The sequence below is a fragment of the Hyperolius riggenbachi genome, chromosome 1, assembly GCF_040937935.1.
Source record: "Hyperolius riggenbachi isolate aHypRig1 chromosome 1, aHypRig1.pri, whole genome shotgun sequence".
In the NCBI taxonomy this organism is placed as follows: domain Eukaryota; kingdom Metazoa; phylum Chordata; class Amphibia; order Anura; family Hyperoliidae; genus Hyperolius; species Hyperolius riggenbachi.
In genome coordinates this window covers 645,976,251-646,048,339 of record NC_090646.1, presented here as the reverse complement: position 1 = coordinate 646,048,339, position 72,089 = coordinate 645,976,251, and the positions used below count along the sequence as shown (strand labels likewise).

Below are 72,089 nucleotides of genomic sequence, written 5' to 3'. Positions count from 1 at the left end.
TGCCCCTCTTTCTCAGCTCAAAAAGTTGGGAGGTATGCATATGCCAGGGAAACCTTGCGCAATTCATTCAAAAATCCAAATTTCCCTACAGTGCTGATATTTGAATGTACGCCTATGGCGACGCCCAACAAGATGGGGGGGTTAAGGCTAAGGCCCGTTTCACATCAGCGATAAAAAGCGTACTGTAAGCAGAATGGATGTTGTACAAACGGAACGGATGCAAACAGATTCGATGTTAACCTATGGAACCGTTCACATGCTTCCGTTTGTGCAGATCAGTTAAGTATGCTCCGCTGAATGGAGCGCAACGTTGTTACAGTACCAATTTTCTCAGACCTCTGAGCCCAGCGGACCAGAAACTGACGATGAAGCCCTGCATTGGGGGCAATGGGAGAACAGAATATTTCTTCACACTAGTGAAGAAACGGACCGTTCTAAGGCCAAAATCCACTGTGGGTGGGGGGATGTGGGGACGCTAGACTCCTGAGCGGGCGGGTAAAGGAGGGAGGGAGGGGTTCTTCCCAGGATTCTGTCTCTTCCCCTTGTGTCTCATGTAGCGTCATGTTACTACCATGCTTCCTGGTAGTCACTAGAGATGGCTCGAACCTCCGATTTTAGGTTTGCGAACCTCGACTTCAATGAGCAGGCGAACTTTCAAAACTTCAAACATTAATTCTGGCCAGAAAAGTGATGTAAAAGATGTTTCAAAGAGTCTAACACCTGGAGGGGGGCATGGCGAGTGGGATACACGCCAATAGTCCCGGGGAAAATCAGGATTTGACGCACAGCAGCGTTTTAAGGGCAGAAATCACATTGCATGCTAAATTGGAGGCATAAAGTGCTTTAAAACATCTTGCATGTGTATATGTTACGGCCAGAACCCGAAGTTTGGCCAGAACTAGAAGTGGCCGGCCACTTCGGGTTCTGGCCGGCCAATGCGCGAACTGGCCGCTGCGCTGCGGCCAATGTGAGAAATGAAACAATTCCTGTAAGGTTTAATGTGATGTTGTGGCCGCAGCGCAGCAGGGCAAAATGTATCACACATCTTTACTTTATTCAATGGCATTAAGCCGCCCGGCTTTTTTCCTCTGCCTCTCTCTCCTCACCCCCCCCCCCCCCCCGCCTCTCTCTCCCCTTCTCTTATGGGCACAGCCGGGCGGGGACACGCGTGTCCAGGAGAGTCGTTCCTCGCGGCAGGAGAGCAGAGCGGGGAGGCTGCAGACATTGCTTCTGCCAGCACCCGCTCTGCAAGAACGGCAGGATTCCCCTGCCGCGACGAACGACTCCGGAGGGACACGCGTGTCCCCGCCCGGCTGTGCCCATAAAGAGAAGGAGAGAGAGAGGCGGGGGGGGGGGGGAGGAGAGAGAGGCAGAGGAAAAAGCCGGGCGGCTTAATGCCATTGAATAAAGTAAAGATGTGTGATACATTTTTTGCCCCGCTGCGCTGCGGCCACAACATCACATTAAACCTTACAGGAATTGTTTCATTTCTCACATTGGCCGCAGCGCAGCGGCCAGTTCGCGCATTGGCCGGCCAGAACCCGAAGTGGCCGGCCACTTCTAGTTCTGGCCAAACTTCGGGTTCTGGCCGTAACATATACATCAATCAGGTAGTGTAATTAATGTCCTGCTTCACACTGACAGACCAAACTCACTGTGTAACGCACCGCAAACAACTGTTTATGTAGTGACGGTCATGCTGGACTGGTGCGCACCATGGCGAGAGTGCAGACGATAGCGGTTTTCAAGCCCATATGGTCGCCGGGCTGAGGTAGCTCAATGCTAGAACAACAGTGACTGTCCAGCTGATCGAATTTGGTCTGTCCACAATGAAGCAACGACCTTATTATCTTGGGTGTGCAGGCAGTCACACTGCGTGCAGGCAGAGATGCTGTGTGTGTGGGGACTGACTTAGTCTTCGGGCAGGCAGTACTCCCTCCGGGATCCATGCCTCATACATTTTAATAAAGGTGAGGTACTGAACACTTTTTTTGACCTAGGCGACTTCTCTTCTCACTGACAATGCCTCCAGCTGCACTGAAGGTCCTTTCTAGGATGCTTGAGACAGGGCAAGGCAGAAGTTGGATGGCAAATTGTGACAGCTCTGGCCACAGGTCAAGTCTGCGCACCCAGTAGTCCAGGGGCAGGGCCGGCCTTAGGTTTCCCAGCGCCCTGAGCGTAACCAGATTTTGGTGCCCCCCCATTCATCCTCTTCGCGCACGCGCGCCACACACACACACACACACACACACACACACTATTATAGGCAGATCCTAAGTATTAGCACCGTATCGCTATGCACATAAAGTAAATACCAATCGCGTGTAGCGCCGAAAACGTTGTGCTGTACGCCATTAACGTTGCACCGTTCGTGTGGAGGATGCATTGTTTAGCGTGCAAAGGCGAATTACCGCACGAACAGTGCAATGTTAATGGCGCACTGCAAAGCGTTTTCTGCGCACGAACGGTACTAACTTTGTGAGGCCAAACTACCTAGCGCCCTAGTTTGCACGCCCAAACTCTTTAGGCGTGCTAACTAGGTTAGCGCCATATAGTGAATCTAGCCCTTAGTGTATATAGGCTACTAGTCTTATATAGTAGTAGTAGTAGTATTTGTAGGCAGATCCCCCTTTAGTATATATAGACAGCCTATATATATTAAAGGGGGAATCTGCCTAGTACATATACAAGACTAGTAGCCTATATACACTAAGGGGGGATCTGCCTATATATACACTAAAGGTGGGGGGGGGGATCTGCCTACATATAAAAGACTAGTAGCCTATATACACTAAGGGGGGGGGGGGATCTGCCTATTATAGGCAGATTCCCCCCTTAGTGTATATAGGCTACTAGTCTTGTATATGTAGGCAGACCCCCCCCCCTTTTAGCGTATATATAGGCAGATCCCCCTTAGTGTATATAGGTTTAGGTTGCAGATCCCCTTGTAGAGTATGCAGATGGACACGAGGGCAAAAAACAGAGGGGCGGGGGGTGGGAGAGAGAGAGATATAGAGAGAGAGGGGAGGGTGAGAGGGAGAGATAGAGAGAGGGAGGGAGAGAGAGAGAGGGATGGAGAGAGAGGGGGGGGAGGGAGAGAGATAGAGGAGGGAGAGAGATAGATAGAGAGAAGGGGAGAGTGAGAGAGGGAGAGGGAGAGGGGAGAGAGAGAGAGAGGGGGGGGGGAGAGAGGAGAGGGAGAGAGGGGGGGAAGAGATAGAGGTGAGATATATATATATCTATAGAGAGAGAGAGATGAAGAGAGAGGGAGGGGGATATATATATATATATATATAGAGAGAGAGAGAGAGAGAGAGAGAGAGAGAGAGAGAGAGGATGGGTGGCACTGTGAGATAAAGAGGAACAGGAAAAAGTAGGAATAGACTGTGTGGATATTGAGTAATCTCACCAGTCTTCACCAGTCTCGTTTGGCAGGGACATATAACACACATCAACATGCTGGACTCTGCAGGGCAGACAGCGGAGAGCACATGCTGGGAGGCAGAGAAAGGACATGAAGAATTCAGTGGAATTTATCTTATCTAAATTGTCCCCATCTGCTTCTCTCTGCTCTAGTAACATCACAAATATCGGCTATCAGGAGAGGACGGCTGTGCTCCTCTCCTGCCTCTCTTGTCTGTGTCACTCGGACCACTGCAGCTACACAGATTCCTGTTCTTCTCTTCCACTCCCATTAGCCTCAGCGGCAGCAGCAGGGCTCCAGACAACCAATCACCAGGGGGATGTGTGTTGCGAGGATGGAAGCAGCAGGGACAGGAGGTGAATGGGATGCGGAAAGTGTTACCCATTGCTGTACGGCACAGTCGGTGCTCACAGGAGGTGCTCAGACCTGGCTGGCAGGGAGGGTGATTTTCTCACTTATGCGCCCCCTAGAAGGTGGGCGCCTCGGAGTCTCTCACTCCTAGAGGCAGAGCCGGAGCTCGCAGCAACAGTTTGTTGGTCTTCGCCCCCATCACCCCCAGCGGCACCAGGGGGCGGGGCAAGACGTTGCGAGACAGACCCAGCCGGAGCCCGCAGCCAGATATGCAGCCTGAGTGGCAGGAGCGCCCCCTGGAAGCCGGCGCCCTGAGCGATCGCTCCGGTCGCTCAGGTCAAAGGCCGGCCCTGTCCAGGGGTTCATCACTGCTCAGACTGTCGATGGTTCTTTCTCTACCATTGTTAAAGAAAGGGTACAACCGGGGAATCAGGGTTCAATTCCGGTCCGGAGTGGGAGCCTGAGAAACGGCTACCACCGCGCATACAAGGAAGGCAGCAGGCACGGCGCGCAAGTCCCGACTCGGGGAGGTAGTGACGAAAAATAACAATACAGGACTCTTTCGAGGCCCTGTATAATAATGAGTACACTTGAAATCCTTTAACGGGAATCTGTTATGAAGCGCAGGTCTGCCATTAATTCAACTGTGTGGTCAACACTCTTGGTATTTTCTGTACCATGGTGAGTTGGTGACCACGAGTAATGGCCGGGGAGTCAGGGTTTGATTCCGGTCTGGAGTGGGAGCCTGAGAAACGGCCACACATCCAAGGAAGGACCCAATGTTCTGTATAAGTAATGTACCTGCCCTGACCGTACTTTGCAGACCAGGCATCTGTGGTCAGATGGACCCTTGACCCAACGCTTTGTGCCAGAGATGACACCACTTGCCTTTAACGATAATCTGTTATGGAGAGCAAGCCATCCATTCAAGTGAAAGGTATGCACTGACTCCCAGGTATAATACAATGTGCAGTAACAGATGCAATGAAAGGTATTCAGTGCAGTCACACAGGTGCAGTGAAACAGGTATGCAGTGACTGGTATATAACATTCCGTACTGTCACGCAGGTGCAGTGAACAGGTATGCAGTGACTGGTATCAATACAATGTGCAGCTGCCACACACACAGTTGCAGTGAACAGTTATGCAGTGACTGGTATATAACACTGCGTGCTGTCACGCAGGTGCAGTGAACATGAACAGGTATGCACGGACTGGTATTACAAATGTGCAGCTATCCCACACACAGGTGCAGTGAACAGTTATGCAGTGACTGGTATATAACACTGCGTGCTGTCACGCAGGTGCAGTGAACATGAACAGGTATGCATGGACTGGTATTACAAATGTGCAGCTGTCACACAGGTGCAGTGAAAAGGTAGGCACTGAATGTGCTGGGCTTGGCACAGTATAGCAATTAGCAAGGGCCAGCTGCGACTGACAGGGCTGTATATGCAAGTGTCAGTGGGCCACACAAAAAAAAACAGATCACAAGATCAACATTAGCTCTCAAAGAGCTGTTTTTGGGTGCTTTTTATCAATAAGTATCAGCAAGGAGCAAGCCAACAAGCCTAACAGCCTAACTAAGCTTTCCCTAATCTCTGCAGCAACACTCTCTCTTCTTTCACTGACTACGCACCACACATAGTGAGATCATGCCCGACGCACCTGGGGGGGGGGCTCCAGGAGGGAGTGTAGCCTGATTGGCTACCATGTGTCTGCTGACTGTGACTGTGATGTAGAGGATCAAAGTTTAGCCCAATGATGTAATATAGGGGGCAGATCGAACTAGCAAAAAGTCCGGGGGGGGGGGTGGGGGGGAATCTGGATCAGGTTGGACATCAATAGTGGGAGGGTTTAGTGTGAGAATAGGGTTATGTTTAGCTTCAGTAAAATATTGCTATTTATTACCGATATCTTACTATCGTCATTTCCACTGTAATAGTAAAATATCAGTAAATTTACGAATACTCTGTTATCGACTTTTCTGGGCGCCAACATTTCCCCGGCACCCTTTTTGCATACGCCCCTCCCCCTGTTATGATGATTCCCTGCAGAAAGGCAGACACCCTCTTTTGTCTGTTTGGAATATTAGCTTAGTTCATAAAAAAAAAGTCTGAATCTTTAACCACTAGGCGACCACATCACGCCTAACCTCCCCTAACGCTGATTGGCGTAAAGTCCTGGGGGTGTGTTTTGTAGGAGATCGCGCGTGCGCACGCATCTCCGCTTGGTCATCAGTCACCCAGCGGCGTCTATTTACACAGTACAGCGCTGCGATCTATGGCAGCGCTGTACTAGGGACAGCCGTGTGGCACGGCTGTCCCCCTGGGCCTGGGAGACATAGGAGTGACCAGCTGGCATTGGCTGATGCCTATGACAGCTGATCATGGTGATTGGCTGGTGGGGGAGGGAGGGCGGGCCTTGTGAAAATATTTTTTTTTTAAAGTTCACATTTATTAGAAAAATAAATAATTTATATTTATAAAAAAAATGTTACATCCTGGGAGCGATCCTCGCCCACCAACAGAGAGCATCTCTGCTCCTAATGCCGCTCAGTTCCGGGTCGCAGCTTGATGACGTCATCAAGCCGGGACCTGGAACTGAGCTGCATTAGGAGCAAAGATGCCGGCTAGAGCGAAGGGGGGGGCGCCAATCGTCGCTGGAACGGCAGGGAGGTGAGTGGATCCTCTTCTTTCCCCCCCTGCCGCCGCCACTGTCAAAGTGATCACTACGATCCGCCGGTGCTCCAACAATCGTGCTTCAACAATCTAACCTACACCATCGAACTGACCTACATCCCATAGACTTTACTATCCCCTCCCCTAACCCTCCTGGTATACGTTTGATAGTGAATGTAGGCTCATTAGACGGGTAGGTTATTTCGTCGGAACACCGGCGATCGTAGTGATCACGTGATCAGCAGCAATACACAATGGCTGCTGATCACTGAGGGGAGACGTCAGCTGTCATATGACAGCTTAATCTCCCCCTCCAGGTGCGCACGATCGATTCGGGAGCGGAAACGTCAGGCCGGCGTAGATTGTACGCCGCATCAGGCTAGAACAGCCACAAGTGCGGCATAGAATCTAATGCAGGCGGTCCGGAAAAGGTTAAAGGATACCCGAGATGACATGTGACATGATGAGATAGACGTGTATGTACAGAAGAAAAACAGAGAACAAACTTGCGCTCAGCAATACAGTTCTGGCCCTTTAATTATGCACTATATTGTTGATGCAGCTCTCATACACTGGGTGGTGCGCAAAAGGTGGATCAGCGCAACACCAGGCCGCCTCCGAATGACCTCCATCAGAGATGCGCTGAGCCCCCCCCAGGAACTACAAACGCACCTTGAACCCAAACAGAAGCTCTGCATATACACTAAAAGCATGGCTGTTAAGTGGGAGCAGCTGACCAAAAACAAATTACATTAGTACATAGCAAGGAAATGAGCAGCGCTACTTAAAAACAGACTAGTGCCTACCTGCAAAAGAGTGCAAGCCCCACTTGTGGGGTCGAATACACACCAAGCATACACATGACCTGTCTACCACTAGAGGAGGATGTTAGTTTCCTGTAACAGCTTGCATGCAACCTATTAAGTACTCGTCCCTCCCACTGCGAAGAAGTCAATCCTCCATGGGAGGGGCCTAACACTAACTAAATCCTAACCTATGTATATACATAGCCTGGGTGCGGCTAATCAAATAAAATTGAAAATTGCGCAAAAGGTGGATCAGCGCAACACCAGGCCGCCTCCGAATGGCCTCCATCAGAGATGCGCTGAGCCCCCCCAGGAACTACAAACGCACCTTGAACTCAAACAGAAGCTCTGCATATACACCAAAAGCATGGCTGTTAAGTGGGAGCAGCTGACCAAAAACGAATTACATTAGTACATAGCAAGGAAATGAGCAGCGCTACTTAAAAACAGACAGCTTGCATGCAACCTATTAAGCCATTTTCATATTCAGCCATGCTTTTGGTGTATATGCAGAGCTTCTGTTTGGGTTCAAGGTGCGTTTGTAGTTCCTGGGGGGGCTCAGCGCATCTCTGATGGAGGCCATTCGGAGGCGGCCTGGTGTTGCGCTGATCCACCTTTTGCGCAATTTTCAATTTTCGATTTTATTTGATTAGCCGCACCCAGGCTATACATATACATAGGTTAGGATTTAGTTAGTGTTAGGCCCCTCCCATGGAGGATTGACTTCTTCGCAGTGGGAGGGACGAGTACTTAATAGGTTGCATGCAAGCTGTTAATGGAAACCAACATCCTCCTCTAGTGGTAGACAGGTCATGTGTATGCTCGGTGTGTATTGGACCCCACAAGTGGGGCTTGCACTCTTTTGCAGGTAGGCACTAGTCTGTTTTTAAGTAGCGCTGCTCATTTCCTTGCTATGTACTAATGTAATTCGTTTTTGGTCAGCTGCTCCCACTTAACAGCCATGCTTTTGGTGTATATGCAGAGCTTCTGTTTGGGTTCAAGGTGCGTTTGTAGTTCCTGGGGGGGCTCAGCGCATCTCTGATGGAGGCTATTCGGAGGCGGCCTGGTGTTGCGCTGATCCACCTTTTGCGCAATTTTCAATTTTCAATTTTATTTGATTAGCCGCACCCAGGCTATGCATATACATAGGTTAGGATTTAGTTAGTGTTAGGCCCCTCCCATGGAGGATTGACTTCTTCGCAGTGGGAGGGACGAGTACTTAATAGGTTGCATGCAAGCTGTTAATGGAAACCAACATCCTCCTCTAGTGGTAGACAGGTCATGTGTATGCTCGGTGTGTATTCGACCCCACAAGTGGGGCTTGCACTCTTTTGCAGCTAGGCACTAGTCTGTTTTTAAGTAGCGCTGCTCATTTCCTTGCTATATACACTGGGTGGTGCCAGTAACTATTAAAAACAAGAAGGAGGGGGAGAGAGAGCATTAAACATAAAACATTAATTACACGTTTTAAAAGTTTCACTTAAGATGTATAAATATGTGCTGCGCATTGCTCAAAAACTCTCAGCAGGTCTCCTCCAACTCTCACAGCCTGGCCAGGGCTGGAAGTATAGATGGAACGTGTGGGAGAGCGTACGTCTGGCGGGGAGCGGTGCACAGAATGCCGTCTGACATCACTACCGGTTTCGGCATGTGACCACGCCTTCCTCACTGTGTATGTGTATGTACGGTGCCTAGCCCACAAATATCAGTGCTGTGTTCCTTTTTTTCTTTCTCTGCCTGAAAGAATTAACCACTTAATCCTATCCATCCAGATAGGCTACAGTGCTGTCGCTGCCTGTTGCACGCGATCGCTCACGCTCCCGCTGCCTTCCATTAGCTCGGAGATCAATGAATGGAAACATGGGAAGTTCCCATTCATTGATCTAAGTCCCCGTATGAAAGACTGACACCATCAACGAGACGGCTCCGTCTTTCACAAATCCCCTTCTGCCCCATCCACTCATTACTTCCGCTTTGCAGAGGAACTTTCCACATGCAGAAGTGAGCTGCGAGGGCATCTTGTGGCCAAATATTAAAATTACATCTGGAAATAAAAATATCCAGATAATGAGATTTTTTTTTACTTTTAAAATTAGCCCCTTACTTCCCACACTAAGGGCCTGTTTCCAATAGAGCGAATCCGCATGCGTTGTCTGCATGCGGATTCGCATAACCAATACAAGTGGATGAGACTGTTTCCACTTGTTACTTTTTTGGTGCGTTTTTCTGTGCAGGATTTTTCTGCACGGTAGGGCCTGCAGAATTCGCCTGCGTGAGGAATGCAGGCGATTCGCAGGCTATGTATTTAATATGGAAAACGCACATGCGTTTTTTGTCGCGATTTCGCGTGCGAATTCGCACGAAAACTAATGCAAATTGAACTAGGCAGTGACATGGTTAAATTCGCATATACCCTGCCTATGCGAAATCGCATGCGAAATCGTGGCAAAAAACGCACTCGGAATCGCATCCGCATGCGATTTCATCAGCGGTGGAATCCCGGTGATTCGCACCGCCCTAGTGGAAACGGGCCCTCACTGATAGGTACACATATTTTTTTTTTTTGTAAAAAAAATAAATAAAATAAATTAGTAAAAAGTATACAATAAAAAAAATTACATAAATAGTTATTTTACGGACTGAACTTTTTTAATATGTATGTAGTAAAGTATATTACTGTTATTTTTTAAATTATGGGCTTGTAATAAGTGATGGACGCAAGACTTAAAAAAATGCACCTTTATTTCCAAATAAAATATCGGCGCCATACATTGTGTAATACATGGTGTAAATAATAAACGGGATAAATGGGAAAATAAAATACATGGGTTTTAATTACGGTAGCATGTATTATTTTAAAACTATAATTGTCGAAAACTGAGAAATAATGAGACATTTTTCAATTTTTTTCTTAATCTTCTTTTTAAAATGGATCTATAATGAAATACCAAAATGTACCACCCAAAGAAAGCCTAAATGGTGACAGAAAAAAACAAGATATAGATCATTTCATTGTGATAAGTAGTGATAAAGTTATTGGCGAATGAATGGGAGGTGAAAGTTGCTCAGATGCATAAGGTGAAACGACACTTCAGTGTAGGCTGAAATGGTTAAACATCAGGTATGTAAGTGGCAGTTCCTGTCTGAGTCTGGACTGGGTCAGACTACAGTGTGACCCTCACTGACAACTATAAAACACTGCCTAGCAGAAAATGACTTCTGAGAGCAGGAAAGAGATAAAAAGGTTCATAGATTTTAGCTCTGGCATACTTCAATGGATGTGTAATTGAGCAAAAACAATAAAACAGTAAAAACTTGAAAAGTAGATTGAAATATAAAATTAAACTGTGGAATATCTTAAAAAGTCATTTTTAGGAGAAGGAAGATCGATACAATTGTTTATTTCATTAGTTTATTTTCACCTTGGGTGTCCTTTAAAAGACAACAGCTTTCTACAATAGCCCTTAGACCAGTTAATTAGGATCTCCAGAAAGAACTTGGGACATATTACTCTTCATAAAGAGACAAGCCAAAAGGGTTCTTCTTTAATATTCGCACTCACGACTGAGCCACTGGTAGCTGCTATATGTGACAGCCTGTATAGTAGTGGACATGAAAAGAAAGACTCTGTATATGGGCTGAACACTTAGGATGACATAATAATGGGTATAACCTAGCCATTCACAAGCCTTCCTAATTTCCTAACACCTCTGCTGTGTGTTCCAGATCTGAGCATCATCAATACATGAAAATCCTAAATAATCCTGCAAGCAAGCTTACATTGTGATTGGATGGAAGCTAAACCCTCTTACCCAGGTGTAATCCCCCCCCCCCCCACTGGACACCTTGGCTACATGTCATTACCTGCATTTAGAGTTACTGGCCGTGGTTAGGGATTGGGGACATTGCACAGTCTCTCTGTAAGAAGGCTTATAGCTTTTAAAATGATTACTCCACCTACGATTTTGTACATATTCTGTGAGCCCCTGGTCACTGTGAATAAATATTTATTATCAGGACTGGCCTAAGCATCTACAAGGCCCCCCCCCCCCCCCCCCCCGAAATGCATGGTAATATTACCGTTACTTACACCAGCTGTGTAGCACATGTTAGTCTAGCATTATTTGATGGAGCAGAGTGGTCTGTACACACAGATAGGCACCCAGTATAACAAGTTAGAACTCTTTATTGAAGAAAAACATGCAGAGATATATCACACACCACCATCAGGAAATGCAGCTTACTAAGAACAGAGAGGAATACACAGAAAGAATATAGGAAATATCAATCCCATAAAGATCATCATCACATCTTACACACAGTGACATCTTGTGGTTGTTTTACCATACTGCAGTTTAAATTCGTAATGCTGTTAAATCTCCAACATTATTCAGATTACTTAGATAGCACGGGCTGTGTTAACATGCCACTGGCATAAGTCACACTGTTTTCACATGGCAATTTTACAGCTATTTAATGAATGTGATACTACTGAGGATGTCGGGGGTGGGTAAGGAGGGAGGGGCTTACTGGAGGAGAGTGTAAAGCTACAGAGGATGCAAGGGGGTGAGGAGGGGGAGGGAGTGAGGTTGCTACGGTAAGATTGCAAGGCGATGGGTAAGGAGAGGGAGGGTTTTTGGGCGGAGAGGGGGAGGGGGGTATGGAACCTAACAAAGTCCATAAACTAATGAAAAGAAGCTAGCAGTCCTTTCATAAGTGTTCAGATGTATTCATGCAGACAACATAAGCCAATAGAAGAACGGAGGGAACACCGAGAGCCCAATATAGTGTAGTATGGACTGGTAATTGTAATATGTTAGAAGAGTACAAAAGTATATAGTCACAAATCAGGGTTAACTCAAAGGCAACCACTGTAGACCTGTCCCCACTCAGGATTAATAAGTCGTTCTCTGTAGATAGGAAAAGGGGGTATAACACCCCTCCACCAGGGGTGGACACAGTATATCTATGTAGTAAACAGAGGCGCCAAAAGAGTAACATCAGAACCATATACCATAAATGTTATTGGTAGAAAATATGTAATTACACATCATTAAGTTGGTATAGTATATAAGAGTATATGAATGCTACAATCACAAATAGATGTCTATTAATCACCTCTGTATATATCTCACTTTACTGTTACAGCTCAGCCCCTCAGTATAACATATTTAAAGACTAGCACAGAGGTGTATTATTCATATACTCTTATATACTATAACAACCAGGGCCGGATTTGTACTCTTTACCGCCCAAGGCCACTGTCAGCAGTAGCACCCCTTCACTATAGGTAGCCACATGACCCTTCCCCCTCCTCCCAGTATAGGTAGCCCGTTGACTCTTCCCTCTAGTATAGGGAGCCAGATAGCCCTTCACTCCAGATTAGATAGCCTGATGACCCCCCTTTCTCCAGTGTAGCCTGCTACCCAGCCGCGCTTGATCCTGTGGTGCCCTAGGCCATGGCCTATGTGGCCTTGGCTTAAATCCGGCCCTGATAACAACTTAATTATGTGTAATTACATATGTTCTACCAATAACATTTATGGTGTATGGTTCTGATGAACCGTTGTTTGACTCTGTTTTTCAGTTTATACTCCTTTTTTATTGCCTGAAGAAGCAGGATTATACCTGTGAAACGCATTGCAACACTGCAACACTTTGGGTTTGATTTACAAAAAACTTTAGGACGTGCTAACTAGGGTGCTAAGTAGATAGCACATGCAAACTACTTAGCACCGTAGTTAGCATATGCAAACTTAGCACCATAGTTAGCACATGCAAACTACTTAGCACCGTAGTTAGCACATGCAATCTACTTAGCACCGTAGTCAGTACATGCAAACTACTACTTAGCACAGTGCTAACTAGGGTGCTAAGTAGTTTGCATGTGAATGTGCTAACTATGGTGCTAAGTAGTTTGCATGTGCTAACTACTTAGCACCCTAGTTAGCACGTGCAAAGCATGTTAGCACATGCAAAGTGGCTTTTCACTGGCGTGCTTAGCACTTAGCACCCTTTTGTGAATCAAGCCCTTTGTGTAGTATTTAATAAATGTATGTCATTTTGAAATTGACAGTCTACTGGTATGTGCCTGCTTTAAGGAGGTAAGTCCACTGCTGCCTTCCAAGCAATTTTTTACAATTTTAGCTTATTTTCCTCTTTTGGCGCCTCTGTTTTCTACATAAGCATAAGCCAATGTTTCGAAGCCTTCTGATCTCTTCCTCAGGGCAAACAGGTCAGAAGAAATTGTGCAAAGCTGGGTACAGACATCCGATAAAAGTCTCTGGATAATGAATGATCAAAGAACAATCAGCAGATAACCTTTGTAAAAAAGTTGCGAAAGACCTGAAATGAAAGAGACAAAAGATCTTTGTCTCTTGAACTTGAGCTGCGTGTAGCTACTAGCGACGGCGGTGTTCACGGCTCCGTATGCCCCTAGGGGCTCACGACGCAACACGAGGAACAACTGACGAGAAACAATGGGAAACGCTTTTCCGCTCAGTAGCACGCCAAAATGAGCCACCGGCAGCCGGTCGTGTGAAACGACCCTTAAGCGTCTATTTGTTGGAATTACTGCACTGCCTACGATTCCATGTAAAGCTTTATGAGGAGCTAAAAAACTATATTGACTGTAAAACATTTACTGTAAAGCAGCAGTGAGCTAGTCTATAGGTTGTATCTTAGAAGATAAGATATGTAAGTCCAGGGTTATATTTCAGCCACGCCCACATTACACAGCAACAGTATCTTGTGACTGCGAGAACACATGACACAATTATCTGTCATAAAAAGACATGAGATCGGTGTTTTCCTGACTAGAGACAAGGATCTATTATCAGACACATGCCTAACCTGCATGACAGAGTCTAGGTCCCAACTGCAGTCACCCCTGCACTGTGACTAACCAACCCCTTTATATCAGTAACACAACTGTGTATTTAGAAATTACTGGGACCCCCTGCTAAACTTTGGATGACCCCCGACCCTCCCCCCCCTCCCCCAAGACCCCCCCTCCCCCCCGTCCACTTTCTGCACAGGTAAACTGAGAACCAATGTCATTCAATTGGCTAGTGCACACTTGAATGTGTTCAGACAGCAATGAAGCACTGTGTAACGATCGGTGTAACACAGAGAGGGTCTGATTACCGGTGATCTGCAGTATCACCGAGAATACAGATATATACCCGATTATTGATGATCTGCAGTATCACCGATAATCAGATATATCTCTAACCTCTGGACACCTGGGTAATAAGAGTGTTTGGTGCAACAGAAATACTTTGAGGACTGCACCTGAGGAGCAGGTGCACAGCAGTAAAGAGTACTGCACTGTAACACGTTCCTTCCGCAAGCCTGAGACTCCCCTGAGGGAGGGGTCAGGCTAGGAGTAGGAAGGACAGAGTGTGAGTGACACCAAGGAAGGGTGTCACCCCCAGGTCTGTGAGCTATCTCTAGACTGAGGAGATAGCTCTCGAGGTCGGGCAAGCCGGGTCGGCAACAGACAGACAGATCAGGGACAGAGACAAGAGACAGATGCGGAATCTTAAGACAAGCAGAGTTCGGCAACAGAGTATCAGATATAGCGAAGTACCTAATCAGAGATCAGAAGAGTAGTCAGGAAAGCAGAAGGTCAAAACAAATAATCAACAATGCCTAGTCTTGGGTGTGAGCTCCTTGATCATCAACACCCTGGAACTGGTCTGAGTATAACTAGATGGTAAAGCTAATTCCTAGTCTGAGGTGTGAGGTCCCTGGTCATCAACACCCAGGAACTGGTCTAGATAATAACACAGATAATAGCACAGATACTAACAAGGTCTGAGTGCTACCACGTAGTGATCGCAACGCCAGACACCAGAAAAATGACCAGCACCCAATATATATACCCACGTGCTCTCCAGCGCCTCCCCTAAGTGCTGGACCAATGAAAACTGATAGAATTGTCAGCTGATCGGCTAGATCAGCTGACACCCTTCTGACTGCCATAAAGGCTCTGCCTCTCAGCGCACGCGCGCGTCCTTCTGAACCTGTGTGGACTATCAGTCCCAGCCACACCACACATGTGTTGTAATGCATCTCTAGGTTTGAACGCAAGGCCAGCCGCACCGCAGTCAAAGCATGCGGCGGTTTCCCCGCGTTCAGCCATACTGCTAGTGGTAAGCCCATGCGTGCAAACCGCCGCGTTGGATGCGGAATCCGCCGCCTTGTTCACTGGGCATGCGGCGGTTTCTCCGCGCTCCGTCAGGCTAGTGGATGCAGGCCCATGCGCGCCAGCTGCCATGTTGAACGCGGAATCAGCCGCCTTACTCTGAGTACTCGTGGCGGTTTTCCACGTTTTCTCACAGTACCCCCCCCCCTGAGGAGTGCACTACGGACAGCTCCTACCTGGTTTCTCAGGATATAAAGCGTGGAACTCCCTCCATAATTTATCCGCATGCATGCGACACTCAGGTACCCATGTTCTCTCCTCAATACCATACCCTTTCCAGTGAACTAGATACTGCACTGAGTTCTGTACAACACGTGAGTCTAAAATCTTTTCTACTTCGTACTCAGGTTGGTCATCTACCATCACAGGAGGAGGAGGAGTGGAACCTACATGAACTGCTGGTTTAAGCAGGGACACATGAAAGGATCTTACACCATGCATGCTGGCATGGAGATCAATGGCATAAGTAACATTGTTGATCTTCCTGGTCACTGGAAAAGGGCCCACAAATCTGGGTCCTAACTTGGGCGAGGGCTGTTTCAGGGTCAAATGACGTGTGGACACCCAGACCAAGTCTCCTGGCCGGAACTTCCACTCTAAGGAGCGTTTCTTGTCAGTTTGACCTTTCTGACTTTGAAAAGCCTTCTCCAAATTATTTTTCACGATCCCCCAAATGTTCTTAAATGACTTTTGCCAAGCCTCCAAAGCTGGAAACGGAGTGGACGCTACTGGCAGTGGGGAGAACTTAGGCAACTTTCCAGTTACCACCTGAAACTGAGAAAATCCAGAGGAAGAGCTTTTCAAATTATTGTGCGCAAATTCTGCAAACGACAAGAACTTGAGTCAATCATTTTGCGCATCCGCAACATAACACCTTAGAAACTGTTCCAATGACTGATTAATTCTCTCAGTCTGACCATTGGTCTATGGGTGGTAGCCCGACGAAAATGACAGTTCCATGCCCATTTGATGACAAAATGCCCTCCAAAATTTAGAAACAAATTGGACTCCCCGATCTGACACAACGTTTTCCGGAATGCCATGTAGCTGGAAAATGTGGATGATGAAAAGATCGGCCAACTCCTGGGCTGAGGGGAGTCCTTTCAGGGGCACAAAATGGGCCATTTTACTGAAACGGTCGACTACCACCCAAATGACCGACATGCCCTCAGACCTCGGAAGCTCACCCACAAAATCCATGGACAAATGGGTCGATGGTTCAATCGGGGTGGGCAAAGGCTGCAACGTTCCCACAGGTGCCAGACGGGAGGGTTTGCTTTTTGCACATACTGCACACTCTCTAACATACTCCTTGCAGTCAGTTGCCAATGAAGGCCACCAAGCACACCTAGCAACAAGATCCTGTGTTCTGGTGGCCCCAGGATGTCCAGCATTTTTGTAGGAGTGGAACATCTGCAATATCTGGAGACGAAATGGCAGTGGTACAAACATCACCCCTTCAGGCTTTCCTTCAGGGACATCCTGCTGGAAGGGACTTAAAGTCTCCATCCAGTTTTTCCAGGTCTCTGTGGCTGCCAACACTACTCTCTGTGGGATAATAGTCTCTGGGTCTGAGGGCTGTGCTGTCTCTGGCTCAAAGCATCTGGACAAAGCATCCGCTTTAATGTTTTTACTACCCGGAGTGTACGTAATTACAAATCTGAATCTCGAGAAAAACAGTGACCACCAAGCCTGACGGGGACTCAATCTCTAAGCCCCCTTAATGTATTCCAAATTTTTGTGATCAGTGTAAACGGTAATCGTATGTTCTGCTCCTTCTAGCCAATGACGCCATTCTTCGAAGGCCAATTTGATGGCTAGGAGCTCCCTGTTGCCTATATCGTAGTTTTTCTCTGCCGGTGAAAACCTACGAGAGAAATAGGCACACGGGTGTAATCTTCCCTGCAACCCAGAACGCTGAGACAGCACAGCCCTTACCCCGACCTCCGAGGCGTCCACTTCCACAATAAAGGGATAGGAGGTGTCGACGTGTCTCAAAATGGGCGCAGAGCAAAACAATTCTTTCAAAGTGGAGAAAGCAGCCAGAGCTTCGGGTGACCAGTGGTTGGTATCTGCCCCTTTCTTTGTGAGACTGGTGAGGGGTGCTATGACTGTGGAGTACCCCTTTATGAACCTTCTATAGTAATTAGCGAATCCTAAAAATCTCTGGAGAGATTTCAGTCCCACTGGCTGAGGCCATTCCAGAACAGCAGAGACTTTGGCAGGATCCATAGAAAGGCCCGAGGTGGAAATTATGTACCCCAGAAAAGTGACAGATGTTACCTCAAAAATGCATTTCTCCAATTTAGCATAAAGCATGTTCTGTCTTAACTTGTGCAGCACAAATTTGACATGAGCCCTGTGCTCAGAGAGGTTGTCTGAGAAGATTAGTATATCATCCAGATATACCAGAACAAATTTACCCAACACCTCCCTGAATACTTCATTAATGAGTTCCTGAAAGACGGCCGGGGCGTTACACAACCCGAAGGGCATCACCAGGTACTCGTAATGCCCATCTGGTGTGTTAAAGGCCGTCTTCCACTCATCGCTAGAGTTGGGCCGAACCTCCGATTTTAGGTTCGTGAACCGGGTTCGCGAACTTCCGCGGAAGGTTCGGTTTGCGTTAAAGTTCGCGAACCGCAATAGACTTCAATGGGGATGCGAACTTTGAAAAAAAAAATAATTATGCTGGCCACAAAAGTGATGGAAAAGATGTTTCAAGGGGTCTAACACCTGGAGGGGGGCATGGCGGAGTGGGATATACGCCAAAAGTCCCCAGGAAAAATCTGGATTTGACGCAAAGCAGCGTTTTAAGGACAGAAATCATATTGAATGCTAAATGACAGGCCTAAAGTGCTTTAAAACATCTTGCATGTGTATACATCAATCAGGTAGTGTAATTAAGGTACTGCTTCACACTGACACACCAAACTGTTCACTGAACAGAACAGGTATGCAGTGGCGGGTTCACTAAACAGGTATACAGTGGCGGGTCCACTGAACAGAACAGGTATGCAGTGGCGGGTCCACTGAACAGAACAGGTATGCAGTGGTGGGTTCACAGAACAGGTATGCAGTGGTGGGTTCACAGAACAGGTATGCAGTGGCAGGATCACTGAACAGGTATGCAGTGGTGGGTGGGTTCACAGAACAGGTATGCAGTGGCAGGATCACTGAACAGGTATGCAGTGGTGGGTGGGTTCACAGAACAGGTATGCAGTGGTGGGTTCACAGAACAGGTATGCAGTGGCAGGATCACTGAACAGGTATGCAGTGGTGGGTGGGTTTACAGAACAGGTATGCAGTGGCAGGATCACAGAACAGGTATGCAGTGGTGGGTTCACAGAACAGGTATGCAGTGGCAGGATCACTGAACAGGTATGCAGTGGTGGGTGGGTTCACAGAACAGGAATGCAGTGGCAGGATCACTGAACAGGTATGCAGTGGTGGGTGGGTTCACAGAACAGGTATGCAGTGGCAGGATCACTGAACAGGTATGCAGCCAGGAAAAGCTAAGCCTAACTAATCTTTCCCTATGAGAGACAGACAGCAGCTCGCCCTACTCTCTCTAATGCAGGCACACGAGTGGCCGTAATGGCCGCCGCTGCCTGCCTTATATAAGGGGGGTGGGGCTCCAGGGGCTAGTGTAGCCTAATTGGCTACACTGGGCCTGCTGACTGTGATGTAGAGGGTCAAAGTTGACCCTCATAGTGCATTGTGGGGCGAACCGAACTTCCGGAAACGTTCGCCTGCGGGAGGCGAACGCGAACCACCGAAGTTCGCCGGGAACCGTTCGCCGGCGAACCGTTCGGCCCATCTCTACTTCGCCCTCTCTGATCCGCACCAGGTTGTATGCACCCCACAAATCCAATTTCGAGAAAATCTTAGCATTGGTGACCTGAGTGAATAAATCGTCTATCAAAGGCAATGAATAGCGATTTTTTACTGTGATTTTATTCAGGCCCCGGTAATCAATGCATGGCCGAAGGCCTCCGTCTTTTTTCTTTACAAAAAAGAAACCTGCTCCGGCAGGCGACCGGGAAGGGCGAATGAAACCCTTAGCCAAGTTTTCACGGATGTACTCTCGCATGGCCACTTTTTCTGGCCCAGACAAATTGTAGAGATGACCTCTAGGGGGCATACAACCAGATCGGAGATCGATGGGGCAATCGAAAGGGCGATGTGGAGGTAGTTTCTCTGCAGCTTTGGGACAAAACACATCTGAAAATTCAGAATATTGTTCCGGTACTCCCTCCACATGAATCCTGGTCTGACCCAAGGTTACCCTCACTAAACAATGATGAAAACAATGGGCTGACCAGCTTGTTAGCTGACCAGTGGCCCAATTAATCTGAGGGGAGTGAAGGTGTAACCAAGGCATGCCAAGGATGATAGTGGAGCTTGTCATGTGTAACACAAAAAAACAACTTCTCCCTATGCAGCACCCCTGTAGTGACTCCCACCTCTGGTGTCTGAGACAGAGGACGGTTACGTTGCAGGGGGGAATCATCCACTGCCGTAACTTGGATAGGTGGATTTACCGGGGTGAGCGGAATACCCAATTTCTTAGCAAATTTGTAATCCATAAAGTTAGCCGCTGAGCCCGAATCAACGAAAGCCTCAGTGACTTCAGATTTATCTTCCCATGTAATCGTACAAGGAAGAAGCAACCTTTTATCATGTAGGGGTAAAAGTTGTACGCCTAGGGTATTACCCCCAACTACACCTAGGCAGTAGCGTTTCCCGATTTCTTAGGGCAATTCTGTACTTTATGACCCCCCTCTGCACAATACAGACATAACTGCTCTGAAATCCTACGTCTCCGCTCCACTTGAGACAACTTTGACCGACCAATCTGCATTGGTTCGGGTGGAGGTGAAACGGGAGGAGGTGGAGTCACAGGAGGCGCAGCGTAGGACACCATCCTTACATGGTTTCTACCCCGGGTCTGTCTCTGTTAGCGTAGCCTACGGTCGATCCTGATGGCCGATGAAATGGCCTTATCAATGGTCTTAGGTTCAGGCTGACTTAACATAAGATCAGAGACCTCATCTGACAACCCCGATAAGAAACAATCTAACAGGGCAAAGGTGTCCCACCTGGCTGATACTGACCACCTTCTGAATTCAGCAGCATACTCCTCGACCGGACTCTTGCCTTGACATAACAACTTGAGCTTCCGCTCAGAAGTCGAGGCAATGTCTGGATCGTCGTAAATTATTGCCATGGCTTTAAAAAATTCATCTACAGAGGTTAGGGCTAAGTCTCCAGCGGGTAGACTGTACGCCCAGGTCTGAGAATCGCCTGATAACAAAGTCTTAATAAATGTGACCCTTTGGGCCATAGTTCCTGAAGATCTAGGTCTCAACTCAAAGTATGATAACACTCTACTCCTAAAATTTCGGAAATCAGATCTGTGACCAGAAAATTGTTCAGGTACAGGCATGCGTATGTCTGTGCTAGGAGGAGATCGCACTTCATCCACAGCCGTCTGGAGGGTTTGTAAAAACCCGGACAAAGCGTCAATTAATGCCCGGTGATTACCCAGCACTTGGTTGATGGTATCCACCGAAGTGGTAAGTGCGCCCAGACGGTCGGTGTGTGCGTCCATTTGCATTTTTCGGTCTGGCGTTCTGTAACGATCGGTGTAACACAGAGAGGGTCTGATTACCGGTGATCTGCAGTATCACCGAGAATACAGATATATACCCGATTATTGATGATCTGCAGTATCACCGATAATCAGATATATCTCTAACCTCTGGACACCTGGGTAATAAGAGTGTTTGGTGCAACAGAAATACTTTGAGGACTGCACCTGAGGAGCACCTCTCAGCGTGCGCGCGCGTCCTTCTGAACCTGTGTGGACTATCAGTCCCAGCCACACCAGACATGTGTTGTAATGCATCTGTAGGTTTGAACGCGGGGCCAGCCGCACCGCTGTCAGAGCATGCGGCAGTTTCCCCGCGTTCAGCCATACTGCTAGTGGTAAGCCTATGCGTGCAAACCGCCGCGTCGGACGCGGAATCCGCCGCCTTGTTCACTGGGCATGCGGCGGTTTCTCCGTGCTCCGTCAGGCTAGTGGATGCAGGCCCATGCGAGCCAGCTGCCATGTTGAACGCGGAATCAGCCACCTTACTCTGAGTACTCGCGGCGGCTTTTCCGCGTTTTCTCACACACGGCAGGCATTTTTTCTATCAATTACATTACCTTCTTCTGTGATAGAAAAGTGCATGTTTTCACACATACAGACACACTTGGGGCTTCATTCACAAAGCGGTGCTAACTGTTAGCACGCCTGTGAAAACCCCCTTAGCACGTCTAAACGAGCTTATCGCAAAAGTTTATGCGCGTAAAACTTTACGCGTGCACTGCACAGAGCGCAGGGTGCTCCGCGCGAAGTGCCCATTAAAGCCTATGGGACTTACCGCACGCATAGGACTTTGCGCGCGGTACTTAGCGCGAGTTCTGATTGAGAAAACCGGTGCTAACCTACTTAGCACCCTGGTTAGCGCGCCTAAAGACTTTAGACGTGCTAAGTAGGTTAGCACCGCATAGTGAATCAAGCCCTTGGTGTGCAGAAAACGCATACAGAAAACTGACAGACGAGTGTGCTGCCAGCCTCAGCTTATTACACTCACTCTGTCCATCTCTGATGGAGGAGAACTGGCTCTGCAGACTCCTCCAGCATCACTACAGTACACAGCACTTGGGGAGGGGTAGAGAGGTTGGGGGCAGGGCACAAGACCTTGCTGCATACTGAATAGGGACCAGGGCCGGCCTTAGGTTTCACAGCACCCTGAGCGAAACCTGATTTTTGTGCCCTTCATCCTCCTCGCGCGTGCGCGCGCACACACACGCATGCACACACACACGCACGTACGGTACGTACGCACACATACAGGCCCATATGCAATTCACCTTTTCCCCTGAGATATCTCCTAGGACAGTGGTTCCCAACCTTTTTGACCCATAACGCCAAATGCTCAGGTCTCCGTGACACGACATCACATATGTATAATAGAAAAAATAGAAAATATACTAATAATAAACACGAATGGATGGAAAGAGTGCATTATCCTGAATACAATTAAAAATGAAGGCCAGAACCTTTCAGGAATATATATATAACATCATAATATCAGTGGGACAGTTAGCCGCCCCCCCCCCCCCCCCCCCATTTAGAATGATAGCACAGCACCGACAATTTACACCACGCGTTATAGCTGCAGTGCACACATCCTCCCCCCCCCCCCCAAAAAAAAACGCCCTCAGACTCAGTATAGGTAGGTAGCCAGGTATAGGTGCCCCCAGTAAAGGGTCTCATGTGTAGGTGCCCTCAATATAGATTGCCAAGCATAGGTGCCCCCAGTATAGAAAGCCAGTTGAAGGTCTCCATCCCCCCCATAGGTAGCCAGGCGTAGGTGCCTCCAGTATAGGTAGCCAGGTGTTGGTGCCCTCAGTAAAGGCAGCCAGCAATAGGTGCCTCCAGTATAGGAAACCAGCTATAGGCGCCCCCTTGGAAGCTGGCACCTTGACCGACCGTTCCGGTTGTTCAGGTCAAAGCCCGGCTATGATAGGGACTATCTACAAATCTTTGTCTGCAAAACTTTACATGATTCTTCATCAGTGGCTGAACAGATGCAGTTATTAGAACAATTGTGCAGAGAGCAGAATGTTTTCTCTCTCTGTGCTCTTCATTGTCAGTCACTGAGGACAGGGAAAAGAAACTTCTCCCCCCACGGGGCCCCCCTGCAGCTTCTGGACACCCCTGCGGTTGCATCCCTTGCAGGGTCTATTGTTACGCCTATGTTTAGCTAGTGTGGATAATGAAAGCAGAACGGCAAAGTGGGATATGTATTATCACAGGTGTGATTCCGTGTATTTCTCTTGAGAATCAGTCAAAAGCTGCATGATGCCGCAACATCGGCGAAATCGGACAACAGGATTAAGTTGACCAGTTATGTTGACCGAGTTAACCAGGAATATTTTGGTTTTGATGGCTCGATCGAGTGCCCAGCGGAAACAGTGTTCAATTTTCCAACTGACAGACCTTTGGCCGCCCCTCAAGTGTTTGTGTCCCCTTGAGCGCATGGTAAGCGCCGCAGGTTCATCTGTCACACTAGTGCGCCTCCTCCCGTGTTCTGCATCTTTTTGAATTGCCACCGCGAGCCCCTGTACCATGTGGCCATGTGTACCAAAGGCCTTTCTCCCCCACTGCTATCTGCCACTGTCAATCCAGCCACAATAAAGGGCTTTTATGTAGCGGTGCCCGGCTTTCTCCTCTGTTTGCTGCAGGAAGGCCAGATGTGACACAGAGGGGAACAAGAGGTGACACAGGGGGACCAGAGGTGACAAAGGGGGACCAGAAGTGACAAAGGGGGACCAGAGGTGACACAGAGGGAGAAAAGGGGCACAGGGGAAACTGAGGTGACATAGAGGGGGACAAAGGAGGCACAGGGGGAACAGAGGAAGATAAAATAGGCACAGAGGTGACAATGTTCAGACTTAAGTACAGATTCAGGTTAAGAACGCACCTACAGTCTCTATCTCATTCGTTGTGACTGCCCGTATTTAGCTAGTCACTTTATTAGATGGTTTATTTGCCATCAGAACTGAAGTGACGTGTGACATGATGAGGTCGATATGGGTATGTACAGTGCCAAGCTCACTGATAACTATGCTGTGTTCCTTTTTTTTATTTCTCTGCCTGAAAGATTTAAATATCATGTGTGTAAGTGGCTGACTCAGTCCTGACTCAGACAGGAAGTGACCCTCACTGATAAGAAATTACAACTAGAAAACACTTTCCTAGCAGAAAATGGCTTCTGAGAGCAGGAAAGAGATAAAAAGGTTCAATAGTCCATAGATTTTAGCTCTTGCATACAAAAACAATAAAACAGTTAAAACATTAAAAGTAGATTTAAACATAAAAACTGTGGAATATCTCAAAAAGTCTTTCTTAGGAGAGGGAAGATGGATACAATCATTTATTTAATCAGTTTATTTTCGCTTCAGGTGTCCTTTAATTCTTCATGGCATTCTTCAGCGATTTCTGGTCCATATTGACATGATAGCATCTAGCAGTTGGCTCCGCCCACATCATGTCATGGCCACACCCATTTTTCAAAGTACCTCACTCTATTAGTTGATAGGCTACGCCCATTTTTCTGTTGCTCCCTTCAGTGGGCGGGGCACAAATTATTTGCCACTTGAGGCTCCCTGTTTGGGAGCTCTGCAAAAGGAAATAAATATGGCAGTCTCCAATAGTCTTCCGAGTGCGCACATGGCAGTTTGGCGCAGGGTGAGCTGAATTACAGCACACCCTGCTGCCGCACAAATTGAGGGGGGTGCAGTGCACGTCACTCTCTCTGTCACTCCAATGCTTCCTTCGCTCTTCCGTGTTTGAAGGAATGACGTGGAACCCTAGTAAACATGACGTGGACCGCATCAGCTATAGGCGGTGACTTGAGTAAGATAACACACACACCCTCCCAACACCCCCCCCCCCCCCCCCCTTCCTCTGCCACAGTCTGTAAGCCCTGGTTTCCACTTGTGCGTTTTGTGTCAGATTTTTCTCTCAGAATATTTGCATTGATTTTGCAACTAGTAGTGAATGGGGCTGTTTCCATTCAATGCAAATTTTTCACGTACAATGCTTTGTATAGGCAATACGATGCTAATTTTCAGGTTATTTGCCCGAAAATTTGCATTAGATCCACGGATACAGGAAGTTGTCAGCAGTCATGACGATACTTGGCAGATTATGTTATATTTAACTAATGCGGATAAAAACACATAATTCGCATAAAACACGTAAAAATTTACATGCGGATTTTCACCAATCAGAAAGATCTTATACAATTTTTTGCAGGTGAAAATGTCACGCTACAGTGGAAATGCAGCCTAAAGGTGGCGACTAATGAACCAATTTTTATCGAAAAATGGTTCGAGCATTCAGAAATTCTGATTGAATTGGTTGTAAATAATCTCCATTGATGGGCACAATCGATTACAAAAGATGATAAAAATAGTCGTCCAATTGGACTTTGGTCAAACCAAAATCTGGATTTTCTTCTTGGTTGTGATAGATAAGAAGCAAAGATTGGTTCGTTGATGGTGTAGAGAATTTTTCTTCTGATCAGAATTATCTGATAGCTCGAACGATTTTCGCTAGAAATTGCACCGTTAGTGGCCACCTTAAGACGTAATCGACATGACCATTACGAATGGTGAGGCTATTCGGAAGCCCATCGCTAGTCTCCATATGATCTTGCGGTACTTATCCGTTAGCCGGGCGCATCCGGCAGGTGGCGCTAATTACTATTCCCCCTCCAGGCCGCCATGGATAGTAGGGAAAGATGTAACTCTGGTGGAGTTTTGTCGCCCGGCTAACAGATAAGTACCGATCTTGCTTCAAATGTCCTTTACTTTTTATGTTTTGACGCACTTCAGGTGCAACTTCAATAATTTTGCATGGAAATACAAAGTAATTCAAATGCAAAGTAAAGCGATAACTGTGAAGAATGTCAGTGGCGAGACAGCCAGCGCTGTGCCTTGTATTGCACTGTATGGAGAGGAGGAAATGATGCGGTCAGAGCATTGTGCATCAGCTGCTTCTCTCCACCTGCGGGAGGAGGGCGTGACCAGGCATGTGACTGCTGGGAAGGCTCATAAGCATGTGATGCGGTGCTGCTTATTATCCCAGCAGACTCTATAGAGAGGAGGATCAGTGCCTGGCAGCTCTCACTACCCACCATCTGCAGCATGGGGATCGGAACCTTCACCTCCAAATTCTTCCTGATCCTGGTCAGCCTCGTCTTCCTGGTGAGTGAATGCGTGCCTATGTCCTATCAGCATCCATCTATAGTCAATAGGACAGAGTCACGGCATATGCCATGCATATGTCCTATCAGCATCTATCTATATTCAATAGGACATTTCCCTCCAAGTATCTACACAATGGAAGCCATACCCTATACAGCCTAAAATCGCTTCAATTGCTAGCTTTTTCTAAAGGTGGCTACACATAAGATAAAATGATCTGATTTTTTTTTTTTATGGCAATTTGATGAAAACAATCGGATCTCCTGAAAAAATCTGTATTTTTTTTGTTTTTCCATTTGACTGAAAAATCTGATTGGATTTATTTTTAATCTGGAATACCAGATATTTTTCTTCAATGTCTTTACAGATTGTCAATGTATTAATATACACACCCAAACAATTTTCTCAGTTTCCAATCATTTTTATCATAATTGGGGGTGTGGTACATTGGTCATATTTGAAATGTTACAATCAGTCAGAAAAATTGAACAGATATTCTAAAAATTGTATGGTGTGTGTTGTCACCTTAAAGGTGACCACTAATGATCCTATCTTTTTCATCCCATTTTACCAAATCTGTGTAGTATAAGGGTAAATTGAATGGACAATTAAGGCAGTCTCCTTATATTACATAGAAAAACTAATGTTTGCTTTCTTAAAATGGAAATAATTTGTGATAATTCAGGTTGGAGTGAGCTTGAAATGGTAAGATTGGATGAAAACGATTAGATCATTAGTCGCCAGCATAAAGGTGGCCACAAATGATATACATTTTTTTTTTTTTAATCTTTCAATTTGAGAAACTATCAAATATCAATTGTAACATTTGAAAAATCTAACCAATATGCTGTGTGTGCATTATTTCTCCAGTTCTCAATAATTGACAAATTGGTTAGGTCTTCAAATGAAGAACCCTACACCATTCAATTTTCATATAGGTTGATCAGAAAAATCCACTGATTCTGATCAGCTTCTATTAATAGTAAAATCGGGACATTTGCTTGCATTTCTTAATTTTTTGTGTGTACTCTGATTGTATGTATTGGCCTTAAAAATTGTGTTTGTGGTCTGTATGGCTGATATTGTGGTAACCCCCCCCTCCCACAGTGTGATGTCATGAGTTTCCTGTCTGTGAACCTTGTTGCATTGTGGGAAATAACATCAATTTTTTTTTTTTTTTTTTTATCCAACTGCCAAGCAGCCAGTATCTCCCTCTGTGCCTAGAACTCTCAGTAACATTCTGTACAGATCACCTGTCGGATCACTGGTGACACCACCAGTCAAACATTTCAGAATGTAAATCTGGGAGAGGAAAGATTTTACAATGGGCAAAAACTGACTAAATCTATAAATATTGTAAACCAGCAACGTCATTTTCACTACAGTTCCTCTTTAACTAAATGTTTACAGTACATTGGAAATCCATAGGTTCTCCTACTACATGGAGTTGGTAAAATTGGCGACTTACTGGTGAATCAAAATTGCAGGTGTATGTACATTAATATCAAGCCTTTCCGATCCAAAAACCGAGATTGTACTCAAAATCAAGGCCAACATTCCGTAGGCAACATTGATTTTTACCCGCTCTGATCTACTTCAACGATCAGGAGTCGGATCCAATGTGAAAATTGTATGGTGTACCAGCCATGTATTAGGGGATCAGTCCTGTGATCTTAGTAACTGCCTCTTGCCTGTGGCTATGGCCACTTTTAGTGGTCTGTAACCCCTGCCCTTTTCACCAGGTGTCTGCTACTGTTATAAATTCAACTTCAGGAAATGAGCACCCAGGGCCAGCACTTCGATAGGCAAAGCGGGCAATTGCCCCAGGAACCCAGGGCCTGTAGGCCCCCTCTCTCCAGCTATGGCAATGAGGCCAGCATTGAATGAGGAAGTGAAGTCCAGAGCATAGAGTATGGTGCTGCCTCCTGTGTCCTGCCTGGATTAGATAAGACTGTATGGGCTCTATTCACAAAGCATTGCAGTAATGCTCGGGAATGCTCAAAACAGCTGATCACCTTTTCCAAGTTACAATTCACTAAACCTATCACCACACAGAAATTCAGTTCCCGACCTAATAAGGGAAAATTACAGACTTGTGCAGTAATTGCCTCAGGAGAACCTGTCAATTCACAAAGATTTCCGCATGTCATTTAACGACCAAAAGGGTTTGGAATTTTCCTCCAGCCCACAGCAGCTGTAACTGGCTCTACCCAGGCTGTCTGTGTGGTAACTTGACACAGCCTTTGGGGAGAGCCAGGAAGCCAATAGGGAGAGCCACACAGCCTGCTTCACCCTGATTTGACGTGATGGGGTATCAGGTGCGTCTTTCAGTGTAACAAAGCAGAGTAAGGAGAATTTTCAAAGGGCATCCCTGTATCTCTTTAGATGTACATATTTGTATTGTAGCACACAGAAGCTCTCCCCCCCTGGTGGCTGCAGCACATCTAAAGGGATAACAGGGTTGCACTGAAGGGAAAACTTCTGACACACTGCTCCTCTGCCTGCTCGCTGACCTGCTGGTAAATTAGTTATCCAGCAGGGATTAGTGAATTGAGGCATGTAAATTAGAGAACTTCTACCTCATGAGGGAAAACTTTAGTGAATTTGGGGAAAAAAGTGTAAAATACCAGATGAGGTATTTTACTGACATGCCCTATGTGTACACTGCATTTGTAGGGTAAAAGAGATGGGAAATGATGGGGACCCCACCAATGCTTTTGGAGGCATATGATGGACACCTAAAGATATTGTGTAATTTGAGAGGGGGTGCTGTGATAGGTGGGGCCAGGCAGAGAGGCTCCAGCCTCAGGGCACAGTGTAGGAGGGGGCACACAACTCACTCTATCATTCCCCTATTGGGCTCTATTCTCAATGAGTTTCCGCATGCGGTAAAGTACATGCGGGAAGTTTGCACCCAAAATACCGGCAAGTTGGGATTCTCAAAATGTTCCGCATGTTTTTTCCGCATGCGGAAAAAGTGTGATAAAAGTGCGGGATTCATGCGGTAAAATTTCCGCAAAAGTCGGTATTTTCCGCAATAAAAGATCAATTCTCAAAGATGTTCAGGCGCATCTTTTCTTCGTTAATTACCGAATTTTTATCACCTACAAGAAGTAGGTGATATATTCCGCATCCCATTGACTTTAATGAAGTGTGGAGGCTTAAGGGCTGTGCTTGGTGGACTTTAACTTTTTTTTTTTTAAACACTTTTTCATGCGACCTTTTTACCGCATGATTCCCGCATGAATAATGCCTGTTTCCGCATCTTTTTTCCCGCATGCGGCAAACATGCGGAAAATGTTAGTGAATGCTAAAAAAATGCGGAGTTTACCGCTGGCGGGAATTTACCGGTAAAATTTTGCGGTACTTTTGGCTCTTTGAGAATAGAGCCCATTGTGTTTGATGCAAGGAAAGATAAGAAAAGGGGATACATGGCAGCGACTGCAAGCCAGATAACTGGAGATTAAAGTGTTGGGGGCCCTGGGGTGCCTCTTCATTTAACAGCAATCAGTGTGTGACGGCTGGGGTGGGAGGGATGGTAAGGTGTACATTGGTGTGTCAGCCTTGGGTGCTGTCCCGGCTCTGGGTGGGCCCCAAGTTACTTACCCCCCCCCCGGGGCCCCATTCTAGGTAGAACCGGCCCAGTGAGCACCAGGCATGTAGTGGCGTAGCTGGGGTTTTCATATTTTGCATATTTAGGTGTGCGCTGCTGCTGATCACCTGTCTGTGAGGGCAGTAAACAGACACCATGGCATCTGTGTTCACTGTACACAAGGAAATAGTGGTGTAATGTCCCTTGTGGTGTTGTGTGCTAGGTCAGCTAGGAACTGGTCCAACCACATGTCATGAGCAGATAGTGTATGTTAATAAATGTAAAGTTATGTGCTGAGGTCACAGTGATAGCGCTACAATCCATGCATTAAAAATAGACATCGTATGGTGAACAGTAAATGCCAATGTTACAGTACACCAAATGACAAAGGGATATAGACTCCAATATTTCCTTATAAGCCATACCAGTTGCCTGGCTGTCCTGCTGATCCTCTGCCTCTAATACTTTTAGCCATAGACACTGAGAGGTCCTTCACACTAGAGGTGTTTTTAATAAAAAAAATTTAAGCACTGGCAATTTTCCAAATCGCCCTGAAAGTGCTTGAGCAATGATTCTCAGAGTTCACATCTGAGTGGTTCGTTTCCACTTAGCAAAGCGGTGCCTGGACCATTTGTGAGGCGATTCTGCCTCAATGGAAGGCATAGGCAAAATGCTCACAATCTTTGTGCAGCGTTTGCGTCTAAGAATAAATACATACATTGTAATCTTTTTCGGTTCAAAGAGTTCACTTCCTGACTTGTGTCAGGGAGTGAATTACAAAACCGCTCTGGAAAAGTGCTTTTAACAAACGCATTGCCCACCCAAGTGCCGGGAGGAAAAAAAAACTGCCATGAGCGGACACGCTGTTGGAATGTAATGGGAATGAGGCCTGAACAAGCATGCTGATCAGGTGCTCTGACTGAAGTCTGGATTAGCTGCATGCTTGTTTCAGGTGTGTGATTCAGACACCACTGTAGCCAGAGATCAGCAGGACTGCCAGGTAACTGGTATTTTTTTTGCAAGGAAATATGGCAGCCTCCATATACACCACTTCAGGTTTACTTTCAGGGACAACCACTTCGCCCTATCTGGACGGATTTATCCGTCCAGATAGGCACTGCTGCAGCCGTGTGGTGCACGCGATCGGGCGCATGCTCCCGCTGCCCCCCCCCCCCCCCCCCCGATCAGTGAAAGGGAATATAATTCCCATTCACCGATCTAAGTCCCCATCAGAAATGCCGACGCTTTCTCATCAGAGCGTGGTATTTCTGCCCGTACAGAGCTTCCCCAGCCTTTGTCCTTCCTGGATGCGCGATCGTTCGCATCCAGGACTTTTTTTTTAATGTGGTCATCTTGTGGCCAAATAGTAAACTGCATCCACATTTATTAAATGAACAAACACATTATATTACATCTAAAATGAACTATTTACCTCCCAAACTAAAATTACCCAATAAAATATCGGCACCATAAATTGTGATAGGGACATAATTTAAATGGTGTAATAAGCGGGACAAATGGGCACATAAAATGCATGGGTTTTATTTACCGTAGCATGTATTTTAAACTATAATGCTCAAACTGAGAAATAATGAATTTTTTCCATTTCTATCTTAATGTTCCTGTTAAAATGCATTTACAGTAAAGTGGCTCTTGGCAAAATGTACCACCCAAAGAAAGCCTAATTAGTGGCGGAAAAACAAGATTTAGATCAATTAATTGTGATAAGTAGCGATAAAGTTATTGGCGAATGTAGCATTCTCTGTTTTTAAAGTCACACGTTTAAAGGGCGCCTGAAGTGAGATATGGAGGCTGCCATATTCTTCCTTTTAAACAATACACGTTGCCTGACTGTCCTGCTGATGCTTTGCCTATAATACTTTTATCCATAGACCCTGAACAAGCATGCAGCAGATCAGGTGTTTCTGACATTGTCAGGTCTGACAAGATTAGCTACATGCTTGTTTCTGGTGGTGTTCAGATGCTACTGCAGCCACATAGCTTAGCAGGGCTGCCACCAGGCAACTGGTATTGTAAAACCTCCTTGGTGGTAATCCTGAGCTAGGGTTGGGGCGGAAAACCGCAGCTCCGAGTGGTAATTCCGACCTGTGCTCGGGGTAACCGCCAGAGGCTGTATGCAGAGCAATGCACGCAGTGGACGTTTAAACATGTCTCCAAGGGGATCTTCCGCTACTCCCAGCCTCTGCCTCCTCCTGGTGAGATCGCCAGCTGTCATGACAGCCGGCAATCTCACTTTAGTGTTGCAGCGCCACCCAGAGGATGGAGGCAGCACTGGAGCCAGGGAGGTGAGTGATTGCTGGAATTGCTGCAGATCTCCCTGGCAACAGGAGTGTTCCCCGCCCCCCCCCCCCCCCCAGGTTTTAGGGTCTGAAAGGGTGCTTTTAGATGCTAAAATCCAGAAAGAATCATAACGCCAAGGAGGTTAAAAGGAAATGAATATGGCAGCTTTTTTTTTTTTTTCTCACAGCAGTTGTCCATTAAAGAGGAACTCCAGTGAAAATAATGTAATAAAGCGCTTCATTTTTACAATCATGTATAAACGATTTAGTTAGTGTTTGGCCATTGCAAAATCTTTCCTCTCCCTGATTTACATTGACATTTATCACATGGTTACATTTTTACTGCTGGCAGGTGATGCAGCTGCTGCATGCTTTTTTGGCAGTTGGAAACAGCTGTAACCAGCTATTTCCCACAATGCAACAAGGTTCACAGACAGGAAACTGCCAGGAGTACCACGGTCCTCAGTTTCTTGTGGGAGGGGTTTCACCACATCAGTCATACAGCACCCTCTGATGGTCTGTTTGTGAAAAGGAATAGATTTCTCATGTAAAAGGGGTATCAGCTACTGATTGGGATAAAGTTCAATTCTTGGTCTGAGTTTCTCTTTAAAGATGGCCAGCACTGTACTCTGCACCTAGTCAGCACAGCCTGCATGTCTTGTTGTGGCTGTTTGCTCAGGATCAGGTTGTCTGACAATTCACCAGAAGCTCGATGCAGTGGATTTGACATGAACCGTGCTAATATCACATATTGAAGTCTTTCCAGAATGGCTTCTAATGGGGCCTTGATGAATGAGGCGGTGTAGCTGTATGAGGAGAGTATGGGGATAGACAGGAATGCATTACAAGAGGGGAGTTTACATATCTGCATTGCGGCAGATGGTTGGATCTAATGTACACAAGCTTTTGCTGTACAGTGGAGGGAAAACCCTCCAGCAAAATTTCTTTTTTGCAGTTTTGAATGACCGCTCTTCCTGCTGCCACTAAATTCTGAGGTGGCGTTAGAGACAGAGCCGGGACAAGGTCCTCCAGCAGCCAAGGCTGAGACACCAAAGTGCGCCCCTCCCTCCATCCCAGCCGTCACACACTGATTCTTATTAAACTAAGGGTCCCCAATACCTTAATCTCTAGCTAGCTGGCCTGCAATCACTGCCATGTATCGCCTTTTTTTTATCTCTTTGCTTCAAACACAATAGGGAAATGTTAGCTCAGTGAGTGTTGCGCCCCCTCCTACACTGCGCCCTGAGGCTTGAGCCTCTCTCGCCTCTGCCTGGCCCTGACCAGAGATGAAGCACCCTCATGTATTTTAACATATATATCAATGGGAACACCTACCCTGCTCTTTCATTCCTCTCTGCTAAATCTGCCTGTTATCAGCCCTGATTAGAATCCCTGACTGAGCATTCAGTCTAGCTTTTCCCAGAATGATAGCTGAGTCAGTCTTCTGTGATGTCTTCCAGCCCAAGTCTGCCCCCTTGTGGCTCTGCTTTCCTGATGTGTCCTCAAAGCAGAGCCACAAGGGGGCAGGCTTGGACTGGGTCGATTCTCAACGATTCGTCTATTTCTGACCGCATTTCGATGATTTTTAGGTCGATTGCCATGAAACAAAAATCGGGCATGTCGGAAATAAACGAATCGATCAGTGCATCGACAGGAATCGAGTGTGGGAACACACCATGTGTACCCAGCATAAGATTGTAAATTAGCTGATGGTATGTATTTGGCTGGAGTTGGCTCTGCCCAATGACTCGGTGACTAAATTTGAGCTTTGTAGTCTTTGGCATCAATTTGCATTGAAATTGAACAAATCTGATTGGCTTTGGCTCCACCCCCTTTTCTGAATTTGAACTCTTCACCCAATGACCAACTGTACCAGGTTTCAGGTTTGTGCCATTAACAGCGCAAGAATGGCAGCAATTAAATATTCCCCTTGAAAATAGGTGAATTTTGATTGGCTTTTGTAGGCTCCGCCCACTTTTCTGATTATGAATCCGTGACAATCTGTGCAAAGTTTGAGAGCCCTGCCATTAACAGTGTAAGAATGGCTGCTAACATTTTCCCAGTGAAATTTGTATGTCTCTGCCCACTTTTTGGTTATGGGGATAAAAAGTATCCTATATGTTCTAGGTAATGTACTATGTGTGTGCCAATGTGCATTCAGCCATTGTTACGTGATCGAGTAACAAACACCCAAACTTTCACTTTTTTTCCTTCAGGTAAAACCACTGCGTTTGGGTCAGTCTCATGAAACAGAAATGAATTGAGCCACATTGTCCAATCAGCACACTCAGGGAGAATATTTCACAAGCTGCAGGGGGAAGAGGGGCGGAGCCTAGCTTCAGATTTGTGGGTGACAATGGAATCCTGTAACCCTCATCACTTTACCCAGAACACTCATTCCCTGAGAATGCCATATAAATGTGTTGTCACAGTACAAAGTGCACATGATGTGTTATTCACAAGTGTCACTCATGGGACTTTGACTCTCACTTCCTCACAAGCATGTGACCTGCTGGGACAGGGTGCTGATTAGGGAATGATGTCTGTGGGGAGGAACAATGGTAACTAGGCTTCCGGTAAAACTGTAAAGACGTTAAAGATAATTCTCTTAGCATTATATCATACTCTATGAGATCGGAGGGATACACCACTTATATTTTTTAATTTTTTTTTTAAGGGCTGATTCACACGGACACTTGGCAGTGTTTACTGCCCAGCGTTCAGGACTCGTCGGCAAAAACACTCCCATTCAAGTGAATGGGAGTGTTTAGCATTGCATGATTAGTCAATTGCACAAATGCGGCGTTCCGATCCCGATTTTAACACGTCGTGCCGGCCCTAGAAGCAGCATGTAACATCCAAGGTCTGCTAGCCGCCACGGCTTCATGTCCCCTAGCAGGGACGAGAAACGCTGATTGCAACAGGAAGCCGACTACCACCGTCCCTAAACGAGATGTCGCAGGACGACGTGGCTTCCCAACCGCTGCCTGCCCTCTGTGTGAACCGGCCCTAAAGGAAAAAGTAGGCAGTTTTGTTAGTGTCAAAACAAGGTTCCCCTACCTTAGCAGAACATCCTGCATCACTTCCTGATGTTACTATGTCCCAGGTGCCAAAAAGACTGCTGTCCCTGTGCAAGATAAACTCGGGACATATCTGCCATGTAATTTGGACAAAATTTTGCACTGCTATAGTGCTGTAGTCAATAAAGCAGGGCTGTGGAGTCTGTACAAAAATCTTCCGACTTTTATGAAACCACCGACTCCGGGTACCCAAAATGGCTCAGACTCCTTGACTTCGACTCCTTGGTCTACTTACCAGGGCTGTGGATTTTGTACAAAAATCATCAGACTCCTCAGTTTATGAAATAATCGACTGCAACTCCGACTCCGGGTACCTAAAATTGCTCCGACTCCTCAGCCCTGCAATAAAGGGAACCTAAACTGAGGCTATGGATTTTTCCTTTTAAAATTCCAGTTGCCTGACTCTCCTGATCCTGTGTCTGATACTTTTAGCCACAGCCTCTGAAAAGCATGCAGATCAGGTGCTCTGCCTGAAGCCTGGATTAGCTGCATGCTTGTTTCAGGTGTGTGATTTAGCCACTGCTGGAGCCAAAGATATCAGCAGGACTGCCAAGCAACTGGAAACCTCCATGTCACTCTCAGTTTAGGTTCCCTTTAATTAATTAAAATTACGACCTGAGGCGGTGTCAACATCTGCTGTGGTACCAGGTGGGCTCCCAAACAGACTTGGCCGGCCAGCCCTCCCCATGAGATGTGCTGGCCCACTCCGATTTGCTCCTATTAAGTTATGCATTTACAAGCCCAGTGATGATGCATCGTTACAGTTGATCAGAGAGAAACAAGTCTTGCTGCACTGCTTGACCTGACAATGTGCAGATCTTGTATCCTTTCTCTGCTGCTGCCAAATGGGCTGTGATGGATCAGTTCCAAAGGTGGGGTGGTGGTTGTATTATAAGGAAAAATTGCTATACAGATTATGGCTACAGGTCTCAGATATTCAGAAGACAGCCCATATACACTGATGTCCTTGCAAGTGCTTTGCATTCCTGTAAAACGCATGGAGTACATGTGCCCGGGCCCTCAGGCTGACATCAGACCTGAAGTGGGATAGATTTGGTGGCTGACCTTCTCAATTGTAAACCATACCAGTTGCCTGGCTGTCCTGCTGATCCTCTGCCTCCAATACTTTTAGCCACAGACCCTGAGCAAACAAGGAGATCAGATGTTTCTGACTGCATTAGCTATTAGCTGTATGCTTGTTTCAGGTCTGTGATTTAGATGCTACTGCAGCCAAATAGAACAGTAGGACAGCCGGGCAACTGGTATTGTTTAAAAGGAAATATGGCCGCCTCCATAGTTCTCACTTTAGGCACCCTTTAACTCAATCAGCGCTGTTTTGATATTTGCAAGGCCTGCCCACAGGTATGCAGTGAGGGTGGTACAGCTGAGAACTGAGCTGTGTGGCTACACAGCTTATAGGGGCACAGAAGGATCCATAGGTATGGCAACCTTGCATTTTTTTCCCCTTAATTCAGGTAACCGTTAAAGGGGTACTATGGGGAAAAAAATACAAAAAACGTGTCAGTTTGCACATTTTACATGTTACAATTTATCACCAGAGTAAAATGAGCCATAAAATACTTTTCTCCGCTGTTGCTGTCACAGTAGGTAGTAATCTGACAGAAGTGACAGGCTTTGGACTAGTCCATCTCTTCATGGGGGAGTCTCATGAATTTATTTCCAAAAGCACATAGTGAATTCAGTTGCTCTTTACAACTGCCCAAAAAACTGTAGCCAGCAGGGAAGCTGGCCAGCATCATTGTTTAAATCCTTTTTAGGGAATATCTTTATAAAGGGTAAAAGCCTTGCTGAGAATCCCCTATGAAGAGATGGACTAGTCCAAAACCTGTCGCTTCTGTCAGACCACCGGCCACCTTCTTTGAGTTCACTCCAGCTTGCCACAACGGTGCCCCAAATTGACTACCTTGCCTAGGACCCCATTATATCTTAATCCATCTCAGCCCTGCCCTCCCACTGAGGCTTGGCCTAGGCTGTTGTGCAGAATTCTCCCACACCTGTGTACATGTACAGGAAATTGCTGCATCAAAGTGCTGACTGACACTAGTGTGAATCTAGCCAATCATCGCAGACCTTGCTGTACAGCTGAATGCATTCCTGATAACCTCCCTCTGTTCCTGTCTCCAGGTGGCTGCAGGCTTTCTGGGATATGTCGGGATCAGTGCGATTGTCACCTACAAGCAATATGAGCACTTTATGGGGAACACGTTTGTCATGCTGCCGGCGGTGATCATCCTGGGCGTGGCAGTCTTCCTGCTCATCATTGGCTTCCTGGGCTTCTGCTCCACCATACAGGAGTCCTGCTGCGGACTGGGCTGTGTAAGTACCCGGCTCCCGCCAGTCTGAGGCACATCAGCCTGGGGCCAAAACCATAGAACAAATCTGTTTTGCCCATTGGTTAGGCCTTGTTCAGATCTTTCAGCGCAGATGGTTGTGTGATCTCATTCCATATGCGCTGCAGATCCCATTCACTACAATGAGTGGGATCTGTGCTACAAATCCTGAGAATGCATGCAGCAGTGCGATAGCGCGTTGCACTGCTACACAGCGCATATGATGAGCAGCAGAAGTGCTGTCTATGCCCTTCTACCGTTCTTGCGTGTCGCACACTATGCGCGCCGCCAAAATGCACACAGCAGCGCATATAGTCTGAACGAACCCTTTGAGGCACTGTAGGGACTTGGGCCCAGTGCAACCCAAAAACCTCTAGCAGATCCTCAAAACGGTAGAGATTTTGGAAGCAGATTTTCACAGCGATTCTAGGCATGTTTAGAGATTTTTTTTTTTAAAGCATTTTTGAATAGCAGATTTTATATATTACAGTAAAGCTGTTACTGAACAGCTTCTGTAACAAACGTCTGGAAAGCCGCTCTGATCTAGCGTTTTCAGAGCGTTTTCCAATTTCCTATACTCGAACAGTGAGGCAGAAACGCCTCAGAAATCTAAATGCTGCAGCCCCGAGTTTGTTTGTGGAAAAAATGAACAGCTCTGGTGTGCACCAGCCCATTGAAATACATTACCCAAGCAGTTTTCAAACAGCTGGCATTTGAAAAACGCTCCAGAACTGCTCTGGTGTGCACCAGCCCATAGAGTAGATTGCAGTAAATGTTAGGATACCTACTTTCACAGTAATTTTCCTGGTTTTAGCATCAAACACTTCCTATATCTATATACAATGTAATCTTGCCATGAAGTGTCTAACCATGCATTACTGTGGAATATGCCAATCATCCGTTGTCACTGATAGCTAGCCACACCTCCAGATCTGCTTGAATACAATGTCAGCTTGTTAGTTGTATAGAGCCACAATAAACAGACTGTTTAGGATTGGTTAATCCACATTAGTGCATGGCATAGATTGTGGCTCTATGGAGTAGGACTTGAAAAACCCAGAGTTAGGGCCCTTTTCCACTAGCAGTCGCTAGCGTTCACGCTGAACAATTACCGGCAATTCCCCGACGTTCGCGATTTTGCTATGCACTGCATAGCAAAATCACGGCAATTAGCGCTCCGCCGCGCGTTCGCGTTCCCCGCAAAAACGAATCGCGGTAGTGGAAATGACCTACCGCGATTCCCATGTTAAAAAGCAAACCGTAGCGATTGTAAAATCGCTAGCGGTTTGCGTTTTTGCGATTCAGCCAGCGCAAACGCGCTGGTGGAAAAGGGCCCTGAGAGTACCCAGCAAGCATATGGTGAACCAGAACTAGGTGTGTAAGGGGCTCAAAAAGCCACCTTACTCAAATGCTATGTAAACCAGAAGGCAACAATTCTGTTTTGCATAGCGTTTTTTTTAAGTAAGGAGGGTTTTTGGTCTTTTAGCCCCTTACATACTCCTAGGAGTTCAGGTTCACCATGGGCTTGCTGGGCAATCTGTAACTTTGTATGAAGCGCTAATTGATATTTGAGACTATCTGCTTTCACTCTGTTGTAGTCTAAAAATATTATTTCTAATTTCAGTTCATCTCCTTGATCTCCATCATACTGGCAGCGGGAGTGGTGTCTCTTGTGTTGGGACTGGTGTACAAAGATAAGGTGAGAAATCTAACCGATCATGTTGAGGGGAAATTCCAGTACAACTTTGCCAATCGCTGGATCACGTGGTAGCACGCTTGCATCAGCGATTTCACAGGTGTCTTGAGAGTTTGTGGTGCTATGCATTCATTTTGCTTTCTTGTTTGCAATCAAATTTGTGGACTTGATTCCGCAGTCATTTGCAATTTTTGTAGGGGGTGGAGAAAAATGCTGCCTTATTGCTGCAATTTGAAGAAAAAATAAAAAATGCAAGCCACGAATGATGTGCATAACCCCACCCCCTTGCAGAGAAGCGCAAAAGGACTCTGTTCAAGAATCTCTGCAAGGGGAGGGGCTACACACTAAAAGCAGAAGGGCTTAGGGAGCGAGTTGTATGAAAAGGACCCAGCAGGTAATTATAACTTAAAGGCTACCTTGGTCCTAAAAATATGGCAAACTGGTAGTAGAACTCTCTGTTTTGCTGCAGTTCGGCCCAATTTGAAGTGTATGTGCTGATGTAAAATTTAGGTTGAATAGGCTCTTTAAATGTGGAGTGCTGATGAACGGTAGATCCCAACTTTCTGTTTTTTTTCTCCTAGATTGATCCAGAGCTTGAGAAAAACATGTCTGAATTTTTCAACAAGTACAACGGAGGAAACTTGGAGACTTCCGCTGTGGACATCATCCAGGAGGAGGTATTTATTACAGTCCCTTCCCCTCCGTAACAATTCGTTATTGATATCTGCACTTCTAAATGCACGTGTGAAGACGTCACATTTTAGACATTGATCATGAGAATTTATAGTTGGCTTTTTTTTTTTCACACCTTCTCTGCTCTAAAAGATGCATAACAGCATGATAACGTTTAGGGCCTATTCACACTTGTGCGCTTTACAAGAGATTTCAGCATCGCTGAAAACTGCTAGAGTTTTGAAAAACGCTTGTACACAGAAAAGTATATGGAAGTGTTCTCATCTAAGCAATCTGCTGAAACGCACGGCATGGGCAGGGTTAGCCGCGTATATGCAGTGACTGTTCAGTGCCGTCCTTTAGTGGAACGCAGTGTGACCAAGCCTCCGTTGAGGACGCGAAACGGCCGTCGCTAGGCCCACCGTCATCCCCACTCCCACCTCTGCCACTCACAGCAACACAGAGCACAACCTAGGTATGCCAACATTGTATGTTTTCTGATTGCCACAATTGGATGGATTTTGCAATAAACACAAGTAACAGACAGATGGTGCACGCTATCTCTTTCGATTACATGATCTGTACCCTTCTTCCATAACCAAGCGGAGCACACGTCTGACCGCATCCAGGCTCAGATAGGTAGCTGCGGAGGATTGTTAGTGCACCCAAATTAAAAATACAAGATTTCAGAAATCTATTTTCTAAATTATAATAAATAGAAGCCTTTTTTCAGCTGCATGATGACAAATATAAAATTTACATTTATTGGAGGAACCCCTCCCTTTCTTTCAAATTGCCGGGATTTTTCCAGCAAACTGGTGGAGTAGATGGTGTCCAGCAATGGAGGAATTGCTAATGGCTGCCCCAGTATAACCCTAGCTATGGAAAGAGAACAAGTGAAAAGCATGCACTGAAATGATCATAGGTTTGAAGGAGTGTTTATCTTTGTATGTGTCAGAGTGGTGCAACTAAATATTTTTAAAGTTTGGTTTGGGTCCACTTTAATGCCACCAGACACCTTCTCCACATTACAGAAGTCACATTTAAAGGGGAAGTGCCACATGGCTCCTGTTCTTTTGAAACGCAAACACATTGCCTACAGCATTTTCTGAATAAGAGTTTCAAGTATTGGAGCGCTGGTAAACTTTTTTTTTAATTTTTTTTTTTTCCCCCTTAATCCTTCCTCATCAAACCTTGCAGTTTACCCACAACACACCTTTTTCCTGTACAGATGTCATTTCCTGTTTATGGAAGACAGACGCAGCTTATTTAACTAGAAATCGCAAAACTAATCGCTGAAAACTCTTTTGTACAGTGGAAAATCTTTAGGAGAACTCCAGAAAATCACTTAGCATTTGTGATAGTGTTCAGAGATTTCAGGTGTGACTGCGCCCTTAAATAAAAACATTTTTACTACAGCTGATACAAATCTTTAAATAAGAACAGTTTCTACTTCCTGGTTCATGGAAGCAGACTTAACATCCAGTGCTTTCAAATAGGCTTGTCTGCCATAGACAGTTGTGTGACACAGGAGAAATCAGATTACAACTTGTAATTAGTCACAGATGAGGGGAAATTAAAAAACAGGCTAAACTCTTTAAATACATGGTGCATTTCTCTGTTTTCCTTCTGTCCTGTGCAAGAGTTTAGGTCCACTCTAAAGATCAGATGACCACACATGGAATATTACAACATGCTTAAAGGCTACCTTAGTCCTAAATGGATACCGTAATTGACACTGCAGGTCAGGTGTGCTTACATTTTAAGCACGCCTTCAATTTATAAATCTGCATACTGCATTATTAAATATAAACTGCAATTGGAAATCTTGTTGCAAAGAAATGCAGCCTTAGAGTCTGAGAATTATCTAGGAAGCATTAGAACAAAAATCTTATCTAACCCTATAGTTATGGGACTAGTCATGACAGTTGTAACTTGCATCCCAAAACTTTTTGAAAGCCAGTTATAACTGGGACAGGTAGGATCATATTAAACGTAAAAATGACACCTGATAACACTTTCCCGGTAAAGGGCAGTTTGGGAGGTAGGGAGAGCTCCCAGCATTGTACAAGCATGACAATGGGTTTTTATTTTTTTAGCATGATTTGTTTCCTTCTAATGCTTTCTAATCTATTTTTGACCCGATCTATACAAAATATATCAGGAAAATGAGATCTGACTTGTCAGATGGTTCGACTGGTAATCTGACAGAAAATTGCATTATGCCAGGCATAAGGCTTTTTGTTTGCAAAGCTTTTGCAGTATGAACAGCAGGTGGCGATCTAAACCTAAATGTGTCATAGTTTTGGGTTTTATTGCACGGTTCACATATTGGAGGTGAGTGACTAGATTGGGTAATTTTGAATGACTTTATTGCGAGCGTAAAGTGGAAATTATAGTGGAATCTCTTTATAGTAAACTGGATAGAAGTAGATTACTATGTCAGACGTCTTGTCATTGGTCATATATTGTATACAGGTGCATGGACAGGACCTGGAGAAATCTAACTATAGCTAGAAGTTTACTAGAAGATTCTACTGTATTAGAATCTCATTGACTCTTCTATGTAAAGAATAGCTTATTCTGTCATCTGTTGCACCTCCTGCTTACCCAATCGCATGAGGGCATACTGCTGGTTTCACCCTGGCTCCTCCTTCCAGCCTGATATCATGTGGCATCACTGTCCCATTACAGCCTAAAGGATGCTGCTTGTTTTGTGACTGAACTATAGCAAACATATTTTTTTAACTTATTTTGGGTGAGAAACTAACTTTAAATTTTTACTTTTTTCTTTGCACAGTTACATTGTTGCGGAATCCAAAACTACACCAGCTGGCAGAACACAACTTGGTTTAAAGCCAATCACACTGTGCCAACCAGCTGCTGCATTAAGAATACCACAGCCTGCACGGGGAAGATAGACGAGCCCAGCAAGCTCTATAGCGAGGTAAGGAGAATTGCTGGTCTCTGGAATTACTCAATGTAGCCAATCAGAGGTTTAACTTTTACCTAAGCCACATTTTGACAAGCGTTGCTAACATGTTGGATTGCTCTGGTCTTCCCACGTTGGATTGCTCTTGTATATACACAACTGTTTTATGCCCCACCTTTCATGCCCCTATCTCTCCCTCTGGATTGTAAGCCTTTGGGCCGGGTCCTCCTCCTGTCTCCTACCTGTTCACGCACCTCAATCACTGCACCCATCCTATGAGATCAGGCAAGTAGAGTTCACTCAGATCCAATGTCCCCATCTAGTACTTTGTACTCATACTGTGCAGCGGGATCTGGTTTTCATGTATTACTGTATTCTTATTGCTGTATGTCACTCCTTAAAATTGTCTAACCTTTTTAAAGAGGAACTTTCGCAAAAAATGTAAAATGCATACAAATAAGTACGTTTCTGAGTAAAATTGGCCATGAATGACTTCTCTCCCATGTTGCTGGCATTTACAGTAAGTAGTAATCTGACATTACCGACAGGTTTTGGGCTAGTCCATTTCTCCATAGGGGATTCTCAGCATGGCCTTTATTCTTTATAAAGACACTCCCTGAAAAATGTATACAAAAATGCTGGCCAGCTTCCATTCTCATTGTACAATTTTTTTGGGGCAGTTGGACGGAGCAACTGCCATTCACTAAGTACATTTTGAAAATCCCTGTGAACCCCCATGAAGAGATGGGCTAGTCCAAAACCTGTTGGTTGTCAGATTTCTACTACCTACTGTAAGTGACAGCAAGAGCAGAGAAAGGTAATTTATGTCTCGTTTTACTCTGGAAGATAAATTCTTGTATGTTTACATATATTTTACATTAAGGTTTTTCACGACAGAGGTCCTATAATGTCCAGTGTTGAGTAATAAGTTGGTGCTTTATGAATACAATAAAAATTGTTGCTTTCTCTAATTGCCATCCGGGACAACATGAGTTCATAACATGAGATCCGGTCCCGCCCCAGATCTGGGGAAACATAACCCCAAGAAGATTAAAAGCCCCCGCCCTCCCTCCAACCTCAGTTCATCTGTGTTTCCGTGTCGGAAACACCGAAGAGAAGCTCCAGCTTTTTTTTTTTTTTTTTTTTTTTGGGTTATATATTACTCACCAGTGTGTGAGTTCGTTCTGGGAGGTGGTGGCCTGGGCAGCGCAGGAGGCAACGCCGGCTACGATCCTCCGGCTAATCCGGCATGCGGCCTCTATGTAGCGTATGGCCGACATGCCGAGCGTTCCCCTTCAGAGCCGGCTCTGCAAGGCGCATCCGCGCTCTGTCCGGCGCATGGTGACGTCAGCTGGCTGACGGCCGGAAGGGGGCGGACTGAGGAGACCCAGGAAGAGTGAAGCGTGTTCCTGGCGTCTCCGTCTCACTTGCACTATCTCCGCAGTGGGGCTACGGAGAGGAGGATGTCGCAGAAGGGAGAGCAGCCGCAGCAGCGGGACTCTGAGGCGGCAGGTCTGACTGCAAAATCCTCCGGGCAAGTCCAGCCATCAGGGTCAAGTACGGTAAGCCCTCCAGTGGAGGACAGGTTTGGTTACCTTACTTACTCAGCATTGATGGCTTATCAGGTCTTTTTGTCTGTTTCTATCTTTTTATGTGTTTAGACAAAGACTGATCCTAAGGCTGCTGGACAAGTTAAGACTTATAAGAGATGTGGCTTGTGTAACAGCAAGATAGCTTTACAAGCCCCAAAGAATTTGTGTCAGTCCTGTACCGATGATATTGTATCCTCCCATTCATCAGATATTTTAAAGGGGGTAATGGAGGTAGTTAACAGGAATATGCAGGAGACTTTGGACAAATTTAAAGAATCCTTTGTACCACAAGCTCCTGAACCCCTTCCAGGACCCTCCTCAGGGTTTTTGCCCCCCCTTCCACCCTTTTTGAAGGTTTAGGTGCAGAGGAGGAAGAGGAGGAGGGGGTGTCCGTCTCTCACGAGGAAGGAACAGCCTCATTCAGAGGGTTCAGAAAAGGAGGAGAGGGTTAAGACTCCGAGATTTTTATTTTCTCCGGACGAATCTTCTGAGTTACTTAAGGCTGTATACACCACAGAGCAAATTAAGGAACCAGTTCCTGAATTAACCCCGCAGGACCAGGTATATTCGGGTTTAGGTCAGTCTAAGGGTAGAGTGTTCCCTATCCATAAGACCCTCCAGGATATTATCACCTCGCAGTGGCAAAACCCGGAGAGGCCTTTGTTCATCCCCAAATCAGCTAAAAGGAAGTATCCCTTTGAACAGTCTGATATTGAAAAATGGACAAAATGCCCAAAATTAGACGCATCCTTGTCGAGGTATTCCAAGGACGCTGATTTGTCCTTTGAGGATACGGGGGTTCTCAAAGATGTAATGGACAAGAAAGTTGATTCCCTACTTAAAAAAGCATGGGAATCGGCGGCGTTTGGTTTTATCCCAGGAATCTCAGCCACTTGTATCGCACGTAACCTTAGAATCTGGATGGATAATTTATTCGAACAGATTGGTAAGGGAGTTCCGCTGAAAGATTATGCAGCCTCACTACCAGTAGTATTGAGGGCAGTGGCATTTTTAGCGGATTCGGTTACTGAGCTCATTCGGGTTTCGGCGCGTACTACAGCTCTCGTTAATGCTGCTAGAAGAGCAGTGTGGCTAAAAACCTGGGAAGGAGACCAGACATCTAAAAATTTATGCTCAATCCCGTTTGAGGGGAATCTCTTATTCGGTTCTGGACTTGATGAGGTTCTATCTCGTTCAGCAGAAAAGGGCAAGCAGTTCCCGAATAAAGAGAAATTTTAAAGGGAGGAAACCTTTTGTCCCTAATAAACAGTCTTCTGATCAATCGAAAAATAGGAATGTGCAGAAGAGATGGTCCTTTCCTAGAGGGAAAGGTAGAGGTGGGTTCACTCTCGGGAAGACTGAGCCCCCCCAAACCAATAAATGACTCATTACCAGTGGGGGGGAGACTAATTTATTTTTGTTCGGAATGGGAAAGGTTAAACCCAGATCCTTGTTTTTCAAATTATAAAGCGGGGTTACTGGCTTCAGTTTTCAAGGACTCCCCCCTCACAGGAAGTTTGTGAATCCCTATCCAAAGGACCCAGAGAAAGCATGGGGCCTGGAATCAGATTCAGAAGTTATTAGAGAAAAGGGTAATTTTGCCAGTCCCCCAGGAAGAGGTATTCCAGGGGTATTACTCCCACGTTTTTTTGGTAAAGAAGGCCAACGGGAAATTCAGATTTATTCTGAATCTCAAATCTCTCAATCCATTTTTGATTTACAAAAAGTTCAGGATGGAAAGCATCTATTCTGTAAGAGCACTATTACAGGGCAAGGAGTTCTTTGTTTCAATAGATCTCCAGGATGCCTACCTGCACATACCCATTTTTCCAGGTCATCAGATTTTTGAGATTCGCAATCAGGGTCGGCTCCCAGTTGCGTCATTTCCAGTTCCAGGCGCTTCCCTTCGGGATAGCATCTGCCCCACGAATTTTTACAAAAGTATTAGCAGAGGTCATGAAGGATTTGAGATTACAGGGTATATCGATCGTCCCGTATCTGGACAATCTTCTAATTTTTGCAAAGACAGAGGATTTGGTTTTATGTCACAGGGACATTGTAATCAAGATCTTGACTCAAGTAGGTTGGATTATAAATTACGAAAAGTCCAACCTGACACCTTTCCAGGAGATCACCTTTCTGGGGTACAGGATAAACTCTTTAGACATGAAGATTTATCTTCCATCGGAAAAGATTGTGAGTTCAATCCGAGGTGGAGAAACTTCTCACCCAGGAGGTTTGTTCACTTCGGCAGATCATGAGAATACTAGGTCTGTTCTCCTCTTCAATGCCAGCAGTGACTTGGGCACAGTTCCATGGCAGGGAACTACAAGCCCTCCTTCTAGACAACTGGGACAAATCTCAAGAGTCCCTAGAGGGATCAATCTCGATTCCAGAAACAGTCTAGTTTGGTGGCTGAGTCTCGAGAACCTGAACAGTGGGAGAGTCTGGAGACAGGCCAGTCCAGTGAAAATTTTCACGGACGCAAGTTCCTGGGGCTGGGGAGCAACAACAGAAGGTTTTCATGCCCAGGGGGATTGGCTTCCCTTGATAAGAAAAATCTTCTAATTTCAGGGAGTTGCTGGCGGTTCAGAAAGCGCTTCAATCTTTTCAATCTCTAATACAGGGAAATCATGTGCTGATTTTCTCGGACAACGTCACCACGGTGGCATATCTATCAAAGCAGGGAGGCACAAGATCTTGGGATCTGATGTTTCTCGCGTCGGAAATTTTCAATTGGGTGGAATCGCGAGTTCTATCCTTAACGGCGGTTCACATAAAAGGAATTCTCAATATAGAAGCAGACTTTTTGAGCCGCCAGCAGGTCAGTCAAGCAGAGTGGGAGTTACATCCGGAGGTATTCCAAATGATAATAGAGAAATTTGGGACCCCGGAGATCGATCTTTTTGCTTCCCCAGCAAACGCAAAAGTAAAACAATTTTTCTCCCTACACAAGGGCCAGGGGTCTCTGGGGCTGGATGCCCTAAGTTTACCATGGGGGTTCAACCTGAGTTATGCTTTTCCCCCTATAGCTCTGCTTCCGCAGGTTTTGGTGAAGCTTCAGGAAGAATCGGGGAAACTGATTCTCGTAGCTCCTTTTTGGCCAAAAAGGCCATGGTATGCAGCCCTGCTAAGGGTGGCAATGAGCCCACCTTTTCTGCTACCAGTTCGTCCAGACTTACTAATGCAGGGTCCTCTACTGCATCCCAGGCCCCACTTGTTCAAACTGGCCGCATGGATCCTGAAAGGGTGATTTTGAGGAACAAAGGGCTTCCTGAGAAAGTTATTGAGACGCTCCTGAAGTGTAGAAAGCCAGTGACTCAGAAAATCTATCGTAAAGTATGGAAGGTATATTTAGCGTGGTGTTCATCTCGTTCCAGGGATAAGAATTTGACTCCTTCAGTGTTAAAATTCTTACAGGATGGATTTGATATGAGACTAGCACCCAGTACACTAAAGGTACAGTGTTCAGCATTATCTATTCTTTTAGATAGACACCTGGCACAGGAGGAGTTGGTTAAAAGTTTCTTTAAAGCCTTACAGAGATCTACACCAGTCAAGCAGAAAATCTTTCCGCAATGGGATCTATCCCTTGTTCTTAATGGCCTCATAAGAACCCCCTTTGAACCGATCGAGAAAATTGACATAAAATGTTTGACTCTTAAACTAGCCTTTTTGATTGCAGTCACGTCGGCTAGACGGCTAAGTGATCTACACGCTTTATCTATTAAAGACCCTTTCCTAATTATATGTTCCGATAGTGTTAGGATGAGGACAGACCCGGCCTATTTACCTAAGGTCACGTCGGAATTCCATAGAGCTCAGGAGATTATTCTGCCCTCTTTTTGTTCCAATCCTTCGGGGGAGAAAGAGGAAGGTTTCCATTGTTTAGATGTAAGAAGGTCGCTGTTGGTTTATTTAAAGAGGTCAAGAGAATTTCATAAATCCAGCAGTTTACTAGTACTATTTGCAGGGAAGAATAGGGGTATGCAGGCTTCAAGACAAACAATTGCCAGATGGGTAAGGCAGGTTATTACCTTGGCATATGAGAGTAGTAATTGCCCAGTACCAGTTAACATTAAGGCCCATTCTACCCGGTCACTATCCACTTCATGGGCAGAGAGCAGGAGCCACCATTCACCAAATATGCCAAGCTGCAACGTGGTCAAGTGCATCAACCTTCATCAGGCATTACAGGGTGGATGTGCTGTCCCAACAAGATCAATCGTTTGGCAGAAAGGTGCTGCAGGCGGTGGTCCCTCCCTAGGTGAGTCTTTAAGTTTTTTTTTTTTAAAGACTTTCTCGCTTATCTCTCATGTTGTCCTGGATGGCAATTAGAGAGACTCCTATTAGACCTACCGGTAATGGAGTTTCTGATTGGCATCTGGGACAACGGCTATAACCCTTCCCTTTCCTGTCAGGCACCTTTCCTTGACGATTAGGAGCATGGGGGGGGGGGGGGGGGGGTATATTAAGCATCCACGAAGGTTGGTTGTTCTCTCTTTTTTTTCCTTCCTTCATCTTGGTGTTTTGACATAGTTACTTTCAGACGCACTGAGGTTGGAGGAAGGGCGGGGGCTTTTAATCTTCTTGGGGTTATGTTTCCCCAGATCCGGGGCGGGACCGGATCTCATGTTATGAACTCATGTTGTCCCGGATGCCAATCAGAAACTCCATTACCAGTAGGTCTAATAGGAGTCTTTCCAGTTATGTATAGGGCCACTGCCTATGCTGGATGTTTGCAGCTAAAAGGGCAGTGGATGGGCTGTAAACTAATACCACTGATAGCCCTTTGTGTACAAGATTGCTTATACTACCAGTCCAACTTTGCTAGATTACTTCTGTTCATCACCATTGATCTCAGTAGCTGCAGCGGACCAGCTCTCATGCCAAATCTATCTGTGGCATTACCCACAATCCTTTGCTTAAAATAGTTGTCTTAGATCAGTGCTAAACCTCCCTTGAGTTCAATTTCCTAAGGATTTCTTTTGCAAAATGATCTTTTAAAAACGTTATTTCTGTAACTTGCCAAAGTGTGTCAAGCAAGTGTCTAGTATACAGTGCAGGAGTGTATTGACGTTTATATCCGTCAATACCGTCAGGGAGCTTAAGGAACTACAAGTCCCACAATGCATTTGTCTTTAAAAATCATGGCTGTCAGACTCCTGCAGTGCATTGTGGGACTTGTAGTTCCTTAAAGGAGTCATCAGGGGAAATATGCTAAAATAAGTGGTACTTACCAGGGGCTTCCTCCAGTTCCGAGGACGTCCCTCGCCGCATCTCTGCCTGCAGCCGTTCGCCGCAGGTCAGTCTCGGTCCCCGGCGATGACATCAGGGCGACCGCCATGTACCAGAACTACTGTGAAGTCTGCTCCGGGCCACGTGGTGGTGATTGACAGCGCCGCTCATGCAGGCGCCGTACAGGCCGACCTGGAGATCACTCTGACGTCATCGCCGGGGACCAGGACGGAGCTGCGGCGAGGGACATGCTGGGAGCTTGGGGCTGGAGGAAGCCCCCGGTAAGTAGCACTATTATGAAATATTGCCTGACCACTCCAACAGCTGGAGAGGCAAGTCTGCAGATCACTGTCCTAGATGCAAATGGAGTCAAATCTTACTTCAATCACACCCCCACTAATTCATGAACCTCTCCAACTCTGATTTGTGCATTGCTATAACCAAAATTAACATTAACCCCTTAAAGGGATCCTTTAGTATACTTTTTAAACTAGGTCCCTTTTCCTGGCTGTCCTGCTGATCCCGTGTCTGACACTTCCATCCACTGACCCTGTACAAGCGTGCAGATCAGGTGCTCCAAGTCCAACTAGTGGTGGGTGGTCCCTTATGAGCCGGAACTTGGCAAATCCAGTCATCGGCCAGTGTTGCACGACATTATGCAATAGCCTGGAAACTCCTCCCTCTTCCCTGCCTGAAGCAGATGCCGGTACTGCCTGCTGCTGATGCTCAGTCATGTCTCTTGGATAATAGCATTTGAGCTAATAGGACCTTTATCATCACGCCACCAGACTTTTAACGATAGATATTTTTGTGTTTATTACAACTGACATGTACTTTGAAGCATTGCAACAGGTTAGCAACCTGTCAGTTTCTTGCATGAAAAAGTGAACCCGAGGTGAGTGATATGGAGGCTGCCTATTTCCTTTTTAAACCATACCAGTTGCTTGGCAGTCCTGGCCTATTTGGCTGCAGTAGTATCTGAACTACACCAGAAACAAGCATGCAGCTTATCTTGTCAGTTCTGACAATTTTGTCAAATCTGATCTGCTGCATGCTTGTTCAGGGTCTATGGCAAAAAGTATTGGAGGCCGAGGATCAGCAGGAAAGCCAGGTGACTGGTATTTGTTAAAAAAATAAATATGGCAGCCTCCATATCGCTCTCACCTCGGGTTCACTTTAAAACCCCAATCATGCCTTGACAGGTGGCCTACACTGCTCTATGGACACCTATAGGTCACTCTGTTATGTGAATTGTCCATCTCAGTAACTGTTTTCTGCTTTTAGGGTTGTGAAGTTAAGCTGGCAGATGTGTTGCATAAAGCGCTGAGCTTCTCCATGCTGGTCATTCTGGGGTTCGCTGTGTTAGAGGTAAGTACATTGTGGGGCAGTGTGTAATGCATGCTGGGTAATGACACTGCACAAACTGTATCAGTTCTTGGAGTTTTAGGACTTGCCCTACAGGGCGGGTCTTTAAAGTGAACCTGAGGTGAAAATAATCTGAGAAACAATTTTTAGGAGTAGGAGGATAAATACGACTTTTTTTTTTTTAATCCCATTTTATATTTAAGCATTTAGCAAGTAGATTGAATATTTTGTGGTCTCTGCTCAATTGCAGTGCAATCTTAAGTGTCCCTACATGAAAATACATGAGCTATATTGAACCTTTATTCTCTCCCTGCGCTCAAATATGTAGAAAATGTATTGTATTCTGCCAGGAAACATTTATGGCTGTAATTTGCTTATCAGTGATTCTTACTATATTCCTGACAAGGCAGAAGCTGTCACTTTCATCCTTAAAAATTAACTTTCAGGCAGCAAAATAAAACAAGCAAAACAGCCTGTTATTAATGTTTAGTACTGTACATACACGTTCATCTCATGTCACCTCGGGTACACTTTGAGAGCCAAACTCCAGGAAGACCAAGAGACTGGTGGGACCCTTGAGCTGATCTTTCCATTCCAGTGGCCCTGGTCCTCACCAGAAGCACACGAGATTCCTGATGTTACTTTATGGCTTGTTCACACCTAGGGAGTTTTTCGACAAAGATCTTGTATAGCGATTGCTCTTAAGAATACATTGTATGTATGCTTTTTGCGTCAGGAAGTGAACAATCACCTGCGCGCTAGGGATTTTTGTAAAGCGTTTTTGCAGAGAAAGTGCCAGGAGGCACTACCCCCCCCCCCTCCCCCCCAATCTGCACTATGGCCTCAGCAATTGCAATTTTGATGTGAGCAAAGTCTAAAGCACCATCTATATGATACACTTTCACATGCAATCGATCGAATTCAATTGGATCAAATTAGATCAGATCGCTTAAATCCAACATGTTTGATTGGGATTCAATCGATAGTGTGGTCAATTTTGGTTATTGATGCAAATCTACTACACGATTGAATCCCGATCAGACATGTTGGACTTAATCAGTCTGATCCAATTCGATCCAATTGAATTCGATTGATCGCACGTGAAATTGTATCATTTAGATGGGGCTTTAATCTTCACTGCCCTCAATGCAGATGTAGACCAGCTCCACCCTAAGGATGGGACATGTGGCTAAAGTGTCACCTTCTGTGAGCAGGCTTTTGGAAGTGGAGGCCTGTTGATCTCAAAGGGATTCCCCCCTTGTGTTCTCCCCAGGCTTTTAGCCAGGTGCTCCACCCGGCTAATTTTGGTAAGCATCCGGCTGTCATCGGCTTGCCGCCTCATTCTTTTCCTATGCTGTGAGCAGAGTTGCACTGGCCCTGCATTTCCCCCGGTTGCGCCCCACCCAGCTACTTTTTTTTTTTTTTAAATGCCACCCGGCTGGAGAAAATTCTGGGGAGAACACTGCCCCCTTTCATTAACTACCTGGCTGCCATAGGCTTCTGGCCCCTTAGGGGTCATTCACTTTAGAAATGGCAATGCAATCACCTAGAGGTGTGTTTTGTGCTTTGTGTTCAGAGAATGACACTCCCATCGGATCACTCTGAAAATGCTGCGTACAGTGAGAATAATCCCGCCCTGGATACATGTGCCACAGCGCTTTGCTGATCGCCAACGAATTAGCGAAGCGCTGATAATGCTGCGGGAATGCGCCAGAGTGTGAATGGGCCCAGTAGGACCAGAGCACTTTAGGCTACATTCACAGTGGGGCGTTGCACGTCACACAAAAGCACGACAGCTGCAGAGGGGAAAGTGGCATTACATGTGCAATGCATACAGTACATAGAACCTATGCTTAACCACTTCAGCCGTCAGTCATTTACACTTTATGCATCCGAGCAATGTTCACCTCCCATTCATCAGCCTATAACTTTATCACTACTTATCGCAATTTAACTGATCTAGATCTTGTTTTTTCCGCCACCAATTAGGCTTTCTTTGGGTGGTACATTTTGCTAAGAGCTACCTTACTGTAAATGCATTTTAACAGTAAGAATAAGAACTGATTCATCTTGGTTTTCGGTCAGTTTTAAAATACATGCCTCCATAATTAAAACCCACGTATTGTATTTGCCCATATGTCCCGTTATTGCACTGTTTAAATTATGTCCCTATCACAATGTATGGCAACAATATTTTATTTGGAAATAAAGTGCATTTTTCCATTTTGCATCAATCACTATTTACAAGCTTATAATAAAAACTAGAAATATTTCATCTTTACATATATTTAAAGTTTAGACCCTTTAATAAAAAATTACAATAAAAATTATTTACCTAACATTTTATTTGGGTATTGGAGGGTGGGATGTAAATAGTAGTTTTTGTAATGTAAATGTGTTATGTAAATCTAGGTTTCCTTTTTGGCCACAAGATGGCAACCTTAGGTTTGTTTACATGTCACTCTAAGCATAATGTACACTTTGAGGGACATGGGTGGGGACGTAGGAGGCAGAAAAAGCTAGGCTTCCGAGAGTAGCTGTTGCTTTTTTCTGCCCGGGGAGAGGAATCGGTGATCGGGCACCATGGCCTGATTCACTGATTCACTGGCTAACGAACCGCAGGCTGGGAGTGCATGCGCGATCGGCCATGGGAGCGCACATGGCCTCCTGGACGTAGCTTCTATGTCCAAGAGGCAAAAGTAGTTAATGCAACTGTTCACAAATTGATAAGAAACCTGGAAATCCATCCTTTCTACAATCTATGAAACTTAATACAATCCTGCCCTTCATAGATAAATCACAAAATATAGATGAACAGTTGCAACAAATCCCCCTGTAGTTGATGTGCAATTAGTCGCTCAGCATAAAATGATCTGTAAGGCCTCGTTCACATCATGCCATGCTTCCTTGCGTGTATGTGCGGTGTGCAAGAACAGCAGAAGGGCATAGAGGGCCCCTCTGCCATTCACATCATAGGCACTGCACAGCAGAACAATGCGCTGTGATGCACTAGCGTACTGCTGCATGTGTTCTGCCCACAAGCGCAACGCTGACCTGTTCACTGTAATGGGATCAGCAGCATGGCCATCTGTGCGTCATGCTGTGAACGTACCCTAAGAATGAGTTTAGTGAACACCACAAAATATTTATACTGGCATAACTTTAAGGAACTCTTACATTTAAAACCTTAAGTGGAAATTTAACCCAGGATAGCACTTTATCTAAATAGCCAATCCCCCCCCTTTCCCACGAGAAATCTTTACCTTTTTCCTCAATTAGATCAGGGCAGAGCCGGGACAAGGTCCACCAGCACCCAAGGCTGAGACACCAAAGTGCTCCCACCCCAGCCGTCACATCACAAACTAATTGCTATGAGTTACAGTAGCCCCAACACCTTAATCTCTAGTTATGTCTCTTTGCTTCAAACACAATAGCAGAGTGATAATGGAGTTCTCCAACCCACCCTACACTGCACCCTGAGGCTGGAGCCTCTCTTGCCTCTGCCTCAGCCCAGCCCTGCCCTTGGACAATCTGATAGATAGATAGATAGATATATATATATATATATATATATATATATATATATATATCTATCGATTTACATTTTACAAAAACTCTTGCAATGTTTAAAAAGCTATGCCACACTATCCTGTATCGTATTTTAGCATGGAGTCTTATTGTGTAGCAGCGGCTGACCACACTCCCTTTTCTTTTGCAGCTCCTTTGCTTGATAAGCTTGTGCGTCATCTACCGCAAAAGTCAGTCCCGAGGATACGAGCTTCTGTAGAACGATGTGCTCCTCCTGCAGTGCGACCAAGCTCGAACTCCACCCACAGTTGCCTTTCTGCTGATGTATATGCCTGGCCATAATGTAAAATTGCAAACCTGTGGACTTTTTTTTTCTCTGCACTCTGGGGAAGCTTGATGTGTACAGTAGCTAGATGACTTTGTAAGGTAAAACAAGCCAGTCTCACCCACACTGGTAACCATGTGGCTCAATAGATGGCCAATGAGTCCCCAGTTTGGGATTTGGCCTATTGGATACTGCAGGAAGTAAATTTAATTGGCCCAATTCGTACCTGAATACAGTTCGGCGCAAACTATTGGCTGCATCTCCGTGTCCTTGGCACACATTCAAGCTTGGTAGAGCAACGCATTTCAGGGTTGGGCGCCTGAGGGAAGGGAAGCCTTCACCTGAAAGCCTTGTGCTCCTCTAGAAAGCTGGAATCTAGCTAAGATGTTGACTCGAGCATTGATTTTTCTTTTGTTACCATGGTGGGTGAGAAGTGGGTTGTAGAATGTGTATAGGGTAACTTCTTGAAATGGTTTCTTAGTGTAGGTGGCCTCCTGCACAGCTTTTGACCTGGGTTGATTAAGAATTTCATGCCATCTTTGAAGGGAACCAGTCACATTTCCATGTTTTTGGAACCAGACACTGCTGCTTTAAGTGCTATTACCTTGGTTTATAGTATACTGAACCTTTTCTGGCACATCTGAACTGTAAAGTGTTGGGTCCAGAAGGAATGTGTTAGAATTTGGACTGTAACTTCTGCAGCCCCAACTCCTTTGGTTCACAAACTGCTAAGAGCTTCTGCTGGCCAATCCTTGTTTTGAATAACCCATTCAAAACCAGGATTGGCCAGCAGAAGCTCTTGGCAGTTTTTGCAGGCATGCATGAAACAGGTTTGCTTTGTTCATACCACAAATTCTGTTCACGTGATGAGATTACCCGTCTCGGGTTGCCTTGGAGGGTCCCCCCCCCCCATGCAAGAGTTTAAACCTCTGAATTAAAGATATCTAACCCTTGTTCTGGTAACTGCACTTGGAGACTGAAATAACAAAATTGTAATGGGTCCATTGCTTTGTACTGATACCATGCTTATATGCATGAATACTGCATTGATCCCCCTGTATGAAATACCCCTTTAAATCCCTAAACTGCATACTTGTCCAGGGTCGGTGATCCAAACACCATGGTAGAGATGGGTCGGTTTACATGCAGATATATCCTTGCATTCAAATTTCATGTAAATGTTAATGCAGCTTGAATGTGGACCAATTAGGCAGGGAAGTTATTGATTGTTGCAATTTTCAAGCTGCAGATAACTTCCATTAAGTTTGAATGTAAAAAAGTATTAGCATCTCATTGATTGATCTCAACACCATTGGTGTATTCCAAGAATGTAACCCAAAATTAGGAATGGTCAATGACCTGCTGATGGATAGAGAAGGTGCACATTTTATACAGCTTGGAAATTAAACCAGCAGCTGCGGTTGTGTTTGGACTACAGGCTACATAAATTTGCTGGAGAATTGCATACACTTGGAATTAACATCTCATGGATTCCTGCTCAAGTCACATGATCAGCATGGCTCTGTCTGGAGCTATACAGCTTCCTTTGCCTTCACTTCAGGTTTGCTTTACAGGGTGGAGTCTGTTAAATATGGAAGTACTGACGGGTTCCTTTTGAGCTGTGCAGAGCATTTGTAAGACAAGTGCAGCAGCCCACAGAAGTCCTTTACTGCATTGTACTAGTTCTGCTGGTGAAATGTTACTATAGGCTGCCATGCTGTCTACCGGAGTAAGCCTGATCACTTGTGAATATACTGTTCATTTTAAACCTATTGTGTAAATATGTGATTGTAGAAGTTTTTGGAATAAAATATGTCAAAATAAACTCTATGCATATTTCTTCCCCCACCCCATAGATATATGGTATAGTACCAGTCTTGTGACTGGTTTAGAGTGAGTCAGTGACATTTATATGTACTCTGTATTTTATATAACAGACTTCTGCAGATTAATATGGTAGGACATTACTAGGACTATGGTAGGAATCCACTTCAGCAGGCACCACCAATTCAAATGGATCGCTTTATTATATCACATGGGTTAAAAGGCAGTCATCCAACAGGACTATGGTAGGGATTAGACTGTGAGCTACTCTGAGGACAGTCAGTGACATGGCTATTTTCTCTGTAAAATGTTGCAGAAGAGGCCAGTGCTGTATAAATATAATTTTTATAGATTTTTGGCTCAACAGCTAAAACCACATAAAACCTAAACTGGTAAAGCCAGTTGAGCATACAGTGGTAATCTTTGGTATCAATAATACAAGCAGGTACATAGGCTTCAAAGCAGATACAGGGGTTGAACAAAATAATGGAAACATGTTGAAAATCAACAAAATATATTTTAATATGGTGTAGGTCCACATTTTTCAGCATTTACAGCCTCAATTCTCCAAGGTATTGATTCATACAAATGGTGTTTTAACTGAAGAATAGACTAATTCCTTTGGAAACCATTCAGTTATTTTAGAGACTATGGCGGCAGAAATCAACTTCTTATTTGAATCTCTAGCGACCATAAATGCTCAATGTTGAGGTCTGGGGATTGTGGTGGCCAGATGAGATGCTCAACTTCATTAGAATGTTCCTCGTGCCATTCTTAATTCTAGCTGTATGGATTGGGGTGTTATTATCTAGAAAGATGGCATTCCTTCCGGAAACAGTTCTCAAACCATAGGATGAACTTAGTCACCTGAAAATCCTAAATGGTCTCAGCTGTTAATCAGGGACGGATCTAGACCAAGTTGCCCCAAGTTGCGCCTTTTGGGCTCACATACACATGTACTCTAGAAATTTTGCATGACTTTATGGTAGGAAATAGATTGTGAGCAATTCTGAGGACAGTCTCCAATAGGGATATGTGTAAATGCGGCGCGCGCCGCAGCGACACTAAATGGGTGTCACCACGCACTGGAACATCGGCGTGGTCATGGGCAGACTTAAAAAAAAAAAAATACAAAACACAAAATAAGTAGCGGCGTTATTCAGAGATTAGGTCCGACCAGATACATTTTAGATAAAATATTCAAGTAGTTACATGCCTCATGATTCATCAAGTAGTCAAATGGCGGCAGATGTCCCCACACAATGCCGTGGGGGTTGGCGGCAGATGCCCCCACACAATGCAAGTCCCCCCCAGCTTGGAAGGGGGGGGCAGAGGGCACAGATCAGCGGGGAAGCCTCCCCCCCTCCCTCACCTAGGGGCCCCCTTCCGCGCACCCCCTCTTCCAGAAGTGCAGAGAATAGCTTACAGCGCTTCAGATGATGCTATCTTCGCTCCACTCCACATGCCGCTGGTCTCTGTCTCCTGTAGTGATGCTGTCCAATCACGCTCTCACAGGAAGTACTGCGAGAGCATGATTGGACAGCGTCACTACAGCAGAAAGAGACCAGCAGGGCAGCGGCATGCGGACTCAGAGCGGAGCTAGCATCTCTGTAGCTATTCTCCGCTCGCTGCTGGCTGCACTTCTGGAGGAGGGGGTTGCGTGGAAGGGGGGGCCCCTAGGTGAGGGAGGGGGGACACTTCCCTCCCCACCACTCTGTGCCCAATTCCCCCCACCTTCCAAGCTGTGCCCCCCTCTCTCAGCTCTGGGGCGCCCAGGAGGAGGGGCAGTCAGGGCCCACCGATGGGACCATCGGTGGCTCAGTCCGAGCCTGCCCCAGATCATCACAGAACCCTGCCATGTTTTACGGTTGGGAGAAGGCAGTCTGGATGAAATGCTGCTGTCGGCTGTCTCCAAATGTACAGTTGGCTGGAAATAAGGGAAACTAAGGTTCGTCAGAAAAGCGCATTTTTCCACTGCTTGAGGGACCAATTCTGGTGGCTTCTACACCACGCTACGCTTTGAAACCTAGACAAAGATGATGACCATGGTACAAGATATCCCACACGAAATAATCCGTATTTAAATATGTTCTAGAATGCGATTTTAAGATTAGGTACTAAGGAATATAAGCTACTGCTACAGATTGTCAATTGTGACTTCATGCACAGAGCGCTCACAGGTGAGCGATCAAGGATGCCGCTGGTCAGCGCCTGAGCCAACCAGGAAGAGCCTCAGTCAGTCTGAGGGGCTTTTAGGTGAGTGGTTGGCATGAAAGTACTTGTGGGGCCCCTGGCTGCCTCTGGTCTCTTTATAATGAAAGAAGCAGCTGATGAAAGGGAAGCTCCTGGAAGGTCAAATATGTTTTGCAGCTTTGATACATCTCCACTTCCTTCTGTACCACAGCAAAAGAAACAGAGGAACTGTAACCAAAATAACATAATAAAATTGCTTTTTTTTTACAATATCCATTTATAAATTCTCTGTTTACCCATTGTGAAATATTTCCTAGCCAATACTTTCTGAAATGTATTACAGGTGGCACAATCTTTAGTACTGGCAAGTGATCTCTACAGAATGTTCAGTTACTGAGCATTCTGAAGCCAGTACAAAAAGATGGCTGGTCTCTCGAATGCTCCTCATGATAAACAGCCTAGGACTAGCCAAAGTCCAGTTACCCCAGGTATTGCAAGGTGCAGGGGCAAGGACCAAATCTTTAGTCCTTTCTTCTTAGCTCTTTGTCTAGTACTATTTACATTCGGAGACTTTTGTATTTCGTTTCACAACTTTTTTTCTTTTTATGGTGAAAGCCTGTTAGCCTTGCACTTGACCCCCAGCTATGGCCGATGTTTTCTGTCAGGGTTATCTCCCTTAGCTGACCAGTCTTAATTTTAAAGGACAACTGAAGTGAGGGGGATATGGAGGCTGCCATATTTATTTCCTTTTAAGCAATACCAGTTTCCTGGCTTTACTGCTGATCCTCTTGCTCTAGTACTTTTAGCCATAGACCCTGAACAAGCTTGCAGCAGATCAGGCGTTTCTCCCATTGTCAGATCTGACAAGATTAGCTGCATGCTTTCTGGTGTTATTCATACACTACTGCAGCCAAATAGATCATGAGGACTGCCAGGCAAATGGTATTGTTTAAACCATTAGCGGCTTCAGTCGTTATCTCCTTTGATATAAGTGTTCTGCTTTTGACCTCCAGTTGGCAGAGCTGTAAATTATTGGAATGCTTTGATTTCTCTCCTAGCAGAGAAACTGAAAGCAGAAGTCCTCTGTTAGTGTCTAACACTGCCCCCCTAGTGACATGTTCCATAAATACACATTACAGCAGTACTAATTAGAAGAGCGGAAATGTAAAAATGTGCTTAAATAAATTGGCCTGGGGCACTTCAGTCTCTAAATGGGCTGCTAAAGGTTTAAAAGGAAATAAATATGAATACCACCATATTCTCCTCACTTCACTTGTCCTTTAACCACCCTGGCGTTCTGATTAAATCGCCAGGGTGGCTGCGGGAGGGTTTTTTTAAATAAAAAAAAAAACTATTTCATGCAGCCAACTGAAAGTTGGCTGCATGAAAGCCCACTAGAGGGCGCTCCGGAGGCGTTCTTCCGATCGCCTCCGGCGGCCAGAAGTAACACGGAAGGCCGCAATAAGCGGCCTTCCGTGTTTCGCTTACCTCGTCGCCATGGCGACGAGCGGAGTGACGTCATGGACGTCAGCCGCCTCCGATCCAGCCCTTAGCGCTGGCCGGAACTGTTTGTTCCGGCTACGCTGGGCTCGGGCGGCTGGGGGGACCCTCTTTCGCCGCTGCACGCGGCGGATCGCCGCGCTGCAGCGGCGATCAGGCAGCACACGCGGCTGGCAAAGTGCCGGCTGCGTGTGCTGCTTTTTATTTGGTGAAAATCGGCCCAGCAGGGCCTGAGCGGCAGCCTCTGGCGGTGTTGGACGAGCTGAGCTCGTCCAGACCGCTCAGCTGGTTAAGCATCAGGATCTCACTTATTTGCCCTTGCATGACTTAGCCGGAATACCGTTGCCCAGGGGCAATGATAAGGACATGCATCAGACTTTGTAGGGATAAATGGCATTTCTCAAGTTTTATTAGCACATTTGTCAGCAAAACATACACCCTTGGGACCACATACCATCCCTTTGGCCCCTGGATGGAGTGTCCCTACACAACACAATTTTTATTGCAGATTTTATCAGTTAATCATACAATCTAGTCACAAGATATTTGGTGTACAGTTACCACTTCTCTCTATTCCTGCAAGAGAAGTTATTTCAATAACATAACTAGAAATGCAATAGCACAATCTGGTAACGTCTCTTCAGAAGGCAGGATTCTTTACTGGGTTATGCAGAACAAGGCCAAGCCTGAAAGTGGGCAGTACATTGGCATAGTGAATAGCAGCACTCTTGCTTTGCAGCGCTGGGTCCCTGGTTTGATTCCCAGCCAAAACACTAGCTGCCAGGGGTTTGTATGTTCTCCCCATGTCTGTGTGGGTTTACTCCAGGCACTCTGGTTTCCTCCCACATCACAAAAACATACAGATAAGGTAACTGGCTTCCCCCTAAATTAACGCTAGACTATGATTGGCGTATGACTATTGTAGTGAATAGATTTTGAGCTCCTCTGATGGACATTTAGTGTCAAGACTATATACTCTGTACAGTGCTGTGGAAGATGCCAGTGCTATCCTATAGAATAAAACCTGTTCCTGCGTCATCCTTTCCCTGTCTGTTCGTCCGTGGCTCTTTTGTACTGCGCATGTGCGCAGTACAGACAGCCGTTGGGACAGGAGGTCGGGCCAGGAAACAGGGCGCCATGTGCGCGCGCAGCGGTGGGCACGTGCACTGCCTGGCGGTGGTAATTTCACTACCTAGAGCCCGTTTTTTTAAACTGGCTTAGGTAGACTAGTATTACTAATATGGACTGTATGCCGCTATACCCTCCCCACCCCATAGACTGTACACCTCGCATACTTCCCACTATACCCTTCCCAAACCTATAATCCCACAACGGCCCCATCCCACGCTTTAGTGCTCTGTTCCACTAGCAGTAATGCAAACGCAAGTGACGATTCTTCATCAATTGTGATTATGCGTATCTTTAAACCCTGAAGTGCAACCGCACTTAAAATCACTCCAAAAAGCGATTGCACTTCACAAAAAAAAAAAATTGATTTCCATGATTCCTATTTTTAAGTCACAACCCTAGTGATTTTAAACATTTTGAATGTTTTTGCAATTTGTATCAAATCACACTCAGTGGAAAAGAGCCCTTAGGGCCGGAACCCACTAGAGCGATTTTCTGAGCATTTAGGGAGCGATTCAAACCGCTAGCAATTTCCCTAAACGCTCAGCTAATGTTAATTAATGGCCCAAATTCCACTGGAGCGATTGCGATTACCAAATCGCAAAACTCAGGACATGCAGCATTTTTTGCGTTAGCCATAGCTCCCAACTGTCCCTCTTTTGGAGGGGCAGTCCCTCTTTGGGAGCCCTGTCCCTCTGTCCCTCTTTTCTCCTCATTTGTCCCTCTTTCAGGACTTTGTCCCTCTTTCTATGTAAATATATATATTTATCTACTAAAAAAAATGTGTTTGATTGACTCTAAACTTTATTCCCATCCTTTAAATTGATATATTACTAATTGTAAAATGTTACTATGAAGGAAAACGAACCAGGATAGAAAGGACCAGTGTGGTTTGAATTATAAAACAACATATTTTTCTTATGAAATCTTTATGGTATGTGTGACTAGGGGTGTAGCAGGGGTGTTATCAGGGGTGTGGCAGGGGTGTGGCTTAAGTGTCCCTCTTTCTCATCTCAAAAAGTTGGGAGGTATGGCGTTAGCGATTAGCGTTTCCGCATTGTAAAGTATATAAACGCTGGCATAATCGCTCGTCAAAACCTACACAGATTTTGCTAGCGTTTTTACATTACTGCACACTGTAACAAAATTAAAATTAATTGAAAGGATCAATCAGAATTAAAAACGCTAATCGCTACACAACCGCTGGCAAATTACACTTTTTTTTTTTTAAATCGCTTATGAAATTGCTTACAAACCGCTCATACAAAACGCTAGCGATTGCGTTTTGTAGTGGGTTCCAGGCCTCACTTTGTTTTGCTTTGGCAAAGTTAAATGTATTTGCTCCTGCCAATAAAGTAGAGTGACCAGACGTCCCGGATTGCCCGGGACACGTCCCTGATTCGGGGTCCGCTGTCCCAGGCTTAATGAGGTCCCGGGAAACGTCCCGCTTTCAGCAGCGGGACGTCCCGGCCTCGGGACTCTGGCCACTCTCTCCTCAATGAACTGGCAGCGGCGTCTATAGACGCCGTGCCAGTTCATTGCCCGCAGCCCCGCTCCAGCCTCCTCTTCCGGTGTCTGTTTCCGACACCGGCAGGCGAGCAGGGCTAAGGCAAGATGGCTGCCGAAGCCCTGTACTGGAGACCTATTTGTGTCTCCAGTACAGGGCTTTGGGCGCCATCTTGCCGTAGCCCTGCTCTGCCAGGCTGTCAGCGCGGGAGACTTCAGGAGAAGTAAGACGGTCCCAGGAGCAGCGCGCCAGAGGCCGGAGACTTCTGCCAGGTGAGTAAATGCTTTCTTTTCCAGGTGAAATGTTTGCCCGCATTGTTTCTTTTCCAGGTGAAATGTTTGCCCGCATTGTTTCTTTTCTGTTGAAATGTTTGCCTACGTTGTTTCTTTTCTGGTGAAATGTTTGCCCGCATTGTTTCTTTTCTGGTGAAATGTTTGCCCGCATTGTTTCTTTTCTAGCGAAATGTTTGCCCACAGTGCGTTTCTTTTCTGGTGAAATGTTTGCCCGCATTGTTTCTTTTCTAGCGAAATGTTTGCCCGCAGTGCGTTTCTTTTCTGGTGAAATGTTTGCCCGCATTGTTTCTTTTCTAGCGAAATGTTTGCCCGCAGTGCGTTTCTTTTCTGGTGAAATGTTTGCCCGCATTGTTTCTTTTCTAGCGAAATGTTTGCCCGCAGTGCGTTTCTTTTCTGGTGAAATGTTTGCCCGCAGTGCGTTTCTTTTCTGGTAAAATGTTTGCCCGCATTGTTTCTTTTCTGGTGAAATGTTTGCCCGCATTGTTTCTTTTCTGGTGAAATGTTTGCCCGCATTGTTTCTTTTCTGGTGAAATGTTTGCCCGCATTGTTTCTTTTCTGGTGAAATGTTTGCCCGCATTGTTTCTTTTCTAGCGAAATGTTTGCCCGCAGTGCGTTTCTTTTCTGGTGAAATGTTTGCCCGCAGTGCGTTTCTTTTCTGGTGAAATGTTGCCCGCATTGCGTTTATTTTGTACTGACATGTTTGCCCGCATTGCATTTATTTTATACTGACATGTTGCCCGCATTGCGGTTATTTTGTGCTGACATGTTGCCTATTGCGTTTATTTTCTGGTGTCCGGGGTAACTGTTACTGCATTTATTATTTAATGGTCATAGATGGCTATGTTTGCTGCTTTGTGGTTACGGTATACTATTAGCATCACACAGTTTCTGCACACCCATGATGCAAAGTCTCGTTTGTCCACATCATGGCGTAAACACTGCTTTCTTATGCCTCGCTGTTACATCATTACGTTAGCTCCGCCCATACAATGTCATGGCCACGGCCATTTTTCGGCAGCCCCCCCAATCTTCGCCGCTGCGCGCTCCTCAGTCCTCCCCACTTTTCGCCGCGGCGCGCTGCACGCGCCGCCCCCCCCCCTGTCCCAGGTTGGATCCACAAAAATCTGGTCACTCTAAATAAAGCTTTCTTTAAATTGAACTTACTTAAAACGGACACCGCTACAATGGCTGCTGTCATAGATGGAGATATATTTTGGCTGACTCACTGCAGTGGTTGTTTCCCTCTAGTGATGATTACTGCAGTCAATAGTAGATCTGACCCCCCCCCCCCCTCCCCCTTCCTGCTTCCAGCCTGATGTCATGTGATGTGCAGACAGAGCTCTGGTAAGTGAGAGAGGGGAGAGAGCATAAGGATGGTATTGCAGAAGTAGATGAGCAGTAAGAACAGTAGTCTGCAGGCATGACCAGGGTAGGGCCCTATTTGAGCCGACCTTCTTAATTACCGTAACATAAGCTATGACACCCAATTGGAGTTAAGGCCACAGCTTTATTACAGTGTTAACATTAAACATTAGTTGAGCTGTGACAGCGAAACATTGCAATAAAAAGATGCGTAAAAAGGGGGAGGGACAAAACACATATTACAACAACAATCATATTTCCATTAACCGATGGCGGGGCGCTTGAGCGCTCTGCAGGTCCCTTGACAATGCCCTTGCGTGCTGGCCACTAGCCTTCGGCTTACATTATCACATTACACCACCACTCCTCACTCCATTATGCATTATCCATTATCATGATATTTCATTATGGGATCCTCTTTCGACTCATTCATTGGTTATGCCAGCTCAGTGGTGAATACTTTCTCGATGTCCAAAGATACGGCATTGCCAAGGACCCGCCACAGCATTCGTCCTTGCCCTCTCAAGGGCGAATGCCCGCCCATACGCAGAGCGCTGCCTCGAGAGCCTCTCTCAGGCCATATAAGAAGATGGTGTTGCCCAGATCATTTAGGTGCACGCCGTCCCTCTCCAGGTGCCCTGCCGGCCTTTCGAGCAGCGTGTGACGTACTGCTAGCCCCCCAGCCCTGAACATAAATTTCGAAATGGCTCTATTGATTTTTGCCCGAGACTGATTTAGGACTTGCTCGGGCTTGCGCGGGCGCCACGTTAGCCTGGGGATGATTTCCGACCACACTACAGTCATATGGGGGCAGAGTGACCACATCCGCGTGAATAGTGATATTAGTTCTTGCATCAGTAGATGCTGCTGCATATGCCCGACGTCGTTACCCCCAATATGGACCATTAGCACGTCGGGGGCCGCCTTGCTGTCACCAACTTAAAAATTTTTTGGGCCAGCCTCTCGACTGTCAGTCCTCCCTGGCCCAGCCAGTGAACCTCCACGTTGTCGCTTACCTGCCCGAGGTGTCGGTCTCTGTCTCGCTTTGCAGCTCGTCGCTCGGCCCGCACTATGTATGAATGCCCCATTATCCACACTATACATTTTCGTCGGCCTGTGAGGGATGATAGTCATTATAACATGCTACAGTACAAACTTTTTTTTTTGATACTTCTTCGCGCCCTACACTTATCGCTCCGCCAGGTGCGGGCGAATGTAAGACCTGAAACGGTGCGATTCCCATCTGCCGATCTTTTTAATCATTTCGGCGCCGAGGCCCCATCTGGTTGCCTCGGTAGCTGCCCCAATGCGAAATGAGTGTGACCCGTATTCGGCCGTGACACACCCGATCCCTGTGAGTGTGCGTTTTAGCAGGGCTACGAACTGAAATCTGGACAGCGTAGTTCCGTCTTCGTGCCGCAGGAGCGGACCGGTTCGGTCGGACTGCCCCTGCATAAAACTTGTGTACAGTTGTACCGGGCAAGCCTTGCTCCCGGCCATCTCCCTGAGCCTAAGGGTTACTCCTTTGGCCCTCTGGTCCGTTTTTGACCTGGGAATGTGCACCCATAAGCTGCCTTGGGCTATCGAGATATCCTTTCGCTGTATCCCCCCCCCGCTATATCTATTGGGGCCTACCAGCTCCCCCACCCTTAAAGCACCATGGAAAGCTAACGCAAAAGCCAGCTGGAACAGCCGAATTTCGTGTGCACTGCGGCAATGTACCTCCAGTGCGTTCAGTAGTTCGATCAGCAATGCCAGCGTGATGGGCCTTCGGCAATCACCTCCCAACTCCTCCTTACCTCTACGTCTAAAACCCTTGACCACCTGGCGAATCATGAAGACCTTGGTTAAATCTTCCTCCCCCTTTAACTTAAATAGGAACGCCAGTGCCGCCATGGCCTTGTCCACTGCGGAGGGTGACGTAGCCGTGGCACATATGTTGTCGAGGAAGTGGAGCATAAGGCTCCTTTTTTCTTCGGGGTTCCCCGTTGGGTGCCTGATTTCTAAGTCCGCCCACCTATACCATACTCTGCTGTAAGCCATCCAAGTGGTTGGTGAGATGGACTGTCTCACCCAACTCGCCAGTCTGTCGAGACTGTGTCCCATAGGCCTGGTGGTATCTGTGTGGGCCTCTCGTCCGCCTCTGGGGCCAACTTCCGAAAACGGTCCAGCTGAAAACGAGACAGTGCGTCAGCTATCCCGTTCTCCTTACCGGGGATGTGTACTGCCCTAAAGCTAATGTTATGCTGCAGACACTTTAGTACGAACTGCCTAATGAGACTCACAACTGGGGGTGATGATGAAGTCAGACTATTTACCGCTGCGACTACTGCCATGTTGTCCGTGCGAAATCGGACTGCTCTGTTGGCTAGCTCGTGGCCCCAGACCAACAGTGCTACTACCAGCGGGAAGAATTCTAGAAAGGCCAGGTTCTTCCCCAGTGGTGATCGGAGCCATGGGTGTGGCCACCTGCCGCTCACCCACCGTCCTTTGAAATAGGCTCCAAAGCCTGTGGACCCCGCAGCGTCGGTGAAGAGCTGCAGCTCCTCGTTCGTGCGCCACTCTTGGGGCCACAGCGTTCTCCCATTATAATCTGCCAGGAACGATTCCCAGACCCTTAAGTCATCTTTTGTCTCCCGGTTTAGCCTGATGAAGTGGTGGGGCTGCTGTATTCCTTTCGTCAGAAAGGCTAGGCGCCTGCAGAAGATCCTGCCCATTGGCATGACCTTGCATGCAAAGTTCAGTTTACCCAGTAGTGACTGTATTTCACGCAGTGTCCTTTTCCTGTCTGCCAGGGATTTTCCCACTTCAAGCCTGAGGTCACTCACCTTGTCCTCAGGTAGTCTAAACTCCATCGCCTCCGAGTCTATCTCTATCCCCAGAAACTTGATCTGCCTCGTTGGTCCCTCAGTTTTTTCAGCTGCTAATGGTACCCCGAATAGGTCAAATGTGTCTACCAGCGTGCGCATCAGCTGCCCGCATTCGCCCGACCCGGCCGGGCCCACGCAAAGGAAGTCGTCCAAGTAATGAACTATGCCTTTGGAGCCGCTTTCGTTCTTCACTACCCATTCTAGGAATGTGCTAAAGGCTTCGAAATATGCGCATGATATTGAGCAACCCATGGGCAAGCATCGGTCGACATAATATCTTCCCTCAAACTTGCATCCCAACAGGTGCAGGCTATCCTTGTGCACCGGCAGTAGGCGAAAAGCCGATTCTATATCTACCTTGCCCATTAGTGCCCCTTGGCCTTTTCCTCTCACCAGGGCTGTTGCCCTGTCAAAGGATGCGTAGTGTACCGCCGCTAAGTCTGGGTCGATCCCGTCATTTACTGACGTGCCCCGTGGGTGCGATAGGTGGTGGATAAGGCGGTATTTACCTGCCTCTTTCTTGGGGACCACGCCTAGGGGTGATATGTGTAGGTTGGGAATGGGTGGGTGGTGATAAGGACCTGCCATCCTCTCCATGGCTAGCTCCTTATCCAATTTTTGCGCCACCACCTCTGGGAATTGATAAGCGGATTTTACATTTTGCACCTGTCATTTGGGTAGGCCGTTTCGCATGGAATTCTAAACCCCTCCCGAAAACCATATGCTAGCAGGTCGGCCTGTTCCCTATTGGGGTACCTGTCTAGCCATGGGGCCATCGCCCCAACTTTAACTGGCGTGACTCCCTTTTCCAGCTCCTTGCTCTGCCTTGACCCCCTGCGCATTTCTGTTCCTTTTGTAACATTTTGCCCCTGGGTGCCCACTGGCCCCACAGACTGCGCAATCGTGCTTATACCTGCATGTGGTTCCCCGCTTGCAGGTATCGTTGTTGTAGTTCCAGCATAAACCCTTTCTTTGCTGGGCCAGCGAGGCATCCGCCCCGCCGGCACCCGCTTGAAAGGGGGTGTTCTGTCCCCCTTTGTACCCGCCCCCATATTCTGGTTTGGCGGGGCTACTCAGTGACATCCATAGCATGATGTCCCTGTGCTCCCACGTCAAAGATGACCTGACTGCCATCCTTTGGCGAAACTGCTCATCGTATAGCAGCCAGGCCTTCCCCCAGTATTTGTGGTATGCTTCCCTGATGCCGTCTAGGTAGCAGAACATTGCTGCGCATTGTTCTGGGGTCTTCTCCCCCACTATGCTGGCGAATATATGGAACGCCCTGGACCAGTTGGGGAATGTCCTGGGTATTAGTCTATACATTCTCCTTATGTCGTCCTCCTCTTTGCGGTGTTCCTTGCCCCTTTCCCATTTGTCTATGTTAAAGTTATCCAGGGGGAGCACTGTGAATATGTCAATGTACTGACCCTTCCAAATTTTTTCCTTTGTTTCTTCTGACACGTGGAAACCTAAGGGGCCCGCGAAACAGATGTAGGTGCTGCTCTTAGCCGAATCGGCTAGACGGGGAGCCCGTTCGGGCTTCTCGGTCGATGCTACCTCCGGGGCTGCGGCGACCTGCGGTTGATCGTTCCCAACCTCTGGAACCGAGCCGCGCACCTCCGCCTGGTTCGCGGGCCTTGCTTCCTCACCCCCTCCCCAGGCCCCCACCTGTTGAGTTGTATTATTTGCCCTAATGGCCTTCAGAATTTCCAGCAGTAAAGACCGCTGGTCCCCCTCCTGAGCAACCCCATTAGCAGTTGTAGAAGCATACATTTCATTGGCAGTCGTTTTGTTAGTCTCACCTGCTTGGTTTTCCGCCTCGTGGAGTGTCGCCGGTCCATCCCGTCCGTGTGGCCCCTGAGCTATCTGCTCCCCGGAGCCGTGATGGGCGACCTGCGGAGGCAATAACAAAGATTCGACCCCTTCCGCCCAGTTATACCGCTGCCGCGCGCCCTGCTGCTGCCGTCCTTCGCCGCTGCCCCGGCCTTGCGCCTGGTCCCCCCTCGCTTCCTGATATCCCCATCCGCCCTCCTGCTGGCCCCCGTATTGGCCCTGGTCCTCCTCCTGGTCCCCTTCGCTCTCCCCCCCCTCCTCCGCCGAACTCACCTCCGTGGCGTGCTCCGGTTGTTGCTGCCGCCCTCTGTCCCCTTCCCACCTGCTGGGCCTCTGTGCTGACCCCTGACCCCCACCCTGGCTTCTTGTGGCCCCCTTGCCCGCTGCTCTCTTCCCCCCAGACTTGCGCCCCCCCCCCCTGCGCTGCCCTGTGACCCTCTGTCCTCCTGGGGCCCCCTCTGTCTGTGGTTCCTGCCTCCCCCCACAAGCCCACGGTCCCATGCTGGGGCTCTGTGGCGAGCCCTTCACTTGACCCGGTGCCTGGAGGCTCAGGGCTGGGCTGGGTCCCCCTCGGTGGCCATGTCTGTTTGGCCTATGGGTGGGGGTGGCCGATTGGTGGCTGGTTGGGGATGGGGTTCGTGTGCGCTGCGCTGCGGGGGTTAATGCCGGGCCCCCACTGGTCGCACCGCTCCGATCGCCGCCACGCTGGCCGCGCCGCCGGGGGCTCTTGCTCGCCCTGACCTGGCGGCGGCCATTTTGCCGTGGGCTAGAGGATCTAGCTGGCGGCCATTTTCCCGTAGCCCCGGGTGGCGGCCATCTTGCGGGAGCTCCGGACCCCGGGGAGGAGGAGGGAGGGGGCGTGGACCTGCCGCTTGTTCCTGCCCGAGCGAGCAAGTCTCCTTGGCCGGGCCTTCCCCCGCACCCTCCGCCCGGCCATCCTGATCCCCGCAAACCGCCGCCGCTGCCTGGGCCCCGAACCTCCGCTGTGATGGGGCCTTCCTCCCCCCTTCTCCTGCTCCTGGCCGGGGATCCCGCGGGGCTGAAACGAACCGGAGGCCTCCTTCTTCTGGTGCTCTCCGGGCGCGGAGCCCCCGACAGGTTGGTGAGCTGGGCCTGCAGCCACAGCATCCCTTGGTCCCCTGGCAGGGCCCGCACTCGGTCCCAGAGCTGCTGCATGGGGGCATCCATGCTAGTGTGCCCCTGCAGCGGCTCAATGATGGGGAGGGAGGCGGTGTACCCGTGGGTTGAGGTGGCTGGCCTGTATGAGGGCCCTGGAATGTGGTAGCTGGGCAGGCGGGGGGAGTGGGGTGGGATGCAGCAGCCCTCCGTTCACTGAGGCACTCGAAGTGTGCGGGGAGCCGGGGGGGTTACTGTGCCGGGTGGTAGGGGACCTGGATGGCACACTAAAGGGCCGCCTGAAGCTGGCTGGGAGGGGGGCCTGGATTGCCCAGAATCGCCTTGGGGAGAGTTGCAAGGCGATGCCGGGACTGCCGGTCGGCTGCCTGAATCTGTTGTAGCGCGCTGTGTGAGCTGGGCCGCTGGGATGCGATGAGGTTTGGCCGGGCTGGGGCAGCCGGGATGGATGGATGTGACTCACAGGGCTGCAGCTATCTCGGGGAAAAAAGCTGCTGCTGTTTGGGCCTAATGCTGGGAGATGGCTGGGGAGGGCTCTGGCTAAGGCCTAGTAAGAAAACTGCACTTACCCCAGCCTGAGCTCCAGCGAAGTTTGCTGTATCCACACGATCCAAGAAGGGAGGCTGAATGGCCAGCCCCCTGGTCTTATAGTGTCCTGGCCTCAGGCCAGGACACTCCACCTTTACTTCACACCTGGCGACCCTATTGTCTCTGGACAGTCCAGCTCAGAGCCCACCCGGTCACGCCCCTTCTCTAGAGTGACCATATTTTTGTGGGTCCAACCTGGGACGGGGGGGGGCGTGGGGGGGGGTGTGGGGGGGGGGGCGTGGGGGGGGTGTGGGGGGGGGGGCGCGCAGCGCGCCGCGGCGAAAAGTGGGAAGGAGTGAGGAGCACGCAGCGGCGAAGACTGGGGGAGGGGGGCTGTGGCGCGCGCAGCGCGCCGCGCCGAAAAAATGGGCGTGGCCATGACATTGTATGGGCGGAGCTAACGTAATGATGTAACAGCGAGGCATAAGAAAGCAGTGTTTACGCCATGATGTGGACAAACGAGACTTTGTATCATGGGTGTGCAGAAACTGTGTGATGCTAATAGTATACCGTAACCACAAAGCAGCAAACATAGCCATCTATGACCATTAAATAATAAATGCAGTAACAGTTACCCCGGACACCAGAAAATAAACGCAATAGGCAACATGTCAGTATAAAATAAATGCAATGCGGGCAAACATGTCAGTACAAAATAAACGCAATGCGGGCAACATGTCAGTACAAAATAAACGCACTGCGGGCAAACATTTCACCAGAAAAGAAACGCACTGCGGCCAAACATTTCACCAGAAAAGAAACGCACTGCGGCCAAACATTTCACCAGAAAAGAAACGCACTGCGGCCAAACATTTCACCAGAAAAGAAACGCAATGCGGGCAAACATTTCGCCAGAAAAGAAACGCACTGCGGGCAAACATTTCA

At 46.8% G+C, this 72,089-nt stretch overlaps 1 protein-coding gene across 1 annotated transcript; it reads left to right on the top strand.

The window, feature by feature from the left end:
- Window positions 1-26,163: 26,163 nt before the first annotated feature.
- LOC137531236 (tetraspanin-36-like) lies at window positions 26,164-56,797 on the top strand. Its single transcript, XM_068251372.1, has 7 exons — window positions 26,164-26,301; window positions 37,419-37,610; window positions 39,249-39,323; window positions 39,902-39,997; window positions 42,793-42,939; window positions 51,039-51,122; window positions 54,838-56,797. The coding sequence occupies exons 1-7, from the start codon at window positions 26,242-26,244 to the stop codon at window positions 54,904-54,906; spliced, it is 723 nt and encodes a 240-aa protein (XP_068107473.1). The 5' UTR covers window positions 26,164-26,241; the 3' UTR covers window positions 54,907-56,797.
- The last annotated feature ends 15,292 nt before the right edge of the window (window positions 56,798-72,089 follow it).

What these genes read in the sequence shown, in the direction of transcription:
- LOC137531236 (XM_068251372.1), top strand. Translation starts at nt 26,242, where the DNA reads ATGGGGATCGGAACCTTCACCTCCAAATTCTTCCTGATCCTGGTCAGC. An exon ending in TGGTCAGCCTCGTCTTCCTG is followed by an intron (nt 26,302 to 37,418) that starts GTGAGTGAATGC and finishes TCCTGTCTCCAG; the next exon opens with GTGGCTGCAGGCTTTCTGGG. An exon ending in TGGACATCATCCAGGAGGAG is followed by an intron (nt 39,998 to 42,792) that starts GTATTTATTACA and finishes TTCTTTGCACAG; the next exon opens with TTACATTGTTGCGGAATCCA.